At 49.8% G+C, this 70,644-nt stretch overlaps 3 protein-coding genes across 4 annotated transcripts; all 3 read left to right on the top strand.

Annotated features, from left to right (window-relative positions):
• Window positions 1-3,021: 3,021 nt before the first annotated feature.
• On the top strand, window positions 3,022-10,364 carry LOC132370042 (solute carrier family 22 member 6). 2 transcript variants are annotated; one of them, XM_059929763.1, is made up of 10 exons: window positions 3,022-3,663; window positions 4,000-4,103; window positions 4,359-4,513; window positions 5,739-5,907; window positions 6,338-6,461; window positions 6,604-6,719; window positions 7,780-7,994; window positions 8,105-8,213; window positions 9,570-9,773; window positions 10,085-10,364. In XM_059929763.1, the coding sequence occupies exons 1-10, from the start codon at window positions 3,295-3,297 to the stop codon at window positions 10,170-10,172; spliced, it is 1,653 nt and encodes a 550-aa protein (XP_059785746.1). In that variant the 5' UTR covers window positions 3,022-3,294; the 3' UTR covers window positions 10,173-10,364. The 2 variants fall into 2 exon arrangements, with proteins under 2 accessions (XP_059785746.1, XP_059785745.1); XM_059929762.1 differs by having other exon boundaries at window positions 6,601-6,719.
• Window positions 10,365-21,047: 10,683 nt separating this feature from the next.
• LOC132370240 (solute carrier family 22 member 6-like) lies at window positions 21,048-52,051 on the top strand. Its single transcript, XM_059929967.1, is given in 9 exon segments — window positions 21,048-21,077; window positions 21,079-21,312; window positions 21,314-21,418; window positions 26,666-26,769; window positions 29,109-29,232; window positions 29,389-29,504; window positions 33,840-34,053; window positions 42,126-42,325; window positions 51,916-52,051. Coding segments are annotated over 9 exon segments (1,263 nt in total).
• A 12,289-nt stretch (window positions 52,052-64,340) lies between these two features.
• Window positions 64,341-65,742, top strand: CHRM1 (cholinergic receptor muscarinic 1). Its single transcript, XM_059929761.1, has one exon. The coding sequence runs from the start codon at window positions 64,360-64,362 to the stop codon at window positions 65,740-65,742; it is 1,383 nt and encodes a 460-aa protein (XP_059785744.1). The 5' UTR covers window positions 64,341-64,359.
• The last annotated feature ends 4,902 nt before the right edge of the window (window positions 65,743-70,644 follow it).

Genomic DNA, 70,644 nt, shown 5'->3' with positions numbered 1-70,644 from the left:
GCTTGTAGGGGCCCACAATCTCCCCCACTGCACCTGGCACTCCACCCACTCCCCCATGAGGGCACCAAGTCCTGCCAGGAGACTGGCGCCAGAACCCCCAAGCTGTTTGTCCAGCTGTCCTCACATCCCCAGGCCACAAGGTTCTTATATACCTTGGCCTGGAAAATGTTGTCAGGCATCTGGACACCCATGGGGTCCCAGCCCAGAACCAACACAGGGTGGGAGGAGGGAAGCTGGTTGAGTCTCATACCTCTCTGGGCCTCCCCTATTCTCTTCTGTACATATGAGGTCAGATGGTCACCAAGAGCTCTTTAGCTGGGCAGTCCACACCTCCAAAGTACTAGTTAAGAACTTCGTTGCCTTTGAAGTTAGAATAGGTTTGAACTAGCGTAAGATTTTATGTACCCAGGACTTCGATAGACAATAAATACTCCCCCAACTTCATACACAAAAGTGTAGTTTGTGTAAACTGTGCGATATTAACAGAGCATCTTGACTCCTTACAAGAGAAGTCGGAAGTCAAACTGCTTCCCCTCAGTAAGACTTGGAGATTTGTGCCCAGAAGAATTGAGAAATGCCCCTTCCCTTCACGGCCCTTTGCATCAGCTAATTTGTACAGGGCCTGGCATACCTCCTGTAAAACTATGGAACGCTAATAATCCATTGTGTTCAGACATATGCCAAAATCTCTGAAGTGGGCTAGAGGAGCAGTCAACAGGTGGCAGATTACAGAGAGGGACAGCCAGAGACCTCAAATGGAAACACACCACGAAGGGCAAAAAAGAGTCTGATATGGTAACCCAAGCCCAGCGATTGAGTTAGAACATGGTGGGAAAGGGTGTTGGCCTGGACACAGGGAGACCAGGGTCTTGATTCAGCCACTCCAGTGGCAAAACTGGCTGGGTAGGCGCAGCTAGGGGAAGACTTGCAGCACTTTGGAGCCTGCAAGGCTGCTGTTATTCTGGGGAGGCAGAGGAGTGCTCATGTTCACCTTGCAAACATTTGCCCATTCAAATAAGCATGTGGGGATTCTTAGAAATATGTTGGTAGGAGTCATCCATCTGACTGCACTGTCCTTTGCCAAGCAGGTATGGGATTGATCACTATACAAAAGAAGTTTGAGGACATCTTCTAGGGTAGGGTTTCTTAGCACTATTGACATTATAACTCCAGAAAATCATTGGTTATGGAGACCTGTCCTGTGCACTGTAGGATGTTGAGTAGCATTCCTGGGACTCTACCCACTAGATGCCAGTAGTACCACCACCCCCAGTGGTGACAACCAAAAATGTCTCCAGATGTCCCCTGGGGAAAAAATCTCCCCCAATCGGGAATCACTGTTCTGAGGGTAAGATGTGCCTAGGCACATTTTCTCTCTAAAATCAGTGTGATAGTGTCACCTTTTTACCAGAAACAAATAATAAGAACAGCTCATGATCACTGAGCCACAGGGCAGGGACCACCTTAAGATCTTTACCTGTAATTGCTCATTTAACCCTCCAACAACCCAATGAGGCATACACAACCATTATCTCCATCTTGCAAACAAGGATCCTGAGATACAGAAAGTTTAGCAACTTGCCCATGGCCAGCAAGTGTGGAGTGAGGATTTGGATCCAAGTAAACTGAGCCCACGGTTTATATAATATATATTATGGAAAGTAAAATCAAGAAGCTGTAACCCACTCTCTTGACATGCCCAACCCATGATCCAACCAATCGGATCCCATAGAAACCCATCCAATCAGAGCTTGGTACTGCCCTGAGCAGGAGTGACCTGGACGCAGGAACCAAACCGTTGGGGAAATCAAGTGAATGTCTTAGAGTTGTGGCTAAAAGTAAAATACGTTCACGCTCATTGTGAAGAAGAAGGAGGAGAAGGAGGAGAAGGAGAAGAAGAAGAAGAAGAAAAAGGAGGAGGGGGAGGGGGAGGAGGGGTGGGGAGGAGGAGGAGGGGAAAGGAAGGGGAGGGGGAGGGGAGGAGGAAGAGGAGGAGAAGAAGGAAAAGAAGAAGGAGGAGAAGGGGGAGGAGGAGAAGCTATAGACAGAAGACAAGACAAAGGGAAATTTTGAATCAGGACGAGCAAGAAAGTAAAAGCTGAGATACTGGAAGACTCAATCTACATCACATAAGATGTTGGTCTTAGGTCCCACTGCTTCAAAAGCAGCCTCTGACCTCTATTGTGTCTTCCAATTGAACAAAGCCGTGGTCCTATAAGATGTAAGCTGTCCCCAGAAGACCAAAGACCGGGGCTGCCAATTTTAGCAAATAGTACAGGATAGTGGGAAGCAACCGCATAGCACAGGGAGATCAGCTCGGTGCTTTGTGACCACCTAGAGGGGTAGGATAGGGAGGGTGGGAGGGAGACGCAAGGGGGAGGGTTTATGGGGATATATGTATACATATAGCTAATTCACTTTGTGATACAGCAGAAGGTAACACAACAATGTAAAGCAATTATACTCCAATAAAGATGTTAAAAAAAAAAAAAAAGAATACAGGAAACCCAGTTAAATTTGAATTTCAGATCAATGAATACTTTTTTAGTAGAAGTATGTCCCATGTAAATATTAGGGACATTCTTAACACTAAAGAAAAAAATTTCTTTGATGATCTGAAATTCAAATTAACTGGGCGACCTGTATTTTCTCTGGCAACCCCTCCCCAAGATGGTCCCTTTGGATCCTGCCCACTAAAAGGGACAGAAGCCCCACAAGAGGCCAGCACACTTCCCAGAGCCCAATCCCCTCACTAAAAGGAAGACAAAAAGGTCCCACCCTGTCCCCTCCTGCCCCCAGATGCCCCTCCTGCCCCCAGATGCCCAGTACGATCTGCTCCCATCACCCCCACTTCAGTCCACCCTCTCCTGCCCTTTATACCCACGTGGAGAAATTCCACTGATACAAGGATACTTGGAGGGTTAATCCTTCTGATACCAAGTCACACTTTAACTCATTCCCTCCAGGCCAAGGATTAAATACTGCCCCTGTAGGGGTCAGGGCTACAGCAGACCCTGAAAGCTGAGAAACACCCCACACACTCACACCAAGTGGGGAGAGGCTGCCAAGGAAAGGGAGGGACGGAACAAGGAGAGAGAAGAAAGGAGGGGCCGCCTGGCCGGGCTGCTGTCCCCCCTACAGAGCCAGCTCAGATTCAGTTCCAGGAGCAGCTTGGCTGCGGAAGCAACGGCAGTCCCTCTCCTCCAGGGAAGGGCAGCAGGCGGACCGGCACACAGACGGAGGGCCCGGGACTGGAAGTCCTCAGCCGCCAGCCTCTCGGCCAGGCCTGGCCCCATGGCCTTCAATGACCTCCTGCTGCAGGTGGGGGGCGCCGGCCGCTTCCAGCAGATCCAGGTCACTCTGGTGGTCCTCCCCCTGCTCCTGATGGCCTCCCACAACACCCTGCAGAACTTCACCGCCGCTGTCCCCACCCACCACTGCCGCCCGCCTGCCGACACCAACCTCAGCAAGGACGGGGAGCTGGACGCCTGGCTGCCCCGGGACGGGCAGGGGCGGCCCGAGTCCTGCCTCCGCTTCACCTCCCCGCAGCGGGGGCCGCCCTTTCCCAATGACACAGAGACCAATGGCACGGGGGCCACAGAGCCCTGCACCCACGGCTGGATCTATGACAATAGCACCTTCCCTTCCACCATCGTGATGGAGGTGAGGAGACCTGGGCCCCTCTGTGCACCATCCAGAGTGTGCTTTCCCCTCTGAGACACACACACACACACACACACACACACACACAGACTGTCTCAAATTCTCCAGAGGCCAAGATGGGAAAATGGAGAAAGGGGTTCAAGATGGGGGTCTTTGTAGGAAAGGGGGAGGTGGGAGTTGTAGGGGTCAAGAAGAGTCTCTCAGTTCCTGGGGTCAAAGAGAAGAGTCGTGGGAAGAGGGTGACACAGGCCTCAGAGGGCCAGCCGGAAGGAGGGCAAGGGCCTCCCCTGCAGCCCAGGCTCACCTTGGCCTGACCCTTGCCCCCTCTCCCCACAGTGGGACCTCGTGTGTTCTCGTAGGGCCTTACGCCAGCTGGCTCAGTCCTTGTACATGGTAGGGGTGCTTCTCGGAGCCATGATATTCGGGCACCTGGCAGACAGGTCAGTCCTGGGCAGGGCCAAGGAGCCGGGCTGGGACTGGGGGCTCCTCAGCTGGGCTTGGGGGGCCTAGGTGGGAGGTTGGCATCACCAGCTGGGGCTCATTTGAGGACCTATAGCAGAGCCTCATGATAAGTCACGGGTCCTGCAAAGACCCCCACCCCAGGGACTCACCCAGGGCAAGCGCCCCTCTCCCAGTTTAGCCTGGCCCCTGCTGGTCCTCAGGACCCCTGCTGCAGGTCTTCCTTCCCCCGACAGGCTGGGCCGCCGGAAGGTGCTGATCTTGAACTACCTGCAGACGGCTGTGTCAGGAACCTGCGCCGCCTTTGCTCCCAACTTCCCCGTCTACTGTGCCTTCCGGCTCCTCTCGGGCATGTCGCTGGCTGGCATTTCCCTCAACTGCATGACACTGAGTGAGGGAGGCCGGAAGGGCAGGGCAGGCCCCTACCCACTCCCCTCCAACCACCCAGCCCTGCAGCCCCTTTCCAGCCTCCTCTCCCAGCCCACCCCGCCTGCACTCAGCCTGTCCTGCCCTTCCAGCCAACATAGCAGCCTTTTTCCCGGGGCTCACACCATCCTGACCTCTCATTTAGACATGTAATTGCAGACTCCATTGTTAGGGCCAGGTAATTCCCCTAGATGACTGAAGCAGACAACAGGCATTAGGCAGTGGTGAGGACTGTCTCCGAAAGATAGTCACATCCATCCAGAGGGGCCACAGCCACTGAGCTGCTCCAGCCAAGAAGTCTCAGGGCTGTCAGATCTTCCCCCACCCTTTTTTATCAGTGTAAAATATCCCAATTTTTTTTAACATTTGCAATTAATTCTCATATTTTTAACATAGGGCAAGCCAGCATCATATAGACCAAACACATTTATGGACTGAGCATGGCCTGTCCATGAGGCACCAGTGCGCACCCTTGGATAAGTCACCTCCCTTCTCCCTGTTTCTCAGATGAGGAACCTGAGGCTGGGGAGAAGGGAAAGGATTTACCCAAGCTCATTCCTCAAGCCCAGAAGGGAATCTAAGGATTTGGGATTCTCCAGACTAAAGGAATTAACCAGGACAAGGCTAGGGCTGGGGCAGGACACCTAGAGAATCCAGTCCCAAAGGCCAATCTAAGTCTTCAAGCCACTGCCCCAGCTGCCAGATCAGGAGCGCACAAGGAAAGAAACTGGACTTCTTCAGACAGAAGCAGAGAGGTGGTCCCACTCCCACCTCAACTCTCCAGAGTAGAGGAAAGCTACTGCCTCCTCTGAGCTGCTCTGGCCACTGAGGCTGAAATCCAGCCCAGACTGAGAAGGACCAGAGGGGCGGGAGCTGTTGAGGATGGAATGAGTGGTCAGAGGTGCTCTGCAGGGAAAGAGGACCCTGGCCAGGACAGTAGGTTGCAGAGGAGCAAAAACACACAGCAGGAGAGTGGAGGGGACAAGTCCTGGGGACCTCCCCATCCCCACCTCCATCACAAGTCCCCCACTCCCCCTCCCACGGCCCCCAACCTCGTTTGATGTTATCTTCCACTGAGCCTTGGGACAGACCAAGGTTTGAACAGAGAGAGGGGTCTCGGTGGGCTCCACGGGTCTCCACCCACCTGGCACCCAGTAAGTTCCACCGCTCCGTTCTAACCCTCTTTTCAGATGTGGAGTGGACGCCCACCCACACGCGGGCCTGCGTGGGCACCCTGATCGGCTACGTCTACAGCCTGGGCCAGTTTCTCCTGGCTGGTGTGGCCTATGCTGTGCCCCACTGGCGCTACCTGCAGCTGCTGGTCTCCGTGCCCTTTTTTGCCTTCTTCATCTACTCCTGGTGCGTGGGGCCCAGAGGGCTGCGAGGGACAAGACTTCCCCCAGATCTCGCCCACAGAATCAGAGAAGGTCAAACCCAGGCCAGTGACTCAGTGTGACCTGAGGAAACTGAGGGAAACTGAGGCTCTGGGCGGAAAGACTTGCCCCAGCGTGTCCGGTTCTCTGGCTTCCCCAGCTCTCCCCAGCTCTCCGGCCTGCCTGCCCTGCTTCCTTTACCCAGCACCCAAGGGCTGAGCTCCCGTGTTGGGGAATAAGTCATCGCCAAGCTGGGCACTGCCTTATGGTCCTAGAGATTGGGGTGTGGCAAAGTCCTGGGTTCCCAATCTTACATAAAATCCCACTGCAGACCTCTGGAAAGCCCACGCCCTACCTCCAGCCCCAGTGACTGGAACTGAAGCCACGCCAACACCCACGCTCACCCCTGCTCCCAGGTTCTTCATCGAGTCGGCCCGCTGGTACTCCTCCTCTGGGAGGCTGGACCTCACCCTGAAGGCCCTGCAAAGAGTGGCCTGGATCAATGGGAAGCGGGAAGAGGGGGCCAGTCTAAGTATGGAGGTGAGACCCCTGAGACCTCCCATGACACCCCACCAGGGCTCCATCCCTAAACCGAGGACTCACAGGGCTTCTCTGAGTGAGGAGCTAGGCTGGGAGGAGCTCCTATGGAAGTCCAAGCCCTGAGCCCCGTCCATCCCAGCAGGTGCTCCGGGCCAGTCTGCAGAAGGAGCTGACCCTGGGCAAGGGCCAGGCCTCGGCCATGGAGCTGCTGCGCTGTCCTGCCCTTCGCCGCCTCTTCCTCTGCCTCTCCATGCTGTGGTAGGCCCAGACAGACAGACTGATGGACAGACAGACAGACCAAGAGACAAAAGACTGGTTGGGGAAAGAGTGGACGCAGGGGATGGAAGAAGGGAGACAAGAGGGAGGAAGTCAGCAGACCAGCTATGAGGGGCAGGAATCCCCCACCAGAGAGAGTCTTAAAGAACCAGATGACCTCCAGCCTCAGTTTGCCTCCAATCCCCAAACTGGGCATCAATCTCTCCATATTCTTCTCCTTTTATCAGCTCTGTTCCAATATGGAAACACTTCATCGGTACTGATGGCCCGCAGAGTCAACAGAATTACATCACAGAGGCAGAGACAAGGCTGGCTTGCAAAACATTGAGAGATATTACTGGCCTTGTGGTGCCTGCCAGAAACACAGGCACAGGCAAAACTCATCTCTGAAAGTACACTCTGGCCAGGGTTGAGACCAGCCAAAAATCTTCCCTTCCCACTGCAACATTACCCATTACCCCTCTTACGTGCTACCCTCCCAACCCCATCATCATAGCAATCCCATGACAGTTAAGAGAAACATGGTCAGAAGGAACAATCCTGCCAATGAATTCTTTGCTTCCAGTTTGGGATTTACTCCAGGTTGTGGGTTCTGCCCAACAACCTGAGCTTTATATTCTGGGCTCTTGACATCTTAAGAAGCACAACACCCATCCCAGGACCACGGACAGGTCCCGGAAAACTCTGGCCTCTCCCAACACCTTGGTCCTAAAGATATGGCTTTGGATATCCACTTGTCCTCCCTCAGTCCAGTATCAATAGATAAAATAAAGACTAAAACTGTGTACATCCTACATGGCAACTAAGTGAAGATTCCCTAATACACTGGGGACACTATCAGAAGACTGAGAAATCTGGGGCATTGGAGGACTACCCCAATACGCAAAGTGCGTACTAAATGACGGAAGAAATATCAGGCGAGGTAGATTCCAGATTCTTAAGCAGGGTAACCTGTGCAGCTCACCCCTGTTTTGGATGAGCACCTGCCCCCCCCCCTTTAATCTTCCTAACAAACTCCATACCCCTCATCCCTCCCCACTAGGTTTGCCACTAGCTTTGCCTACTATGGGCTGGTCATGGACTTGCAGGGTTTTGGGGTCAGCATCTACCTAATCCAGGTGATCTTTGGTGCTGTGGACCTGCCTGCCAAGCTTGTGGGCTTCCTTGTCATCAACTCTATGGGCCGCCGGCCTGCCCAGATGGCCTCACTGCTGCTGGCAGGCATCTGCATCCTGATCAATGGGGTGGTACCCCAGGGTGAGCACCCATGAACATCTTGGTCCCTCACCCTTGGCCACACCCCCAGACACGATCCAACTTCTCAGCCCGCAATCCCGAGATCTGCTGACCCCCTCTCTTCTCTCTAGATCAGTCCATTGTCCGAACCTCCCTGGCTGTGCTGGGGAAGGGTTGCCTGGCCGCCTCCTTCAACTGCATCTTCCTGTACACTGGGGAGCTGTACCCCACAGTGATCCGGTGAGTGGGAGCTTAATGGGAGGGGCTTTGGGGCAAGACATTCCCCCGCACACAGGTCAGACCCAGAGCACAGGCCAGTATGCCCCAGCCCAAGGCCCCCTCCCAGCACCTAACAGTGAAAGGTCTATATCAGCGGCTCAGTACACGCTTAGGCTGCCCACTAAGCTCTTACCTGACCTGAGGGGAAGATTTGAGCCACCAACTGGGACAGGGTTGGAGGCCAAGAAGACACATCTCAGAGGCAGTTAATTGAAGTCCCCCTTGATCTCCAAAGCATAAGTTAGAAGCTGCCACAAAATCTAAATTCCATCTTTAACCAAGTAGTATGTCTGAAACCAAAGACCACAAACATGAAAGTAATTTTTTATCACAGAGCAACCACTTAATAACGGTGGTTCTGGGAGTTGTATGGATAAATACAGCACTGCTTTTTTGAGTGCCAAGGTTGCAGGGAGGGGGTATTTTTGCATTAAGACACCAGAAACACATATCTATTTTAAGAATGGGATGCAAAACAACAACAACAAAAAAAAAAGAATGGGGTGCAAAATTCATATGACATGTCAAAGAAATGCCAGGCTTCCCTAGGCTACTTGGAATGAGAACCCCAAGGGGTCATGGTTACTGCCCCGTACCTTCAAAGGATTTCAGCTGAAAGAACAATAGTATAAAGTAGTACTATGTGCCAGGCACTGTCAAACTGTTTACAAATATCAACTCTTTTGGTCCTCATAACAAGCTTATGAGGTAGGTACTATGATAATTCCCATTTTCCAAATGAGAAAACTGAGCCACAGAGAGGTTAAGTGCCTTGCCCAAGGTCACACAGCTTATAAGTCAGGAAGCTTAGATTTGAACCCAAGCAGTTTATCTCCCTAGTCAAAGTTTTTAACCTCTGCTCTCATAGAGAATGTTCTTAACATATTCTTAACATACAGAGTCCAGGTCCCTTCCCCTGGGGATTCTAATCCAACAGGTCTGTATGGAGCTGGGGCAACTGTAAATCAAATCCCTCAGGTGATCTGAGAACAACTGGCCGAACTAAGCTAACTCAACAGTTCAGTAAACTGTCCAGAGAGGGCAAGAGACTTGCCCAAGGTCACATAGCAAGTTAAAGGCAGAGTCAAAATTCAATCTCCTGATTCTCTGCCCAGAGCCTTTCCCAACCTGTTTTGGTTTTTTTTTTTTAAATCTCCAAAATAAATGCCAAATTGGTTAGCTAATCAAATGGGGAACAGAGCAGGCACCAGGGGGTCTCCTGGGGCAGGGCCCGAGCTGCCCTGGCCCCAAATTCAGCCAGAACCTCAGCATTCATGCCAGAACACTAACCGGCACCCATCCCCCTGGGTCCCACAGGCAGACAGGCTTGGGAATGGGCAGCACTCTGGCCCGAGTGGGCAGCATTGTGAGCCCACTGGTGAGCATGACCGCCGAGATCTACCCCTCCGTGCCTCTCTTTATCTACGGCGCTGTCCCCGTGGCTGCCAGCGCTGCCACTGCCCTCCTGCCGGAGACCCTGGGCCAGCCACTGCCAGACACGGTGCAGGACGTGGAAAACAGGTGGGTCTCCACCCAGAGACAGCAGGGACTCTCCCCGGGTCACACATCCAGGCTGGGGCGGCTTTAAGACTCAAACCCAGGCCTCCTCTTCCAGGCCAGGGCTCTTTGTCCCTGTGTCCCCAGTTGGCTGAGAGTCTCCTGGAGTCCTTTCTTGGGGCTCGCAGCTCCAGGGAGTGGTAGATGTTTGGGGCAGAGAGCTGGTAGCTGGGCACAGCTGAATGGAGAGCCCCCTGGGAGCCCCAAGCTGGCCTGGAGGCTGCATACCGAGGGCACCACTCTCCTGCCCACCCACCCACCCCGACCTGCCACAGGAGGAGAGGGAAGAGGAGGCAGCAGCGACAGGAGCGAAAGCAGATGGTCCCGCTCCAGGCCTCAGCACAAGCGAAGGACGGACTCTGAGGGCTGAAAAGGAGCCTTACGGAGCCCTGAAGGAAGACAGGGTCCTACAGGTCCTGGGCCGCTCACAGGAGAAGGGGGAAGGGGGAATGGTGGCCCAAGTGTTGGGGCTATGGTTCAGGGAGCACTCCCCAGGGGCCCCCCTCTCTGAATAGACGCCACGATGACCGCATATTAAAAGGTTTGTGCGCACCATCTCCCTTTGTCTCTCCTGTCTCAAAAGTAACAGCCGCTCCGCTTCAGCCAGCTTCCAGGCCAAAAGAGCGTACAATCCAGTCCCTGCCCTCAATCCCCAGGACTGTACAAACCATCCCAGGCAACTGGAGGAGAACCTCTTACCTCGGCCCCCTCCCCTGTCCCTGCTTTCCTCCCTCTTCCCTCCTTCCTTCTCTAACCTATCTAAATACTGCTATTTCTGAGTTTTAAATCCCTTACTCTCCACCCCTTCCCTATCAGGCTGGAAACTGACAAGGGCCTAACATGAAAGCAGCCAATCAGAGGCTTTGTTTCAGGATCCTCCCTCTCGGTGAAAGCTCCTGGGAACTTCTGGCAGCGAAGGAGGAGAGAAAAGAGAGCAGCTGTGACGTCAGGATGCTGATCCCTGCTCCTCTGGATTCCAGCAGGGTCTGGACTCAAAAGCAGTTTGCCACTTGCAGCTCCGCACCTGGAGATTCAGCCTGCTAGCTACCCTAATCCTCCGCACTGCACTTCCTGGCCTTTCTTTGCTGCTCAGCCTCCAGCGGGCCCTGGGCTGGTGGAGGGGAAGGAGGAGGAAAAGGGGAGGGTGGAACCCAGCCAGAGAGCCACCTCTGAGTGCTAATTTGGTGCCGGGCACTGTCCTAAGCACTTTGCATGTATTAACGCATTCAATCCTCCCAGGAACCTTCTAGAGATAAGTGCTAGTATTATCCCCATTTTACAGGTAAGGAAATCAAGGCCCAGAGTGGTTAAGTAACTTGCCCAAATTCACACAGCTATTAAATTGCAGAGTCAGGGTTAGAAGCAGACCACGTGGAATGTGTGTGCCAGGACATCCCCCCTCCCCCACCAATTCCCCGGGGGCTGTGAGGCACTGAGACTTTGGCCTCTTCCACCCCCCAGGGCTGTGCTTCTACTCCTCGCTCCTGAGCTGAAAGGAGACAGAGAAGGGGGGGGGCGGTGGAGGAGACCGGATCACATGGTAGGAACCATGTGAAAGGAGGGATAGAAGGCAGTTTAAGGATCACAGCCAGGAAAAGAGGACTATCCAATCACCTGCATCAGCAAGGGAGCTCCCTTCAGGGAAGCTGGGGGTGGGGGTGGGGGTGGGGGGTTGGAGTGGGGAGGTCATGGGAAAAGATAGTCCTTTTAACACCCACAGGTGGCAGGAAGGAGGGGGCTAGCAGTGCCCTCTAGTACACGTACTTGCTTAGTCATGCTTGTCTGCTGGCACACTGCCCCTTACTCTTTCCCCTGCAAGCGACCCAGCCCCCCAGACCCTCATGCCCTGGGGAAAGTTCACACTCTCAAGCTGTACACATTGCCTTCCAGGTGGGACCCGAGGGCTCGAGCTGAGTCAGGGCAACCTGGAGAGGGGAGGTGGCCTGGAGCTCCCCTGAAAAAGCCACAAAGCCCTGGGAGAGCTCAAGGCAGCTCAGACAGCCAGAGGACAGACTGGGCAGAGCTGAAATCACCGTAACCCACCCCACATCCTGGAACATCTGAAACCTTGGTGTTCCCCGATGGTGCTGACATTCCCATGCTCCCCAAGAATTTCTTGGCCACTGTAGGACCCAGTAGATGCCAGAGCGCCACCAGCCCCACCCCTGCTGCTATTTCTCAGGCAGTGTTGCCCTCGTGGCCAATGAGGGGCACCTAGGATGGCATCTTCTGCTTCTGCAGATGTAGGGGTTTGGGGGACCAGGGACTTGCCCTACCCCTGCCTCAAAACCCTGCTAGCAGCTCTGACATGTTCTGATTCCTGTAGGTCTCTCATCTCTGTGCTTAGATCACCTGGTACCTGCATCTGTCTCAACCAGAGCCAGCCCCTGGCCTGTCCCAGCTGCATACACCCCCAACTGGTAAAGACCTGGTGCTGACTCAGGTGGCTTACACCATCTGCACGGACTCCGTTTCCCCAGCTCCTGGCCTGAGACTTCCTGCACTCACACCATGCCCTTGACCAAATGGAATTCTACCTTCCTCCCACTCTTAAGTCACCAGTACGTGACTTCTGACCCGGTCTCCCCAAGGAGTCAGCCCCCAAACACTGGCTCACATCTCATCCTCTTGCCTTGGAAGGCCAAGTTCTAATACGGTCATGCACCACCCCAGTGGCCACAGATGCTGTCCCCAGTTTTGAACACAAGGTCCTATCTTCAGCCAGAGTAGGTAGAGCCTTTGAGGCCACCCTCAATTTCTCGGCCTACAGCCTTGAGCACTTCCTGGGCAGGACGGCACATTCAAGAGGTTCTTCACCTGCATGACGCTGGTAGAGGGCTCACCAGAAGCCACCTTCCCAGGGCCCCACCCTTGCATCCCAGGTCCCACCCCAACAACTCAAGCTTCAGTCCACACCAAGCTCCTCCATCAGGCTCTTCTCCCCACTTCCCAGTAGTTACATGGCCCCTTGGAGAGCAGATGCCCAGCCAGTTAAGCTTTCATTTCGCGTGGTAGGCTGAATAATGGATGCCCAAAGATGTCTACATCCTGATCCTGGAACCTGTGAATATGTTACCTTACATGGTAAAAGGGACTTTGCAGATGTGAATAAGTTAAGGATCTTGAGATGGAGAGATTATCTTGGATTACCTGGGTGGGCCTGGTGTGATCACAATAGTGATTTTTTTTTAATAAATTTATTTATTTTATTTTATTTTATTTTATTTTTTTGGCTGCATTGGGTCTTCATTGCTGTGCATGGGCTTTCTCTAGTTGCGGCGCACGGAGGTTACTCTTCATTGCAGTGCGTGGGATTCTCACTGCGATGGCTTCTCTTCTTGTGGAGCACGGGCTCTAGGCATGCGGGCTTCAGTAGTTGTGTCACATGGGCTCAATAGTTGTGGCTCGCGGGCTCTAGAGTGCAGGTTCAGTAGCTGTGGCGCACAGGCTTAGTTGCTCCGCGGCATGTGGGATCTTCCCGGACCAGGGCTCGAACCCATGTCCCCTGCATTGGCAGGCGGATTCTTAACCACTGCGCCACCAGGGAAGTCCCAACACAATAGTCTTTTTAAGAGAGAGGCAGGAGATCAGAGTGGGTAGTGGGAGATGTGACAACAGAAACAAGAGTTCCTAGTGATACAGGAAGGGACCACAAGCCAAGAAATGCAAGCAGCCTCTAGAAGATGAAAAAGACAAAGAAATGAATTCTTCTCTGAAGCCTCGAGAAGGAATGTAGCCATGCCAACACATTGATTTTAGACTTCTGACCTCCAGAACTATAAGAAAATTAATGTGTGCTGTTTTAAGTCACTAAGTTTGTGGCAATGTGTTACAACAGCAGTAGGAAACGAATACACATCCCTTATTCTCAGACTCCTCCAGGAGTTTCAAACTGGCCCATAGAGATTTTATTTTCCCGTGCATCATGTTTTTGGTGGGGATAGGGCTGTACTGTCCAAATCACCAAAGGCCTCACCACTGCCTACTGTCTTACATCTGACAGATTCACATATTTATGTTACCCTCTGACCCTTGTAGCCAGTTAAGTTTAGGACTCCTAGACCCCTCTCTGTTTAACCCCTACCTTACTTTCACATTTTTTAAATTGTTGAAGGAAAGATTTTTGTTCTAGGTATAGAGAGCAAAAGAAAAACACTGGGTGGGCCCCATTGCCCCATTGTTCCTCCTCTTTCAAGAAAACCACTTAATGTTATTCTCTGAGATGTGACTGTCTCCATGTAGTTCATGCTGTAATCATGGAACAGTAGCTGACTCCACTGCAAAAAGCTGGAGTAATAAGCTAGATGACCTTGAGCCTCGGTTTCCCTGACCAGCTCTAGTAAGGTCTGCTCCTGCTTCTCCTAAATGTCTCCCCCAAGAGAAACCCACACCCCAGTAGCAAGTTCCATGTAAGCCACACCCAGAGAAGAAACCAAATAGCCTGTTAGGGCTAGATTAGATTTAGCTGACAGACAATGCTGAGTCTGGATGGGATGTCTGGAACTGTGGCAGCCATCTTGTGACCCAAGAGGGAAACCAGAACAAAGATGAAGGCAGTAACTAAGAGTAACAAAGTGGAAAGATGGAACTAACCTAGGGGGTTGATGGTGTCACTGAGCCACTGATTTAACCAATCCTGGAGCCACCTACCTCTACTCTAATGGTAGAAGGTAAGAATTTAAATTTAAGTCCTCCTTATCCTCTTGATTCTTTAAGCCATTGTAAGTTGGTTTTTCTGTGATTTGCAGCCAAAGACATGATAACTAATATATTTTTACAGCTTTTTAAAAATATAATAGACAATTAGTTGCCCATATTTACAGTGTTAAATTTGATGAGTTTTGACAGATGCATACACCCATGAAACCATCACCAAAATCAAGACAATGAACATAGCCATTGCCAGCAAAGTTTCTTCATGCCCCTTTTTGTGTGGACATGGCTTCCATTTTTCTTGAGCAAACATTAAGGAGTGGAATGGCTGAGTAGTATGCAAGATGTATGTTTAAGTTTTTAGGAAATAGCCAGTTTTCCAAAGTGGTTGTAACAATTCACCAAGTATGTGAGAGTTCCAGTTGCTCCACATCTTTGCCAACTCTTGGTATGATTGATATTTTAAATTTTAGCCATTGGAGGGAATGTGTAGTGGTATCTTATTGTAGTCTTAATTTACATTTCCCTAATGACTAATGATGTTAAGAAAATTTTATGTGCTTATTTCCATCTAGATCTCTTCTTTAGCATATGTTCAAAACTTTTTGCACATTTTTAATTCGGTTGATTTTTTATGATTGAGTTGGAAGCTGTTTTTTAATGTATTCTAGAAACAAGAATATACTCCTTTCATTTTAAATTTTTCAAAGTTGTTTTGGCTAGTTTAGATACTTTGTGTTTCCACTTAAATTTTAAAATCTTTTGCCAGATATGTGTTTTGCAAATATTTTCTCTAAGTTTATAGCTTGTCTCTTCATTTTTATGAGTGTCTTTTGAATAGCAAAAGTTTTTAAATTTTAATGAAGTCCAATTTTTTATTTTTTTCTTTTATAATTCATGCTTTTTGTGTCTTATTTTTTAAATCTTTGCCAAACCCAAGGACACTAACATTTTCTCTTATGTTTTGTTGTTGTAAGTTTATAGTTTTAACTCATATTCAGGTCTATGATCCATTTTGAGTTGGTTTTGTAAAGAGGGCTGTGGTTCATTGTTTTTTGCATATTGTAACCAATTATTCCATCACTATTTGTTGAAATATTTTCTTTTCCTCATTGAATTGCCTAGGTATCTTGGTCAAAGGTAAACTGGCTACGTGTGTGGCTCTATTTCTGGACTCTTCTATACCATTGATCTGTTTATGTGTCTTTACATGAATATCACACTGTCTTAATAACTATAACTTTATAACTAGTCTTGAACTCAGTGTAGATCCTTTAATTTTAACTTTTTCGAAGTTGTTTTGGCTACTCTAGATCGTATGCATTTCCATATAAATTTTTAAATCAACTTGTAAATTTTTACCCAAGAAACTACTAAAACTTTGATTTGTATTACGTTGAATCTATAGATCATTTTGGGAATAATTGTCATCTTAACAATATTGAGTATTCCAATCCATGATATAGTTCTCCATTTTTTTAGATCTTCTTTAATTTCTCTCAGCAATGTTTTGTACTTTTAAGTGTATCCATGATATAGTTCTCCATTTTTTTAGATCCTCTTTAATTTCTCTCAGCAATGTTTTGTACTTTTAAGTGTATAGATCTTGCACACATTTTGTCAAATCTATCCCTAAGCATTTCATATTTTATGCAATTATTAATGATATTTTATTTCATTGCAACTGTTTGTTGCGATTATACAGAAACTGACCTGATTTTTGTATATTAACCTTGCATCCTGCAAACTTGTTGAAATCACTTATTAGTCCTAGTAGCTTTTTTGTAGATTCCTTCGGGTTTTCTATACAAGCAATCATGTTGTCTGCAAATAAAAGCAGATTTCCTTCTTCCTTTTCTGGAATTTTTTCATTTCTTTTACTTACATTATTACATTGCTTATAACCTTCAGTACAATGTTGAATAAAAGTGGTGAGAGTGAATATCCTTGTTTTCTTCCTGAACTTAGGAAGAAAGCATTTAGTCTTTCACAATTAAGTATGATGTTGACTACAGTTTTCCAATAGATGTCCTTCATCAATTTGAAGAAATTCCCTTTTATTCCAGGTGTGCTGAGAAGTTTTATCATGGAGGTCGTTGGTATTGAATTGTGTCAAGAGATCTTTCTGCATCTATTGAGACGATCATATAGTTTTTCTTTTTTAGTCTATTAATAAGGTGAATTACATGACTTGATGTTTTAATGTTAAATCAATTTTGCATTCTTGGGATAAACACTACTTTGTCAAGATGCATTATCCTTTTTATGTATTGTTGACTAAAATTTGATAAAATTATACTAAGAACTTTGCATTTATCACCATAAGGGATATCGGTCTCTAGTTTTCTTTTATTGCAATGTTTTTGTCTGGCTTTAGCATCAGAGTGGTATGGACTGAATGTTTGTGTCCCTCCAAAATTCATAAGTTGAAATCTTTTTTTTTTTTTTGGCTGTGCCACGCAGCTTGTGTGATCTTAGTTCCCCAACCAGGGATAGAACCCAGGCCCTCAGCAGTGAGAGCATGGAGTCCTAACCATTGGACCGCTGGGAAATTCCCTCATATGTTGAAATCTAATCCCCAATGTGATGGCATTTAGAGGTGGAGCCCTTGGGAGAAAATTAGGTCATGAGGGTGGAGCCCTCATGAATGGGATTAGTGTCCTTATAAGAAAAGACCAGAGAACTAGCCCTCTTTCCACCATGTGAGAGTACAGTGAGAAGTTAGTCATCCACAGCCCAGGAGAGATCCTCACCAGAACCCAGCCATGCTGGCAGTATGATCTCACACTTCCAGCCTCCAGAACTGTGAGAAACCAATTTCTGTTTTTGATAAGCCACCCATTTTATGGCATTTTGTTATAGCAGCCAGAGCTGCCTAAGACACAGGGTAATGCTGCCTCATAGAATGATTTGTGGAGTATTGTCTACTCTTGAAATTTCTGTAGGTGTCTGTGTAGAATTTGGCATTATCTCTTTCTTAAATGTTTCACAGAATTAGCCAGTGAAGTCATATGTGCCTGGAATTTTCCTTGCAAGATGGTTTTTAAGTACAAATTTAATTTCATTTAACATTTCCTGTACTGCAGGTCTGCTGCTTCTGAATTCTTTCACCTTGTATATGCCTGAAAAAGTCTTGATTCTCTATGGTTTGGAAAGATATTCTGGCTGGGTATAGAATTTTAACTTGATAGTTTTTCTCCTTTTCAGTTCTTTAAAGATATTTCTCCTTTATCTGCTGGCTTGTATGATTTCTGACAAGATATCCCAAATTCCCAAATCCATTCCCTTAGCTCCAGGAGACTTCAGGCCTCAACTAGGTTCCTCCCCACACCCACTGTTCTACAGACCTGAAATTTTCTCTAGTCAATAAGTTGATTCATAAGGTTCATTTTATTGGTTTTCTTTCTCTTAGGGAGTAACTGTCCTGTGCTTCCTGTTGCCCAATGTCTAAAAACAGCTGTTGTATATAATTTGATAGGCTTTTTGTTAGTTTGAGACAGGAGAGTAAATCTAGTCTGTGCTGCTCCTTCTTGACTGGAAGCGGAAGTCCTGACAACTGACACATTATTATAGTCCTCATGACTTCTTGCCAAATACATTTCTATAAACAGGAACAACTGAAGAAATAAAAAACAATATTTTCTGATTTCTCTACATACCATGAAGACAGGAGAGCAACAGAATTAAAGAAGACAACGTTACTCAGAAATACTGAACTTTGAGCTGGATGAAGTAAACTATCAAAACACCCATCTTTTCTGCACCAAAGTATGGAAACTATTGAGACATAGACCCAGCTGTCAAATACCTTTCTGTGTGGTCAAAAGTGAGCAAAATACATGCTCTCTGAGGGCAAGGATACCCCAAAAGAGAGAAAGAAGGAAAGAACTCATACATGCCCTGTTTCTTCTCCCAAACTCACCAATCAGATAACTCATTCCTTATTCCACAAAGAAACAAGAAGCCAGAAGAATGGAGGTTTCTCCAACACTCCCTACCTAGCATCTCCCCTTAGGGAGGGATAAAGTCCACTTCCAATTACACTAGGAGCATTGTTGTTTTAAAATCATTAAGAATGGAAAAGAAATTATGCCAGGCATGAGGGAATAACAGGGTCCAAAGTAACTCTCCCGCTGTAAACAACTACAACTAGAAAACTGAAGGAAATGTGGGAAACCATAGTCAGCCTTTGAACAACAGGCCATGCAGAATTGTAATTTCTTTGATAATAGAAACAAATGATGTGAGACCTACCTATCATCACCCAGGCTTTCTTCCTGGAAGCAGTTTCCGGACTTTAGTGTAGAGAAGTGGAATCCAAAGAAAGCCTGGCAATCTCATTGAGTTGAGGAGGACAAAAAAGTTAAGAGTGGCCAAGGCAGCTAGAATTTGCGGGACAAACTTCTGGAGAGAAGAGAGCTATGCAAAAATAGTTTCACAAATCTGTAGTGTATATAAAGAACTCCACAACTCAATAAAAAGTAGTCAAGTACTCCAATTCAAAAATGGGCAAAAAAAAAAATTTGAACGTGCGCTTTATGTTTTTTTAATCTTTTAAATTTTATTTATTTACCTTTGGCTGCATTGGGTTTTCGTTGCTGTGCACAGGCTTTCTCTAGTTGTGTCTAGCAGGGGCTTCTCATTGCGGTGGCTTCTCTTGTTGTGGAGCATGGGCTCTAGGCGTGCAGGCTTCAGTAGTTGTGGCATACGGGCCCAGTAGCTGTGGCTCGCGGGCTCTAGAGTGCAAGCCCAGGAGTTGTGGTGCACGGGCTTAGTTGCTCCGCAGCATGTGAGATCTTCCTGGACCAGGGATCAAACCCATGCCCCCTGCATTGGCAGGCAGATTCTCAACAACTGTGCCACCAGGGAAGTCCCTGAACATGCGCTTTACCACAGAAAATAAATGGAATGGCCAATAAGCAAATGAAAAGAAGTTCACCATCATTAGTCATGCAGAAATGCAAACTAGACCATGAGATATTACTACACATCCTACTAAAAATGGCTAAAATTCAAAAGATGGACCATGCAAAGTGTTGGAAAGAACATAAAGTAACTGGAACTTTCACACATTGCAAATGGAAATATATAATTTGGAAACTCTTTGGAAAACAATTTGACAGCTTCTGATGAACTTAAATATACACTTACCATATGACCCAGCAATTCTACCTCTAGACATTTACCCAAGAGAAATTAAAATGTTATGTCCACACATTGTACACAAATGATCAAAGCAGCTTTATTTGCAGCAGCCCAAAGCTGGAAACAACACAAATGTTCATCAACAGGTGAATGAATAAACAAATTGCAGTATGTCCATATACTGAAATACTACTCAGCAATCAAAAGAATGAACTATTGGTACACTACAACATGGATGGATCTCAGAAACATTTGGCTCAATAAAAGAAGCCAGACGCAAAAGAGTATACACTGTATGACATTCATTTGAAACTCTAGAAAAGACAAATCTATTGCCTAGGACTAGGTAGAGCTATCTGGAGTATGGTACCAGGAAATTTGGAGGTGATAAAAATGTTCTATATAGTGGTTACATGGGCGTATAAATTTGTCAAAACTTGTCAAAATGAGCCCCCCAAATTGATGCATTTTATTGCATATACTAAATCTCAATAAAGATTTTTTTTTCCCAGTTTTGTGGATGGTTAACCAGCTAATGGGATAGACGGTGGTGGACATTTCCTTGGTTTTAGCTGTTAACAATTGAGGGAAAGAGAAAAATTGGGAGTGGATTGTATTATAATGAGAAAATGAGAAAAGAGGCCCTGCTTATATTTACCTCTGAGGAGGGTTCACTTTTTTTTTTTTTTTTTTTTTAGCCACATGTCATGCTTGTTGGATCTTAGTTCCCCACACCAGGGATTGAACCTGGCCCCTGACAGTGAAAGTGCCGAGTCCTAACCACTGAACCACCAGAGAATTCCCAGGGTTCACTCTTTGAGTGGAGGTTAAGCTGTGGCTTAGCCGAAGGCCCGGGTTCTGGGATTAACACAGAGGCAGTGCTCACAGGCTGGGGGCTGCTGACAACCACAGCACAGTGGCATTTCTGTGTGAGCTCTTCAGAGCCTTTACCCAACTCCATCTGGCCCAAGTGGCCTTGAGAAAAGGGAATTCAGTTGGGGCTTTGTGCTCAAACCAGCTTGGACGTCCCTCTGCTCTTTCCTATCTCCTCCAAGAAGGAGGTCGCTTGCTCTGGCCTGGGGTGGGGAGATTCAAACCACCAAATTTTGGGGTGTCACGCATATCCCTCCTTCACAAGAAGGTGGTTTCTTCCATCCCATCCAACTTTACCTGCCCTTTAGATCCCCTTGAACAAATCACTGACCCGATGAGTCTTAATACTTGAACGTCTCACTTTCAAGTCACAGTTTAACTTGGTGCCTCGAAAGAAGTTATAAACACTAGTCTTTAGTTCAGGTGACTTAGGGCCACAGCAGAGCCAGGAACTGATGAGCTGAGGAGGCAAAGGGCAGTCTGTCTCCTCCCCCTGCACCGAAAGACAGGAAACAGGTTGTGGGAGGGAGAGGCCTCAGCTCCAGTGCCCCTACGAGATCCTGCCCCATGGTCTTCAATGACTTCCTGCTGCAGGTTGGGGGGCATCAGCCACTGCCAGCAGGTCCAGAGCACTCTGTTGATTCTGCCCCTGCTCCTAACATTTTTGCACAACACCCTGCAGAACTTCACCGCCGCTGTCCCCACCCACCACTGCCGCCCACCTGCCGACACCAACCTCAGCAAGGACGGGGAGCTGGACGCCTGGCTGCCCCGGGACAGGCAGGGGCGGCCCGAGTCCTGCCTCCGCTTCACCTCCCCCTCAGCAGGGACCACCCTTTCCCAATGACACAGAGACCAGCAGCACGGGGGCCACAGAGCCCTGCACCCACGGCTGGATCTATGACAATAGCACCTTCTCTTCCACCATCGTGACTGACGTGAGGAGACCTGGACCTCCTCCTTCCAACCCCTGTGTCCCCATCTTACCATCCCCCCCCTCACACACACACACACACACACACACACACACACACACACACAGACTGTGTGAACCTGACCTGAGTTTGTCTGAAGACCCTGGAGCTATGAAGAGCTCTGCCTAAATGCAGGTAAGAGAACCGGGGTTGGAGTTGAGGTCTTCCTGGTAGAGGAGGTTATGGAACTCCTTGCAGAAAGCTGCTCCCTGCCCCTCCACCTCCACCAGAGAGAGAGATACTATTACTGGAGTTTGATATTCTACTTTGGTTTCCCTGAGAGGTTGCAATTCCACAGGGTAGGGGCGGTGGTACAGAGGAAGCTAGACAGGAGGCAGGCAGATAGTGGAGGGCAAAGAGGGTATTCCTGAGCTGGGGATTCTGGGCTCAGAGTCCTAGAGACAAAAACAATTTCCTGACTTCATCTAGAAATAGCTCTCGGCAGCTGGGGCCAGGAGATGGAGAGCAGCCAAGGAACTAAGATGGGAAAGAGAACAGGGTTATGGGAGGGTCCTTTCATCTCTAGTGATTTAACACCCCTCCCCCGAAACGCACACACAGTCGACTGTAGAGTCTCCCTGGCCTGCTAAGTGGTTCATCCGGCTGAATTCTGCACTTTGTAGCTGTCACATGGATCGTGCTCTTAACATCTGTTCTAGTCAATGATCTTTTGGTTGCAAGGAAGAGAAGCTCTCTCAAGGCAGCTCATGAGAAAAGGGATTTCAGGGAATCCAAGGGCAGGAAACAAAGTGTGTCCAGGCCTCATGGAAACTGGAACCAGGGATTGGAGCACCAGAGACATCCCTATACACTTACTCTGTAACTCTCTCCTCAACCCATTTCGTCTGTGTGCCCATCTGCAAGACAACCACTGGTCCCAGCTCTGATCCATTACCCCTCAGATTTAGGGCCTACCACCAACCAGAACATTTCTGTGAATCTTAATTCAAATTCTCAGAAAAGGCTTCAATTGGCTCAGCCCAACACGCTGATGAGCAGCCCCACCCCCAACCCGGCAAGTGGCTCAGGTGTCCATACCTCATCTAATCATCATGCCAAAGGACAATATAGTGGGATTACGTGGCCCCTTGCCCTTTAGTCAGGGCTCTGCAGAAAAGATGCCTTGAGAAGAGGCTGTGGTCGAGCAGAGCCCCCAAACTTGCCTGATGCAGCATCTGTCTGAAAGCGATAAAAGTTAAGCCATACTTCCCACTAGACAGACCCAAGATGCAGAAGCAGAAGGTGACAAAGGATGGCTAGTCCTCCTCCCTCTGGGCATGCAGGCATCATACGCCATCCCCTCCCTGCAGAGTTGGGGAAGGACCTTCTTCATTATTCTCCAGCCTCAACCCAAATTCTGAGACATTCCCCTCCACCTACTTTTACTTGTATGTTATCGAGGCTTCCAATTCTGCTTTTCCACTTCCCTTCTTGAAACTCTACACTCTGCTTTCCAAGTTCGACAATGCTCCGGGAACTATCACCCTAGCTGTTGTTCTTCTGTTCAAAACAGCAGGCAGTTTGATCCAAAGCTCAGATTTCTTGCCCTCTGGAGCAAAGAATCTGGGTAAGTGTGCACCTGAGCTTTCCTTCTAAATGGAGACTTGGTGGTAATCTCATCATTTTTGGTTTCAATGACTGACAAAGCCAGATGCACACAGTTTTCCTGAGTTGTGGGGAGATGCCAAGAATAATCCAATCCTCTTCCAACAGGTACTGTGAATGGGACCATTATCCACCACCACACATGAACATAGGGCACTAAAAGACGTATTTCATAAACACAACCAGGATACTTCTTCCTTGGGCCAATAATGCCAAAGGCTGCACCAGAGACCATTTCATTAGGATAATAGGCAGCTTACATGCATAACCTAACGTGAAGCTGGGCCTTCTGAGTTGTGAAGCAAATGAAACGGCTCGCAAGTTATCAGGGGTTGCTTCAGCAAGAAGCTTAGTCACAGTGAAGATACTCCACCCAGGCCACAGGGCTGTATCTGGTCGGCACAATGGCACAGGTCACCTGAGAAAGACAAGTCCCAGCCTGCCCCTTGGAAAGCACTCCCAAATGGCCCAGTATCCCAAAGGGATACTTCTGCACTCTAAATGCAAAGCAAAAAATAAATAAATATAATAAGAAAAAGATGTTATCTCTGGGTTCTAATAAAAACTCTGTCTGAGCTCTTCTTATTTTCTTCTGAATTAAGGTATCCTAAGTAATAACTAGCAGCTTCTATCTGAACCATGTTAGTCAGGACTCTTGTTTGCAAGTGGCTGCAATTCAACTCAAGCTAATCTGAGCATGAAAAGAGTGTATAAAGGCTCCCATAACCAAACCACAAGACGAGCAGAGACAGCGCTTGCTCTAGGAGCAATGGGACCCAGGGCCATGCGAGCAGGACCCTTGCTGGCTCTCATCTTCACTTTTCTTTGCCTGCTGGGCATGTGACTCTGCCGCGGATCCTTCACGACGTGGCCACTGACCATTCTGGGCTCACTCCTAATAACTGTCTCTCCGCTTCAACTTTGAAAAATTCTAGGAAAGACTTATTTGCTGGCCTGGGTCAGGTGTCCACCCCTGGGTCCAATGACTGTAGGGCAGGGAGGGCGTGAGTTGTTATGAATGACCAGCCTGAGTCTCCAGTTCGCTTCTGTTCTGCAGATGAACAACAGTTACCACTTCACTGCTCTATTTCCTGGTGCCACTGTCGTTCGTTTTCTCTTTTTCTCTTTTTCTTTCCCCTGAGGCCAGTCTCACAGCATCTGTCATGTATCACAGCCTTTATCAAGTTAGCAGTGCAGAGCTTTCCTAGGCAGCAATTCTCTGAGTCTCCCTCAAATCTACCACTGCCTATTCCTAGACTTTGGTTCCTGTTACTGATAAAGTAATTCTATATACATGAGGCCCAGGAGCACACAAATATACGAGCCTCAAGAGTCTCAGGTGCACATGAAGAGAATATATATAGTAAAAGCCAGTGCCAAACCTAAGGCGATGTAAGCCCCATCCAATTGTTGCTTTTACAGATGACAAGCACTTTAGGGCAGAACAGAGGCAGAAAAATTCTTTCTGAGTACGTATTCTATACTCATTTATCAATTTCTATTCTGGACTACACCCAGATTTCATCACCAGACTGCATACAGATTTTGTTCTCTTTGCACGCCTTAGTTCTTTTTTTTTTTTAACAAATCCTTATTTTATTTTTCCGTTTCCTCTAAAATCGATAAACCTTTTTTTTTTTTAATTTTATTGATGTATAGTTGATTTACAATGTTGTGTTAATTTCTGCTGTACAGCAGAGTGATTCAGTTACACATGTGTATATTTTTTTTCATATTCTTTTCCATTATGGTTTATCACAGGATATTGAATATAGTTCCCTGTGCTACACAGTAGGACCTTGTTGTTTATCCGTCCTATATACAATAGTTTGCATCTGCCAATCCCAGACTCCCAATCCATCCCTCCTCCAGGACTCCTCTGACTTCTTACCTCTTTCCTACATCCTCTTGCTTCTCATCTTTCCATTCCTCAGTTCTGCTCTATCATATCCCTAACTCCTCACTACAGTGTGTCCCACATGCATCTCCACAGTAGTATTTCATTCACAGGTTTCCATTAAAGTACTGTTAAAAATGAACTCCCAGTCTGACACAGCCCCAAAATCTTTTTAAAATAAAAATTATATCAGATAACACAGAGAACTACAGAATAGCAGTTATTTGAATAAAACAGCAATAAAGTCCATTGTTCTTTGGAGAAAGCGTTCAAATGCCAACCACCCAAATTTTACATCATATGGTGTGTGCACAGGGTATTAAAAGTCTCACAGTAATAATGAAATTCACAAATAAGGATTTCTCTCCAATCAAATCAAGATTATCAAGTAATTACACTTGAAGGATGAATTCATTTGCATATATATTAACACATCTTAGGGAGCATTCCCTAAACGTCCTGGTCATCCCTGCCCCCTTTCCTTTTTCTTCTGTTAACAAAAGAAATGAGCTTTAAAGTCCACTCAAAAGTATACAAAAATTAGCTTTTATGTAAAGGAAATACCACACCTATTTGTCATTTTGATTTAAGTCACATCCTTTAAGTCACATCCGTCAGTGTGACTTTTGATTTTAGTATGATTTTCCTGCAGGCTGTAGAGCTGTTTTACTCCACCTAGAAAGGAAGTACTTTTAAAAGGAGAATTTTTTTTTCTTATATTCATTAAAAAGAGCAAAAAATTTAAACTATTAGTTGAGGTATCCAATTGCCACTTATTCAGGATTGCAAATAACTACAACCCTCTCAAATTTGCTTATGGAAAGTTAATGGAAGGATGCAAAGGTATTTCACAGAACCCAAGGTCAAGAACTTGAGCCCAGCCTTATGAAAGACTGGAATCAGGTGGTTGAGGAGAACCAGGGGAGCTGCACTCTATCTTTACCTCTCTGGCACTAAGCTCTCACCCCGACTTCCCTCTGACTAAATTACTGCATTCTTTTCCCCTATGCCCCTCCTTCCCTCCCCTTCTCCCCTCCCTCCTTCTCCCCCTCCCTCATTTTTTTCTCCCTCTCCCTCTCTCTTTCCCACTCTCTCTCTGTCTCATGATTTCTCAGCTCCACTTCCACGTCATTCCAAACTTGGTCCTCCCACCCCAACTTTGGGTGTCCTTACAAAGCTTGCTTCTCTGAGTCGCTTTTCCAAATTTGTAAGAAAAAGAACCTGGGGACTTCCCTGGTGGTCTAGTGGCTAAGGCTCAGTGCTCCCAATGCTGGGGGCCCGGGTTCAATCCCTGGTCAGGGAACTAGATCCCACATGCCACAACTAAGACCCGGCACAGCTAAATAAATAAATATTTAAAAAAAAAAAAAAAAAACCTAATTAGCTCTGTCCAGCTCCAGGGTCAGTTTTCTTCAGCTGCACCCAAGGAGGGACAGGTTAAAGGGCCCTGAAAGAGGGTGAGGGGTTAGTGCTCAGAAAAGGGCGAGTAGTCTGAGCAGTCATCCCAAAAGATACCTCTTACATGTTTTGAAATAACTTGAATCATTCTCACCAGGAGAAGATGATGAGAAAGATTGTGTGACTTAGGGAGGCAAGCCCTCCTTATGTGCTTGTCCTAATCCAAGACCCTCAGCCCAGGAGGAGAGAGGGAATGGGCTGCTGTGGGGCCGGCCCAGCCCTCCTTGACCCCAGTTCTTCCTTCCTCACAGTGGGACCTCATATGCACACACAAGACCTTGCCACAGCTGAGTCAGTCCATCATCATGGCAGGAGTACTGGTCGGAAACTTGATGTTGGGGATCATGGCAGACAGGTCAGTGGTGAACAAAACTGGATCAAGGAGCGAAGGCATAGCCCTCTAGGCTGGACACAGAGGGGAGACTGGCATCCCTGAGAATCCAGAGAGGGACACAGGACTGATCCACCCAAGCCTGACCATGTCTGGAAAGTCTGCAGGAATCACACAACCGTCCATCAGCACTTTCCATGTCTTGCCTCATTTCAGTTCCTCCTCACACTACCCTTGTGAAGCCAGCATGAATGGTACTATTAACTGCATTTTACCAATGAGGACACTTAGGTTCAGGGATGTTGGATAACTTGCCCAAACTGCCTAGAAGGAACCCAAGAAAATTGTGTTGTTAATTCTGAGGAGTGGAATTGAAAAGAAGAGAACTTTTCACTTTTCATTACTATATTATTTGAACTTTAATGATAATTCATTACCTTTATAATTGTATAAAGTAAATATTTAATGTTTAGTTTTTTAAAAAGTACATTCACATAGCTAATAAGTGGCAAAAGCAGGACAAGAATCCAGATTTTCTGACATCCTGAAGAAGTCACCTCCCACCACTCTGCCTTGTATGTGACATGTGAGTGTCACAGAAACAAAGACCTAGGAATCGGGCTTCCCTGGTGGCGCCGTGGTTGAGAATCTGCCTGCTAATGCAGGGGACACGGGTTCGAGCCCTGGTCTGGGAAGATCCCACATGCCGCGGAGCAACTAGGCCCATGAGCCACAACTACTGAGCCTGCGCGTCTGGAGCCTGTGCTCCGCAACAAGAGAGGCCACGATAGTGAGAGGCCCGCGCACCGCGATGAAGAGTGGCCCCCGCTTGCCGCAACTAGAGGAAGCCCTCGCACAGAAACGAAGACCCCACACAGCCAAATAAATAAATAAATAATAATTAAAGGTGCTAATAAAAAAAATTAAAAAAAAGACCTAGGAATCAATAACAGCTAGAGACAAGTCTCAGATCAGCCATAACTGTGTGCCCATGAGGAGGTTATACAAACTCTCTTAGACTTGGTTTTGCCATCTATAAAATAGGGGTTATGGTGAGGGTTAAATTAGTAGCTGCAACTCAGTGTTCATACCCTAACCTTGACTATCTTCCAGGCCAAGACCATAAAAAGATCATGGGATGAATAATAGGAGGCAATTTTCTAAAGAATAATATCTGAAAATATTATAAATGTCATAGCAGATCAAAGACACAAAATCAGCTTTATTATTCATAAAATCTAAGCCACAATCATATGCATTTTGCAAAATCATAAACCTTGCATAGGTTTCCCAGAAATAAAAATCACATAAACCAAGCTCATAGATACAGAGAACAGATTGGTAGTTGCTAGATGCAGGGAGTAAGGGGGGGGGCAAAATGAATGAAAGGGGTCAAAAAGTCCAAATTCCAGTTATAAGCTAAATAAGTCATGGGAATATAATGTACAGCATGGTGACAATTACTGTATTGCATATATGAAAGTCGCTAAGAGAGTAGATCTTAAGTGTTCCCTTCACACACACAAAAAAATTGTTGTAACTATATATGGTGGTGTATTTTAAGTAGACTTATTGTGGTGATCATTTCACAATGTATACAAATATAGAATCATTATGTTATACACCTAAAACTATTATACTGTTGTATGTTGATTACACCTCAATTTTTTTTTTAAAAATCACAAAAGGCTGTCTCCTAACAGGAGTCACCATCGACCAAGAGTCAAAGAATCAACCACACCCCAGAGCAGTAGTTCCCAAAGCTTGGGAGCTTGTTAAAAATCAGGTTTCTAGCTTACCTTCCAGATATCCAACAGGCCTTAAGTGGGGCTCTGGTATCCGGATTGTTTCCAACACACCCTCTATGATTCTGATGAAGGCGCGTGGCTCTCTCCACAGAGGTATGCTGGGATGCATCAGGACCCTGGACAGCAGCAACCCAAGGATCCTCCCAACACCAGGTCCCCTAGATGCCAGCCCTCACCCAATTATTCCCTACCTCCCATCTCAGCATCTACCTGATGGGCACAGGCGGGCAGCCTTACAAGCAGCTGTTAGATTGCCCAGGGCACCAAGGATGAGACAGCCAGGGACATGGGGCAGGGGAGCAAGCAAAGCAAAAAGAACCAATGCCCAGATTGATAAGTGGGAAGACCATGGCCAGAAAGGAGCCAGACTTATCCGAGGTCTCCCAAGAAGACAGTGGTAATCCTTGAAGTAGAACCCAGGGCTCCTAGCCCCCAGCCCAGAATTCTTTTCACCCCTCCCAAATGTCTTCCTGCTCTGGTCTGTGCTTTTCTCAGAAAGCCACAACCCTGTCAACCAAGGCTGAAGTCATGCCCATCCCTACCCCCCACCCACAGGTTCTTCATTGAGTCTGCCCTCTGGCATTCCTCCTTGGGGAACCTGGACCTCACCCTGAAGGCCCTGCGGAGAGTGGCCCAGATCAAAGGTAAACAGAAAGAGGGTGTCAAGCTGAGTGTGGAGGTGAGACCCCCCCAGGACCCTCTGTGATACCCCACCAGAGCTCTGCCTGCCCCCACCCTCATCCTAGAAGCCAGGACACCTGGTGCTTCCCAGGCAGAGAGTGGAGGGAGGGGTCCCCAGGGGAACCCAAGCCCTGAGCCCCATCTATCCAAGCAGCTGCTCCGAATGAGTCTGCAGAAGGGCCTGACCATGAGCCGAGCCTGGCCCTCGACGCTGCAGCTGCTGCGCTCCCCTGCCATCCGCCAGCTCTTCCTCTGTATCGTGCCACTGTGGTAGGTTCATCTGCACTCAGGTAGGAGGCAGACAAACTGATGGGCAGATAAGCAGACTGAGAAAACAGGACAGGCTGTGTAGGTGGGAGGCTGAGGGAGGCCCCACAGCCAGTGGAAAAGGACACAGGTGCTCTGAAGGCACACAAACACACAGTAATTTACATTACACGTAGTTACAAAAATTCAATCATACTCCTCCTACGGTTCTAGAATCTTTTTGTCCTTAATATTTCACAAACTTCTTTCCATACTGATAAATATTGATAAATGTAGACCTACACGATTGACCCTGTGTTCTCACTGATTCACTCCCTCCAAGCGGGCTCCATTCTCTTTGGCTATGGCAAGGGGCTGGGAGAGTTTTGAAGGCAGCAGGTTGTCACAGTGACTAGCAACTCAAGCCAACTTATGAACGGCGTCAGGACAATGATTCTACCTGTTTCCAGTCCAGGTTGTCTCCATGCAATGGTACTGAGAGATAGGAGAGGTGGGGCATCACAGGCGTGTGATTCTTTTGTGCCAGTTGCTGCCATGACAGCAGCAGAAATAACAGGTAGACGCTAGAAATTCCGGGGCACATAAGTTGAGTATATTCCTTTTATCCACCACTCAAGTGCTCCACCATATTATTTTATTCCTGTCCTCCACACAAACACCTCCCAACTCCACCTCCTTCTCATTTTTCTCTTCTCCTCCTGAGACACACACACACACACACACACACACACATGTATGTTAAAAAACATTGTCACTTCCTCTTTGTCATTTACACGTCTCCAAGCATTTTGTGCCCCAGGTTTTTGTGGCCGTTGTTGACAGAGAGGATTATGTTTGTCCAATTGTACTGAATAAAAATTTGTCTTCCCTTTCTAACAAAACATCACGCAAAAAATATTGCCAAACATGTAAGACCTCATACAGACTCTCTTACAAACTTCTACTGGACATATTAACTTTCCTGGAAGTTTCTCCCTTTATTATTTTTTTTTTTTTTTTTTTTTTTTAATGGCTGTGTTGGGTCTTCGTTTCTGTGCCAGGGCTTTCTCTAGTTGTGGCAAGTGGGGGCCACTCTTCATCGTGGTGCGCAGGCCTCTCACTGTCGCGGCCCCTCTTGTTGCGGAGCATAGGCTCCAGACGTGCAGGCTCAGTAATTGTGGCTCACAGGCCTAGTTGCTCCGCGACATGTGGGATCTTCCCAGACCAGGGCTCGAACCCGTGTCCCCTGCATTGGCAGGCAGATTCTCAACCACTGCGCCACCAGGGAAGCCCCTCTCCCTTTATTATTATAATAAATTTGTCCCCACCCCCAATCAGAACTCCATTTTTAAAGACTACATAGTATTCCATAATTTTCTAATTTATTTTAATACTGCCAGTAGTGGACACATAGGTTCTTTCCGGCTCTTCCCAATCATAAACAAGTATCCATATGCATGCAGCCCTATGCATCTGTCTTATATCCCTTGGGATAAACCTCAAAAGTGTACTTACTGAGGGACGTCCCTGGCAGTCCAGGGATTAAGACTCCACACTTCCACTGCAGGGGGCACAGGTTTGATCCCTGGTCAGGGAACTAAGATCCCATATGCGGCTCAGCCAAAAAAATAATAATAATAATGGGCTTACTGGGCCAAAGGTATGAAACGATATAAGGCTTTTCACAGATATTGCCTCATACTCTACAGTAACATTTTAAAAAATTGTATAAGATACCCTCATCAACACCAAAGACTTGCTCTGAGAAACAGAAAAAGTATCTTGCTGGTTTTTTTTTTTTTTTTGATTTGTTATGTGCCTTTTATTCACTCAACAATAGGTTTTAAAAATATCGCTAACTATTCATCTTCAACATCATTTTTTTATATTATATATATATATTTTTTGCAGGTTCTCATTAGTATCTTGCTGTTTTATTTTTTATTTTTTTTTATTTTTGGCTGCGTTGTGTCTTCGTTGCTACGCGCGGGCTTTCTCTAGTTGTGGCGAGCAGGGGCTACTCTTGGTTGCGGTGCGTGGGCTTCTCATTGAGGTGGCTTCTCTTGTTGCAGAGCAAGGGCTCTAGGCATGCGGGCTTCAGTAGTTGTGGCACACGGGCTCAAGAGAGCAGGCTCAGTAGTTGTGGCGCGCGGGCTTAGTTGCTCCATGGCATGTGGGATCTTCCCGGACCAGGAATCGAACCTGTGTCCCCTGCACTGGCAGGCAGATTTTTAACCACTGTGCCACCAGGGAAGTCCCCTATCTTGCTGTTTTAATTCACATTTATTTTATTCTGGAGGAAGTTGAATACTTTCTTCATATGATTTTGATCTGTTTATAATTTCTCTTTCTTGTAATCTTCCTGTTCACATCCCTTGCCCATTTTTTCTTTTTGTTGACTTGTTAAGAACCCTCTTGTAGAGAGTCTGCCTGCCAATGCAGGGGACATGGGTTCGAGCCCTGGTCTGGGAAGATCCCACATGCCGCGGAGCAGCTGGGCCCGTGAGCCACAATTACTGAGCCTGCGCATCTGGAGCCTGTGCTCCGCAACAAGAGAGGCCGCAATAGTGAGAGGCCCACGCACCGCGATGAAGAGTGGCCCCCACTTGCCACGACTAGAGAAAGCCCTCGTGCAGAAACGAAGACCCAACGCAGCCATAAATAAATAAATAAATTTTTAAAAATTTTAAAAATTAAAAAAAAAAGAACCCTCTTTTACATTAAAGATACTGTTAAGTCAGAAAGAGAAAAACAAATACCGTATGCTAACATATATATGGAATCTTTAAAAAAAAAAATGGTTCTGAAGAACCTAGGGGCAGGACAGGAATAAAGACACAGACGTAGAGAATGGACTTGAGGACACGGGGAGTGGGAAGGGTAAGCTGGGACGAAGTGAGAGAGTGGCATGGACATATATACACTACCAAATGTAAAATAGATAGCTAGTGGCAAGCAGCCGCATAGCACAGGGAGATCAGCTCGGTGCTTTGTGACCACCTAGAGGGGTGGGATAGGGAGGGTGGGAGGGAGACGCAAGAGGGAGGAGATATGGGGATATATGTATATGTATAGCTGATTCACTTTGTTATAAAGCAGAAACTAACACACCATTGTAAAGCAATTATACTCCGATAAAGATGTTTAAAAAAAAAGATACTGTTACCATATAAGATCAGTATTTTTGCATCTGCATTCTCAAGTCTGTCCTTTAAATTTATCACTTTTTAAAAATGAAATCTTTTATTGCTTTATATAATCACATCTATTTTTTTTTAATTCATTTAGGTTACCCTCCTCCTGAGTATAAAACTATTCACCTAAATTTTCTTCAAACATGTTCGTATTTGTTTCGGCTTTTATATTTTACCATAGTCCATCTGAAATTTAGTTGAACATATGGAAGGGAGTAGGATTCTATATTTTTTCTTAGATTAGTTAATTGTCCCAAACCCATTAATGAGTAGCCCAACCTTTCCTGGCTGGCACCCTTATCTTATACTGTTTCTGGACTATTCAGTTCCATTGACTTGTCTGTCTATTCTGGTGCCAATAATATTCTGTTTAATTCTTAATTACAGTGTAGCTCATATAAGATTGTCTTCTATGGACAGCTTCTCACTGTGCCCTTTACCAACCTTGAGACAGGACACTGTACTTCGGCACATCTCTAAGGAGCAAAGCTGCCCTAAAAAGTGTCACTGAACATTGTTGATTTTATGAAGACTCCTTGGGGGATAGAAGAGATGCTTATATCACATACCACACAGCCAAAACACTTAATAGGCATTTCTGTTGTCCCTCAAATCCATTCTTGGCTAACAGTCACTTATTCTTCTCCTCTTTCTCTCTCCTGATACTTCCTCCACATAACTGCTAAAATCTCCTCCTAAGAATTCATCTCTGGCTGTAAATCTGCATATATCACTCAGCAAAGCAAAACTCCTGGCATTAATGAATCCTTCTTTCTTATAATTCATCAACTGTTACTTAAGCCTCCCCATGAGGAGGGGTCTCTCCAAAACACCCTCTCCCAATGCAATCAACTAATCAAAGTATGCGCCTATCAAAAGCAGGTCCCTTAGGGCAGGGAATTGGAAGGAGGGGAAAAGGACCTATTGCAAGGTAAAAACATTGTTTTCTCCTAGGTAATTTTTAAATGTATGATAGCTAACATTCTGTTTTTTAGAATTAAAGAAAGACTTTCTTATCCGCATTCAAAATATAAAAATCCCACTCACAGGACTGATATAAGGCCTAAAGGAAAGAACAAATGTGACAGCAGTTTGCCTACTGCAATTGCTATATAGACGTGGCATGGCTATTACCCAAATCATATCCCCTCTGTTTCTGCCCCAGGTTTGTACTCCTTTTCAGCTTCTACGGCTTGATCATGGGTCTGCAAAGTTTGGGGATTAACATCTACCTGACCCAGGTGCTCTTCACAACTGTGGACCTACCATTTTATTTCCTGGGCTTTCTGACCACCAAATCACTTGGCTGCAAGCATACCCAAATGGGCTCCTTGCTGCTGTCAGGGAACTTCATTCTGACCTGTGCAATGATACCCCTGGTGAGTAGACCCATTTCTGCTCCTGTCCTGGTCCTTTCCCAAGCCCAGTTCCCAATCTGGCCCAAGCCAACTACCTGGAAGGGTATGAAAACCCCAAGCCTCCTCCAAACTTTTCCCAACACCTTATCATTACCTCTTTTCATTCCAGATCAGGTATTCCTCCGCATCGTGATGGCACTGTTAGGAAAAGGCTGTTTGACTGGACCCATGAACTGCCTCTTAATGTACACAGGAGAGCTGTACCCCATAGTAATGCAGTGAGTGGGGGTGTTGGGGAGGAGTCCTGGAATGGAACAATGAGGTCCTAGAGCCAGAAGGTTTCCAGCCAGAAAGGGCACAAAGGTCAATCAATTATTTTTTAAGGCAACAAAGGAGAACAAAAACATACAGAAATTAGGACAAATTAAAGACAAAAAGTAAGATGGTATCAATAACTCAAAATATATGTCACTACAATAAATATAAATAGATTAAACCTACCAGTTAAGAGGCAGAGATTGTCCAAGTTGATTTTATTTAAGTCTAGTTCATGAAGTTTACAAGAGACCCATTTAAAATGTTAGACCATGAAAATCTTAAATGTGGAGAAATAGAAAAGGTTATACTAGACAAATATTAACCAGAAGAAAGTTAGGTAGATATAGAAGCCGAAATAGACTTTAAGACCAAAAAAAGTACAATGGTTAAGAATATGGCTCAGAATTCCCCAGCGGTCCAGTGGTTAGGACTCGGCGCTTTCACTGCTGGGGCCCAGGTTCAATCCCTGGTTGGGGAACTAAGATCCCACAATCTGCAGGGCATGGCCAAAAAAAAAAAAAAGAACATGGCTCTAGTATAAAAGGTAACTAGTCCAAATGCTCAGTCATCTTATCTATAAAACACAATAATAATAGTACCAGAAACAGATTAAATAGAAAACAAATGTATAAAAAAGAGGGTCAACAAAACAAAAAGTCAATCTTTGAAAGTATCAGTGAAATGGACAAATGCCTGGTAATAATAATTAAAAAATTTAAAACTGGACAGGAATAAATATTAGGAATTAAAAAAAAACTGAACTATAGATCTAGAGTAATTAAGATGCAAATTTTTAATTAAGTAATTAAAGATGCAAAAAACTATAAACCAGTCTATACTGATAAATTTTTTTTTTTTTTTTTTTTTTTTGGCTGCATCGGGTCCTCATTGTGGCTCAGGTTTCTCTCAAGTTGTGGCGTGTGGGTTTTCTCTCTCTGGTTGTAGCACATGGGCTCCACAGCATGTGGGCTCTGCAGTTTGCAGCATGCAGGCTCCCTCACTGAGGCGCCTTAGCTCAGTAGTTGAGGCGTGTGGGCTTAGCTGCCCCATGGCATGTGGGATTCTAGTTTCCCAACCAAGGATGGAACCCACGTCCCCTGCATTGGAAAGCGGATTCTTTACCACTGGACCACCAAGGAAGTCCCAATAAATTTTAAATTTAGATGAAATTGACAAATTCCTAAAAAAGTAATATAGGAAAACTAATTCTAGAATAAATAAAAATTCTGAAGAGTAAACTTTAAAATCTTGCCTCAAAGAAAACACCAGACCCAGATATTAATACAGGTGAGTTCCACCACACTTTTAAGGAACAAATCTTCCAATGTTATACAAATGCTTCCCCAAAAAAGAGAAAAAGGGAAATTATGTCAAATACATTCTGTGAGGTCAGGTGATACTGAAACCAAAGGAGGATAGTTGTGAAATAAAATTACAGGCCAATATTACTCATTAACAGATACAAAAATCCTAAACAAAATATTAGAAAAATGAATCCAGTGGTGTATAAAAAAAGATAATACATTATGACCAAGGAGAGCTGATCTCAGGAAAGCAAGGGTGGTTTTACATTAGAAAATATATTGGGCTTCCCTGGTGGCGCAGTGGTTGAGAATCTGTCTGCCAATGCAGGAGACACGGGTTCGAGCCCTGGTCTGGGAGGATCCCACATGCCGTGGAGCAACTGGGCCCATGAGCCACAATTACTGAGCCTGCGCGTCTGGAGCCTGTGCTCCCCAACAAGAGAGGCCGCGAGAGTGAGAGGCCCACGCACCGTGATGAGGAGTGGCCTCCGCTTGCCGCAACTAGAGAAAGCCCTCGCACAGAAACGAAGACCCAACACAGCCATAAATAAATAAATAAATAAATAAATAAATAAATCCCATTAAAAATATATATATATTAATATCACCACATTAATAGATTATCATCCCAATAAAAGCAAAAAGTCTTTAATAAAAATTAACATCCATTAAAAATAGTCTTAGTAAAACAACAATAGAAGGAAATTTAAGTTGATATGGAACATCTACCAAAAATCCACAGTAAATATTATTTCTTGATGGCGAAACATTAGAAGCATTGCCTTGTTTTTTTTTTTTAGTATTTTTTTTAACTTATTTTATTTATTTTTGGCTGCGTTGGGTCTTCGTTGCTGCGTGCGGGCTTCCTCTAGTAGCGGCGAACGGGGGTTACTCTTCGTTGCGGTGCATGGGCTTCTCATTGCGGTGGCTTCTCTTGTTGCAGAGCACGGACTCTAGGGCGCGTGGGCTTCAGTAGTTGTGGCACACGGTCTCAGTAGTTGTGGCTCACAGGCTCTAGAGCGCAGGCTCAGTAGTTGTGGCGCACGGGCTTAGTTGCTCCACGGCATGTGGGATCTTCCAGGGCCAAGGCTCGAACCCGTGTCCCCTGCATTGACAGGCGGATTCTTAACCACTGCACCACCAGGGAAGCCCTAGAAGCATTCTCTTTAAACTTGGGAATAAGACCAATGTGCCTGCTGTCTCCTCCTCTATTCAACATTATCCTGGAGAGTGTGGTCAGTGCCTAGGATAAGAAAAACAAATAACAGAAATAGGACTGGAAAGGAAAAATCAAAACTATTATTATTTATAGAGGATATAACTGTCTGTATATAAAATAGATAACTAATAAGAACCTACTGTATAGCACAGGGAACTCTACTCAATACTCTGTAATGACCTATGTGGGAAAAAAATCTAAAAAAGAGTGGATATATGTATAGGTATAACTTTGCTGATTCACTTTGCTGTATAGCAGAAACCAACACAACATTGTAAATCAACTATACTCCAATAAAAATTAATTTTAAAAATCTATATAAAAATCTAAAATTACTAGAAATAGTAAAGTTTGGCAAGGTGGCTAGATACAAGGTCAATAAACAAAAGATCAATTGCATTCTCTACTCTTCTAAAAATTAGAGTTTTTTCAAGAAAATTTTTAAATTATATTAAAAGGTATTAAAGAAAATGTAAATAAATGTATTATGTGCATGGAGAGGAAATCTCATAATATGTCAACTCATAATTGACATAAGATGATATTAAAATGTTTGTGATTCCAAGATTGATTTATAAATTCAATGCAATTCTGATCAAAATCCCGATAGATATTTTCAAGAAACTAGCAAGCAAATTCTAAAATGTATATAAAAGTGCTGTGGACCAAGTATAATCAAGGTACTTTTTTAAAAAGGACAGAGGGGAAGGACTTGCCCTACCAGAGATCAAGGCATATTATAAACTCTTATTATAAAATTGTAGTAATTAAGATAGTGGATGCTGGAGCAGGAAAGAACAAATTGTTCAATGGAAAAGAATAGCAAGCTCCAAAACAGACCCACACATAGGAAAAACTTGCAGAGGAAGCACTGCAGATGATAGGATAAAACGTGGCCTATTTAACAAATAGTACCAGGACATCTACTAACCCATGTGGGAAATAAATAAAATGCAATCATATTTCAACCTTAAAGAAAAATTAATTTCTGCTGAAGAGGGGAGGATTTCTGAAGACATTAAAAAAAAGGCTAACCAAAAAAGGAACATTGACAAAGTTTTCTACGTTGGATTTTTTTTTTAATCCTGGTCATTTGTTTCACTATAAACAAGGTGAAAAGAGAAAAAGAAGGTATTTACAAGGATTTGTATGCAGCATTTATAAAGAACTTCTGGAAATCTATTAGAAAAAAAGGACTTCTATTTCCATTAAAATAAAAAAATAACATTGACAATAACCCCCAAAAAGTATAAAGTATTTTTAAATATCCTTAAAGTATTTTTAAATATCCACCAAAGAGCTGGAATAAGAGTAAGGGAAAACTAGGCCAACCATCTAAGGGAAATTGGGAGCCCAGAGAGGTAAGCAGAGCACCTGAGCAAACACTATACATAATGAAGAAAGTCATGTGCATTCTCTTTGACCTTAGAATCAACTGTTTAACACAGTACTGGGGGTCCTGGACAACACTGCTCTACTGGGAAAGAAATAAGCAATTTAAAAGACAAGCGTTTAAAACACCATTATTTAGAGAGTATATGATCATTTACCCAGATAAACCAATAAAATCAATAAGCAATTAAAACTAATAAAAGAGTTCAGCAGGATGCTGGATACAAAATCAAATTACCAAAATGTCAATAGCAATAACCTAGAAGCAATAATCTAGAGAAATAACCCAGAAAATAACATAGAAAATCTTTGAAAATGAAGACACCATTCAGAATAACACCAAAAGCTAGATATTATCAGGAAATTAACAGAGGACATCCAAGACTTCCATGGAGAAAATTTCTGAAACATTTTTAAGATCACAAAGATTATCTTAGTAGGTGGAGAGACATTCCACACTCTTGTTTAGAATGACATGATAAAGATATCCATCCTCTCCAAGTTAACTTTTAGAAATTTATAGAAATTCAACAGAATCTAATCAGGATTTCAATTAGATCATTTTTTAGGAACTCCAAAAACTTACTCTAAAATTTATATGGAAGAAAAAAGACCACAATTGCTAGTCAATTCTGAAACAGAAAAGCAAAGAAGAGAGTCTCACTCTACCATCTATTAAGACATACAACAAAGCCATGGCATGTCTATGGCTTTCTTGGTGCAAGAAGAGACAAACAGAATTGAAGAGAGGGCTTGGAGATAGACAGATAGAGATGGAGATGCAGACGCAGATGGAGATGGAGATGGAGGGGAGCGGGGAGCGGGGAAAGGAGGGGGAAGGAAAGGGAGAGGGAGGAAGAGGAACAGAGAAACATGGCAGCTATATCAATTTCATTATATCAAAAAGGACTTCTGCTTATTGAAGGACACAATGGACAAATTTAAAAGACAGAGGGGAATTCCCTGGCGGTCCAGTGCTTAGGACTCGGCGCTTTCACTGCCAGGTCCGGGTTCAGTCCCTGGTCAGGAAACAGAGTGCTGAGTGAAATGAGAAATAGAATGATCTATTACCTCTACCATTTAGGTAAGTTAAAATATTTGCACACAAAACAATATATATTTTACAAGAACATATACAAATAAAAAATTCAGGGACTTCCCTGGTGGAGCAATGATTAAGAATCCGCCTGCCAGTGCAGGGGACACGGGTTTGAGCCCTGGCCCGGGAAGATCCCATGTGCCTTGGAGCAACTAAGCCCGTGCGCCACAATTACTGAACCCATGTGCCACAACTACTGAAGCCCACGTGCCTAGAGCCCGTGCTCTGCAACAAGAGAAGCCACCGCAATGAGAAGCCCGCACACTGCAACCAAGAGTAGACCCCGCTCGCCACAACTAGAGAAAGCCTGCATGCAGCAGCGAAGACCCAACACAGCCAAATAAATAAATAAATAAATAAACCTTAAAAAAAAAAAATGCACATCAAACACAATAGAATGGTTGACTTTGGCAAGGAGGGCATTAGGAGTGGGTAACGATAATAAAAGGAGTAAACAATTAAGTGGGGGGAATAAGGGAGCCTTTCAAGGACAAATGATAATAGAGGGTGAGGGTCATGAACTGAGGGTTATGAGTAACTCAACCCTCTGCCTCTGAGGTCCAAAAAAAAAAGTAGAAAAAGAGAGTGACTGGGTAGCTTTAGATAAGATGACCAGGGTAGGTCTCCTTGGTAAAGATCAAAGGCAAACACTAAGGAGTAAATGAGGAAACAAAGGGATAGGGCACAAGATAAGAACTTGGTAGGCAGGGATCAATCATGTAGGGATTTAGAAGGAGGTCAGATTTTATTCTAGCATGATGAGATATCACAGGATGGTTTTAAGCAGAGGGTGAAAATATCTGAGTTACAGTTTTAAAGATCACTTTGGCTTCCTCATGGAGAATAGGCTAGGGATAGAAGGGCCAAGAGTGAAAATGGGAAAACCAGTCAGGAGGCTACCGCAATAGTACTGTCAAGAGGTGAAAATGGGGACTTCCCTGGCAGTCCAATGGCTAAGACTTCGCCTTCCAATGCAGGGAGCGCGGGTTCAATCCCTAGTCAGGGAGCTAAGATCCCACATGTCTTGTGGCCAAAAACAAAACAAAACATAAACCAGAAACAATATTGTAACAAATTCAATAAAAGACTTTAAAATGGTCCACAGGCTTCCCTGGTGGCGCAGTGGTTGAGAATCCGCCTGCCAATGCAGGGGACACGGGTTCGAGCCCTGGTCTGGGAGGATCCCACATGCCGCGGAGCAACTGGGCCCGTGAGCCACAACTACTGAGCCTGCGCGTCTGGAGCCTGTGCTCCGCAACAAGAGAGGCCCCGATAGTGAGAGGCCCGCGCACCGCGATGAAGCGTGGCCCCCGCTTGCCGCAACTGGAGAAAGCCCTCGCACAGAAACGAAGACCCAACACAGCCATAAATAAATAAATAAATAAATAAATAAATAAATAAACCAAAAAAAAACCCCCCCCCCAAAAATGGTCCACATCCGGGCATCCCTGGTGGCACAGTGGTTAAGAATCCGCCTGCCAACGCAGGGGACACAGGTTCGAGCCCTGGTCTGGGAAGATCCCACGTGCCACGGAGCAACTAAGCCCATGCGCTACAACTACTGAGCCTGGGCTCTGGAGCCCGCAAGCCACAGCTACTGAAGCCCGCGCGCCTAGAGCCCGTGCTTCACGACAAGAGAAGCCACCGCAATGAGAAGCCCGTGCACTGCAACGAAGAATAGCTCCCGCTCGCCGCAACTAGAGAAAGCCCACACCCAGCAGCAAAGACCCAACGCAGCCAAAAATAAATAAAAATAAAATAAATAATTTTTTTTTAAAAATGGTCCACATCCAAAAAAAATCTTTAAAAAAAAAAATAGAGGGCTTCCCTGGTGGCGCAGTGGTTAAGAATCTGCCTGCTAATGCAGGGGACACGGGTTCGAGCCCTGCTCTGGGATGATCCCACATGCCGCGGAGCAACTAAGCCCGTGCGCCACAACTACTGAGCCTGAGCTGTAGAGCCCGCGAGCCACAACTACTGAGCCCACGTGCCACAACTACTGAAGCCCACGTGCCTAGAGCCCGTGCTCCACAACAAGAGAAGCCACCGCAATGAGAAGCCTGCGCAACACAACAAAGAGTAGCCCGCGCTCGCCGCAACTAGAGAAAGCCAGCGCGCAGCAACAAAAGACCCAACTCAGCCAAAAATAAATAAATAAATAGATAAATAAATAAAATTAAAAAAAAAAAAAATAGAGGTGAAAATGGCTTTGCATGAACTGGTGGGCAGTGGTTGTAGAGATGGAGAAGAGGAACTGATTCTGAATGTGTTCTGGAAGAAGAGCCAACCAAATTCATATTTTGGATGTGGGGAAATAAGGGAACAGGAGGTATCGGGGATAATTACAGATACTTGAGCTTGAGCAACTGGGTGGTTAGAAGTGCCCTGTGCCAGGATGGGGAAATCTGAGCAAAGAGCAGACTTGGAGGTAGAAACGAAAAGTTCTTGGCCATATAAAATTTGAGGGGCCTTTTGGACATCCAAATTAAGATGTTAAGTAGGAAGCTAGATATAGCATCTGGAGTTTGGGGGAGAGGTTGGTTGGGGACTTGTTCTGTTATACAGCAGGTTCAAACTGGAACTGGAACCCAGGCTTCCTGGTTCCGAAACCATTTGCTTCCAACTTTCCTTGTAGCCAAGGTAAGTGCAAGCATTTGGCCCTGTACAGAAAGTGAAAAGAGAAAACACCATTGGCAGGCAGAGTTAGGGCACCCACAAGCCTCACCGGCCTCACCAAGGTGCTCTTCCTCTCCATGGGCAGAGAGGTCCAAGTGTGACAACCACCTTGGCCAACATAGGCAGCATTCTGAGCCCACTGGTGGGCATGACCTCCGAGCTCTACCCTTCCCTGCCTCTCTTCATCTATGGTGCGGTCCTTGTGGCTGCCTGCCCCATCACTGTTCTCCTGCCAGAGACTCTGGGGCTGCCACTGCCCAACACACTGCAGGACCTGGAGAGAAGGTACGCTGCACCCTCCCCTACCCTCCCTACACTCAGAGCTATCAGGCCCTCACAAATCCTTGATCCAGCCCCATTTAACAAAAAAAGGCCAGACCCAGGGGAGAGCAGGGACTTACCTGGGGTCATTCAGCTGGATTCTGGTGGAGCCAAAGCCAGAATCCAGGCCTCCTGCTTCCTTTGGCTCCTGGTCCTGTTCTCACAGATAGGCTGAGTCCCCTAGAATCCTTTCTGGGACTCTTGGAAACAGTGGGAGATTTGGACATAAAATGGGACAGCTGAGCACAAACACCTAAAAAGGATCCCCCATCTCTACTCCCACGCCCTGCTTCTCCTTCCCCCATATGTGGAAAGAGAAATCGGGGCACAAGCAGCAGAGCAGCAGATGGTCCCACTCCAGTCCTCCTGAGAACTGAGAAGGGGCAGAGAGTGGACAGAGCCCCTGCATCTCCTGTACGTCCACACCAAGTGGAGGAATGGAGAAATGGCAGCCAGGGGAAGATGGGAGGGACCTCTACTGGACCTGTGGTTCCAGAGAATACTTCCCCTGGGCCCCCCACTCCTAGCCAGACCCACCCTACCATTTCATTAAAAGTAGCTATGCACAACTTCTCCCACTGTTCCCACAGAGGTCACTCCACTTCAGCTAACCCTCTGTCCAAAAACTCATGCAGCGATCGTCTATGTAGAAAATCCAATGGAATCTACACAAATGCTACCACAATGAAAACAAATTTAGCAAGGTTGTGGGCTATCAGATCAATATTTTTAAAGAATTGTATTTCTGCTGGCGCAGAACCTGGTGGCGCAGTGGTTAAGAATCCACCTGCCAATGCAGGGGACACGGGTTCAAGCCTTGGCCTTGGAAGATCCCACGTGCCGCAGAGCAACTAAGCCCATGCGCCACAACTACTGAGCCTGCGCTCTACAGCCCACGAGCCACAACTTCTGAGCTCACGTGCCACAACTACTGAAGCCCGTGCACCTAGAGCCCATGATCTGCAACAAGAGAAGCCACCGCAATGAGAAGTCCGCGCACCACAACGGAGAGTAGCCCGTGCTCACCGCAACTAGAGAAAACCCTGCGCACAGCAACGAACACCCAACACAGCCAAACATAAATAAATAAAATAAATAAATTTATTTAAAAAAAAAAAAAAGAGAAGCCACCGCAAAGAGAAGCCCACGCACCGAAACGAAGAGTAGTCCCCGCTCGCCACAACTAGAGAAAAGCCTGCACGCAGCAACGAAGATCCAACGCAGCCAAACATAAATAAATAAATAAATAAATTCATTTTTTTAAAAAAAGAATTGTATTTCTATATACTAGCAATAAACAACTGGAATTTGAAATTTTAAAAAGAATACCATTTACAGTAGCATCAAAAATGTGAAATCTATGAAGACAGTAAAAACATCAGTGGTTGCTCGAGGCTCAGAGGGAGGGAAGAAGGATGAATAGGAGGGACACGGGGGATTTTTAGGGCAGGAAAACTATTCTATGACACTATAATGTCATTATATGTGCCAAAATGCTTGATAAGCTACAAGGTAAGTAGTATTATTATCCTTAGGCTGAGGAAGGTCGTGAGACACAGCTAAGAAATAACGGAGCCTACACTTGAACTCAGTTGACTTGACAGCAGAATTCATGTGTGTGTACACACACACACACACACACACACACACACACACACACACCGTGCTCCCACGTTTCTCGCCAGTTTTCTCTGCTCCCTTCACGGCTTTCTTTTAGTTACACTGAAAACCTTTATGCATCTTGCTCCCCCCACCTCCCTATTCAGTCTTTCCTGGAAGCAGAGAAGGGACTAAAATGAACGCAGCCAATCAGGAGGCTGTGAAACTCTTCCCCCTCCCTGAGGCAGATGCTAACATCTAGAAACAAAGGAGAAAAGAAGAAAGGGGAGAAGAATGCTGAAGCAGGCTAGTCTCAGCCCTCCAGGCCGGATCCTGGCTGCTGGAGCAGTGTGCCACTTACACTTGGGCTCTTGTCCAGGAAGTTCAGCCTCCAAACTAATCCAAGCTTTCCTGCTGGACTCCAGGCTCTTCTCTTCTTCTCCGCCTCCAGTTGAGCCTTGGGTTGGCACTGATGAGGCCCAAGAAGGCAAAACACAGCAAGAGGAGTCACTGAGATCTGGTCTCATCCTTCCATCCCTCAGGCCCTTCCTCCTCCTCAACCTCTGCCTGCCTCTCCTGGGATGGCAGGAACCAGTACTGATGGCACTGGGAAGACCACGTGAAAGAGGGATGGAGGATGGCATGATCTGCAGTCCAGAAGAGAACCCAGGATTCCTGGTCCTTGTACCCGTTCTGGGCTGGGGGTGGAGGCGATGAGGGGCTCTGGCAGCGGCTGCAGAGAGGCAGGAGCGTGTGGACGCAAGCTGTGGCTGCCCAGCCCGGAAAGCTAACAGTTCATCCAGGCTCAGCTGCCTACCCAAGGCCTGCTCTGGCTCCTTCCTGAGCTAGTGGGATTCTACACTGGCCCAGGAAGCCTGCCTCCTGCCGCATCCACAGACAGGCACCTATTGCCCCAGCCCCAGGGAGGGCCGGAGGAGGGCCCGTGCGACCTGTACCTGGCTCTCAAGCTGCTGGCGCAAATGTGCAACCACGCATCGAAACCGCAGGTACCCTCCGGAATCCCACTGGTCCTGGTCTCTGACTCTAGAGACCCTTAGCCTTGGCCCTGCCCCGCCCCCGGCTTCTGGCCCCGCCCCCAGCTTCTGGCCCCGCCCCCTCCTTCTACCAACCCAGCCTTCAGAGCCTCAGCTGCGTCTCCGACCCTGGCCCCGCCTCTCGGCCTTGGCTCTGCCCCTGAGACCTGGCCCCAGGTTCGCAAAGTCTCATCACCTGGCCCCACCTCTCAGCTCCTTCACCTGCTGCACTCCTCCCTTCCTGGCCGGATGACTGGTTCGGGACTGTCCTCACCTGAGTGAGCCAGGTGAGTGCCCCTTCCCCCACGCAGCCCCGCCCCGGTGCCATGCCCCACCCCTCTCTGGCCTTTACCTGCCTCCCAGCCCAACCTGCACCACCACCAACTCAGAGTTTCTCTCCATTATCTCACTAATCCTCCTGGGTTCCTGCGGGACAAGACCTGCTACCCGCAGTTTACAAGCCAGGAAAGTCCTGTCTAGTCCCTGGGCCGGGTCTCTGCACCTCTTTTTCTCCCTGGACCTTCCCAGTGGTATCCATGTCCAGTTCATCCTCCCAGAAGGATTCTGAGTCCAGGGCTGGGACTAGGATGAAAGGCACTTGGACTCACCTCTCCTGCCTCGCCCTGCGCCTGTCTTCCCTTAAAAGTTTGACACTTTGGGACTTCCCTGGTGGCTCAGTGGTTAAGAATCCACCTGCCAATGCAGGGGACATGGGTTCGAGCCCTGGTCCGGGAAGATCCCACATGCCGCGGAACAACTAAGCCCGTGCGCCACAACTACTGAGCCTGCACTCTAGAGCCCGTGAGCCACAACTACTGAGCCTGCGTGCCACAACTACTGAAGCCCGCGCGCCTAGAGCCTGGGCTCCGCAGCAAGAGAAGCCACCGCAATGAGAAGCCCGTGCATTGCGACAAAGAGTAGCCCCCGCTCACCGCAACTAGAGAAAGCCCTCATGCAGCAACAAAGACCCAGCGCAGCCAAAAATAAATAAATAAATAATAAATTTTTTTTTAAGTTTGACATTTTGTTCATCGTAGATTCTTTTTGCATTAATTTTGATTCTTTTAAGTATTACATTAAAATATTACATATCTTGATTACTAAGTTTTTTGGCACCCCTGAGATTTTGCACCTGAGGGGAATCCAGCCCTGCCCTGCACACGCCACCTTCCTTGGCTGCCCACTGCTCGGGAGACATTCAGGGACATTCATGATCTGGCCCCTGCCAAGGTCTCTGGGTTCCTCTCTCTGTGCCCACTGCCCCAAGCCCTAGCCCTTTGTATGATCTCCTTATCATCTTTATCTTGCAGAAACTTGATGGTTTGTTTACTATTACCAGGCAAAGGTAACAGTAGTGCAAAGTCATCTAGTAAGGAAAGTGCTTGGCATGTTCTGGGAATAACAAGGCCCATGTGGCTGGAGCAGAGTAGCAAGGAAGCAGTGGAAGGAAATTAGATCAAGGAGGGAGAAGAGGCTGATCACACAGGGGCCTTGCAGGTACTTATAAGGCCTGGAGCTTTACTCTGAAAAAGATAAGTTGATAGAGCATCTCAAATGGTGGAGGGATATGATTTGACTTATATGTCAAAGGGAACCTTCTGAATGCTACGTTGAGGACAGACTGTACAGTGAGTCAGGGTAGAAGCAGGAAGACCAGTGTGGAGGCAGTTATCCAGGTGAGAGATGACACTGACCGAGACCACAGTGGCTGCACCCTGGATATATTTAAGGAAGAGACAACAGGATTTTCTAATGAATTAGATTCAGGATGTGAGGGAAAGAGGAAAGTCAAGAATGACTGTAAGGTTTGAGGCCTGAGCTCCTGGAAGGACAGGGTTGGCATCTACTGAGATAAGCAAGGCTGAAGATAGAGCAGTTTTGGGTTAGGGATGAGTCATGTCTGAGATGATTCTAGATATCCAAGTGGAGCTGGCAGCCAGCAATAATGACAGCAATAACAATAATCATAGCTCCAGCCGTAGTACTAATCGGAGGCAGGCACTCTTCCAACGCTTTACATGTCTTAACTCATTTAATCCTCGTAACAACCCTGTGACGTTGAGCTATTATTATCCCCATTTTACAGATGAGGAAATATTGGATATACGAGTCTGGTGTTCAGAGGAGAGGCTGGGCTGGAGACATAAATGTGTAAGTTATCAATGTGTGGGTGGCATAAGTCACCTGTGAAGTGCGTGTGAAGGTCCAAGGACTGAGCCCAGATACTCCAAAGTTTAGAGAGTGGGAGGATGAGGAAGATCAGCAAAGGAGATTGAGGAACAACAGCCAGGGATGTAGCAGGAGAAAAAATGGGGGGTCCTCAGAGACTCTGTACAGAAACTATTTCTGGAAGGAGGAAGTGATGAAGAGAAAGCACTTTGGAAACTGCAAATTGAGATCTCAATACAAGGAGACAATTTTGGGTTAGTCACTAGCCAGTGAATGGTTATATAGCCTACCGCAAGTCACAGGGAATCAGCTCCCACACCTGGAAAATGGATCTTTACACCCTGTGACTGGTCCTTATCCCCAGTCTCATCCCAGGACCACCTGCTGAGTTAGGCTTACCACCCTCATCCCTCTGCATTGACCTTCCCACCATCCCCTCACCCCTTGCCACTTGCCTCACTAGAATGTTCTAGTTCATAATCTATATCTTTGCCTCCAAGGTGTTCCCTCATCTTGAACCAGGCTTATGATGGGGCGAGGAGGGTAATTACTTTAAATACTTGTAGGGTTCACCTCCCATCCTGCCTCTCCTCTGGGCCCTGGCTCTCGTTTGACCCTGGCTCGGGCCCAAAGACTCAAGAGATGCAGCTAGGGAGAGAGAAAGTGCTGCCTCAACTCCCTAGAACCCAAAATCTCAGACATGGCTTTAGAGAGGAAGGCTGGGAGCCATGGGTGGGAAGTGGGACTAGGGCTGGGAGCTGAGGTTCAAGGTGCAGGGGTCTGGGGCTGGGAACCAGGAGACTTGGGGCCAGAGGCCTCATAGGGGGCTGGGGAATAAGGTCTCTTGACTGAGGACTAGAGGCTGGAGGCTGGGTGGGGGAAACTTGAGGCTGGGGCATGGGATTGGGAACCAGGAAAACACAACTTGGGGCTATGGGAAGCCATCACATTGAACCCTGCCAGGATGGCCCAGACAGCACCCCTCAGGCCTCTGGCGACCAGAAAAGATCAGAGAAGGGGCAGTTGGATGGAGTTTGAGCTCTCCAGGGCTGAGCCAGGGAAAGTCACAGAAGGTCACGCACAAAGAAGGACACACTAAGGTGAGTAGAGCAAGGGCCCAGAGATGGAAGTATCCAGGAAAGGCTGGGGCAAGGAAAAAAGTCCTCAAAGGGGCAGGAGTCCAGGGGACTGAACGATGGAGGGAATGCCTAAAATGATCACATACTGGAGCTGGAGGGTTTCTAGATAAGCTAGTCCAGAGTGAGTCAAGTATGTTCCTCAGATGCCGGTCCTAAAATGTGCTCTACAGAAAAATGGTTCTGTGGTGAAGTAAGTTTGGAAAACTGTATGTTCTCTCTGCCTCTCAGATTTTTAGTGTGCATTTGCCATTTAAAGGTTCTGATAGGTTCCTACAGTAAAGAAAGCCTAATTAATTTTCTATTTTATCACGGAAGTCTTTTTTCTTATAACTTACACCTACTAATGTCCTGCAACATAGACTTTGAGGAACAGTAGACTAGCCTCCCATTTTACTTCCAGGAAACCAAAGCTCAGAGAAGGAGAGTAATGTGCCCAGCGTTTCATGACCAGGAGAGGCAGAGCTGAGTAAAACCCCAGGTGTCCCATTTTCAAAGAACATCAGAGCCGGGAAAGTGCTCTGGGACCATCTAGTGCATCAAGTCTCTCTTTGCCTTTGTCCTCAGTTCCATTCACGGATGGGTAGACTGAGGCTGGGAGAGGGTCCATGACTATTTCTCTCCCACAGGGTCTAGACTGGGCCCCCAACTTGACTCAGTCCGGTGCCCTGACAACTCTGGAACCAGATCATCCTCCCCAGCCAGGCCTACACTCGCCCCACTAGGGCCAGCTCCCACTGACCATCCCTCTACCTTTCTTCACCTTTTTTCCTATTCTTAGGAAGTTCATGGACTCTGGTCTGCCCTGGTACCTTTCTCAGGATCATTTTATCTCCTCAGCTCATTCACCAACCCCACGGCTTCTGGGTTCTGGTTTCTCCTGTTCCCTCCCCAGTGTTGAACACAGTGCTGGGCATAGATTCCAGACTGTTCCCTCAGGATGGGGCTGCATTATCAATCTGGAGGAAGTAGGATGTGTTATAGGCTGCACTGTGTGGTTTTTAAACAGGGACTACTGGTTGACAGCTCTGGAGGCCTATCCCTGCAATGTAGGGCAAGGGAGCAAAAGATCCCCAGGAGGAGGGCTGAACTGGAGTGGGCTTTTATCCCTGTCCTCCCCCCACCCCAGGTGGTTTGCAGAGTCAGCCCACTGGCTGTTGGCGGCAGGAAAGCTAGAGCAGGCTGAGCATGTGCTCAAGGAAGAGGTTCACATCCCTGGGAGAAAAACACAGAGATAAATACTCACCCCGGAAGTGAGGCAGCTTGAGGCCCAAGCAAGGCTGCTTCCCACCATCCAAAACCCAGACCCAGCCTGGCTTCCTACCTCCCTCCCTGCACTGCCGCCATTTTCTGTTGGGAGGTCTCCCTTCAGACAAGGGCTTCCTTCCTCTGATATGCACCCAATCCCTCCCTTTCTGAGCCTCTGGTCCTCTGTGGGAAGGGAAAGAAGGGCAAGAAGGGTGGGGAAGTTTGGTCCCCCACCGCTGAGGGCTGTGTGCTCCCTACCCCTGCTGGCTGGGCACATCCCCTTCTCCATCTCCCCAGGGGACTCTAGCTTCAAGCAAACCACTGATGTGCCCGAGGGAAAGGCAGCTCCAGCCAGCAGGCCCCTCCCCCACCCTGGCCTCAGCCCTGGAGCTATGGCCCCTAACTCGATTGTGCACCGTTAATCACAGCGTGTGCCAGCCGGTGGAGTAAACAGGCGGCCTCCGAGGTCCACTCAAACTCATCAATCCCTGCCTTGGTCAGACCTCCTTTGGCGCTGGGGCTGGCAGGAGGCGCCAAGGGGGCGGGGAAGGGGGGCCATGGAACCAGGGTCGTGTTAGACCCTGGCAGAAAGCCTGGTTGCCCCACAGTCCAGGGATATGGGTGAGGAGGAAAGGAGAGATGTGGGTACACTGACATTGACATTTGGGGGATCTTTAAGATAGGGGCAAAAGCAGTGATTGGGAATCAACTGCCTAGCTCTGGGACTTACTAGCCATTTGACCTTGACAGATTACAGAACCTCTCAGTGCCTCAGTTTCCTCGTCTATAAAATGGGGATAATAATTCTACCTACTTCCTCGGGTTGCTATGAAAATTAAATTAGTGAAAACATGTAAAACACTGAGAACGGTGCCCACACACAGTTGGGGCTATGTGTTTTGTTAAATAAATGGGACGACACAATGAATGACTGGGAGAGACACCGGCTTAGCAAGTTCCGGCAATCCTCCTCTGCCTTATAAATGGCCTAGAGAGTTCTCATCTACTTAGACTGCAAAACCTGCAAACTCTGGAGGAGTCAGGAGGGCAGAATGAGTTAACCTAACCTCTCTGGGCCTCAGTTTTCTAACTGTCAAATGGAGATCATAACTGCGCCTATAGCGTGGAGTTGTTAGGAGGATCAAATGAGAAAGTTCATGAAAGCCTTTACGAATGCGGTAGCCAGTAGCAAGCGCTGCAAGGAAGGACAGCCAGCTCCTATTTCTTCCTAGAGCTGGGTCTGCACCATCCTTTACCCACCCCTGCCAACGAAAGGCCCGCACTGTAGGCCATGAAGGATGAATATGTACTATCATTCCTCTCCCTGCGAAGGAAAATGGGCGCTGGGCACCAGGCACACGCCAGCCCCTGGCACCCCGGCCTCTCGCTGCCCCGTTCCCGGGCACGGAGCTGGGCGGGCCGCTAGGGGGCGCGGCGGGAGGTGCGGAGCGCGGTGGGTACCGCTGGCGCGTCCCGGGCAGCCGGCACGGAGGGGAGGACCCCGAGCCGAGCCTGGGTGGTCCGCGATGCGGCAGGCGGGAAGGGTGAGAGGCAGCCCCCTGCCCACCGACGGACGTGCTGCGCCCGCGCGGGGGCTAGGCTCTCGCCGAGAGGTTGGTGGGAGAGTGAGCCGGCTTAGGCTCCACTCGCCTGGCTCCGTCCCACTCCTCGCCTTCGTGGGCTCCGAGCTTCGGTCTCCGCCTCGGTGGGGAACTCGAAGACAAAGCGTACACGCCCACGGGAGTCGGAGGGAGGGGTGTCACCAGGAAAAGAAGCAAATTTAGCTGGGTCGGGGGCAGGGGACCCCGAAATAGGTCTGCCTCCCCCGGTCACTCCCTGGGCGCGCGGACTCAGCTACAGAGAGTTTGGGAGAAGCCTTGGGCATCCGGACCTCAGGGCCGGGATCCCGCCTGAAGTTTCCGCCCAAAGCTCCATACGATTTCTCTCCAGCAGCCTCATGTCGTCCTAGTGCTGGGCCGGAGCCCCTATACCATGTGGCGGGAAACATGGGTGCCCAATGTCCACTGACCAAGCGTAGCAAAGTCGACTCTGTTAATCAGATTTTTCGAGTTGTTTTTGGCCATAGAGATTTGAGCGAGAAGCACGGGCCTCCACAGTGCGAGGAAAAGTGCGCCTTCCCTCCTTCCGGGCCGCACGTCCACAGTGCGTCCAACTCCTAGGCGGCAGCAAGTGACCTGGACTCCGAGGTCCTGTCCTCATAGGACAGGGGGCCTGTGGGAACCCTGTGGGAACACAGTTCCTCCCCGCGGCCCAGTCCGGCCGGGATCCAGAGATTCGTCCAGGATGCTTTGCCTCGGTTCGCAGCAATCACCACCACGGTCCGACCCCGGGCGTCCTGTTAACTCAGCCCCACCCGCCATAAGGACTACGCAGCGCCCCGCAGGTTCAGGCCGCGCGAGGAGCCCCTCTCCGGGCCGCCCGAACCCATCCTTTCTTCGGAAGCTGACCTCGAGGCTTCGGGGCTGGTGGAGCCGGGCTCTTGAGGGCTCTCCACGTGCCCGGAGGCTCCCAGCACAGAGCCAGGCCGGGGAGGTGAAGCGCCCGGTAGGTGAAGGGGAGATTGTTTCTAAGAGGCTTAACTTCGGAACTAGACTCGGAAAACCCCGATTTCCTGTCCAAGATGATGCCTTTGTTGTGGCCACTTTCGTCCCGGCCTTCGGGCAGCAGGGACTGCGGGAGCCCCTTTCTAGGCCTGCTCTATCCGCAGCCCCGCCCTGGATTTTAGTTTCTCCTTTTAAATCTGGGAATTAGTCCCTCCCGGAATCCCCGCCGTCGGGAAGGTGAGACCGAGGGGGTAACGAGACTGAGGGCCTAAAGCGATGGGGGCTGGGGGGTGGGGGGCGGGATGGGGGCGGATCAAGGAAGGGTGCCCTGAGGACAACCGGCTGCCTCCCTCCTGGGCTGGGAATGGATGTCACTTCCCACCGCGGGTGAGACCACCAACCCAGGCCCATTCCAGAGGGCACTGAGGACCAACCAGCTCAGCTTCATAGGTCTGCTGGGGGCCAGGAGGATAGCCCACTCCCGCCTCCTTCTCCCAGAACGGAGGAAGCAGCACTGAGAAGTGGCACGTTTATCTGGGTTTGAGGTTCTAAAGGGGGTCCAAGCCGAGGATGAGGGTTAAACTGAGGGGCTGCGAGCGCGCAGCACGAGCGCGCTCACTTCCTTTCCCCACCCCCGCGCGGCATTCAGACAGGATCCCCGACCTTTTAAAAATGCTGTCACAGGTTTCTGGCATCCCTGAAACTGCAGCCTCCACGCTCACACCCCGACCCCAGTCCCAGGATGCCCCCAGGCACACTGACCGCACCCCACACGAAACCCCCGGGGGATGCGCGCCGCTTATACATCTATTCATCTGTAAAATGGGAATAATAATAGAACCTCCCTCAGAGAGCTGTTGTGAGAAACAAACTAGTTAATGAATTAAGAGCCCTTAGCAGCGCCTGGCACGTAGTAAGTGCTCAATACGAGTTATAAATAACGATGATAATGGTTTTCACTTGTAGCAAATGCCAGTGCCAAGTTTAACCTGCAACTAACGATCAAACAGCGCTGTCAGGAAAGTAGTTCTAAGTGCCGTCACTGATAAAACAGTCGTAGAGAGGGGCACCAACTTGCTCTGCGCGGTTCCACTGGGAAGAGGCAAACCTGGATTCGCACCCAAGGCAGTTTCTCTCTTCCCCCACGCGAGGAAGCTGAGAGAGGGGCCCAGCCACGCGGGGCGACCCCGTGTTCCCTCGGTGGCCTGGAGGAGTGACCCCTCCGCCCAGCGACCAAACACAGCAGCCGACAGGAGCCGATGCCCAGGGGTCCTGTACCAACCGGGGTCCCACGCGGCCGGAGAGAAAAGAGAACTGGCTGGGGTCAGGCCGGGCCGCGCGAGGGCGGCTGGGGGGCGCGCGGGGGCGCGGCTGGACCCCCACGTGCGCCGCCTGCCGCTGCTTAGCCGAGCCCTTTGTCGGGAGCAGCCGCGTTCGTGCCGCACTCGGTGGCTTAAAATAAAGACAATGTTCCCAGCCTCCCTGCGGCTAAATCCGGCGCGGGTGCGGGGGCGGTGAGAGAGCCGGGTGGGAGAGCTTCTCCCGGCCCTACCTCCCTTCTCCCTTCCTGCCTCAGTTTCCCCATCTGGTAAGGGGACCTAGCCAAGCCTGGGCCTAGAACAGCCATGCAATCGGGGGTGGGGCGGGGGGCGTCATCCCCCTGCCTCCGCGGCTGCACGGACTTAAGGCGCAAACAAACCTCTTGGGACAAGAGGGGCGCTCAGGAGGAGGCAAGGGAAAGCTGGACACCCTCCTCTCCCGCCTACAAAATAAGTGTTTTTATTTCTAAAGGGACGTGTGCAGAGGCGGTGGGAGAAGAGAAGGGAGACCAAGGAGACTGGGGGGAGGGGGCAAGGAGAGAGCCTGATTCAGACTCGGAAATGGATGTTGAGCGTGGAGGCCTAACACCCACACACTCAGCCACGTGTACGCGCACAAGTACACGCAGCCCCACCGCGCGCGCAAGCCGCAGCCGCAAACCGAGCACAACCCAGCAGGGGCAGCGGGAGTCCGCGCCCGCGGGGAGGGACTGGGCGAGCTCTGACCCGCCAGCTGACTCCGGGGTGGGAGGGGGTTGCTCAGATTCCTCTCTAAGCGGCAGCGTCTCCTGGACTTCAGAAGGGAGGGGTACTGGGCGCTTGCTCTAGCCTCAGCTGGCTTCGAGAAGCAGAGATGCCCCCACATGTACCTGCCACGTGTGCCCACCACTGGCATGATGGCCGCTGGCCACGCCCCAGGGACTCCAGTTTCTGCTCCACCGGACTCCCTTGGCAACTGGGCTCCAGCCTGAGGAAGCCCCAGGTTACCCTCAGGCATCAGGATTGAGAGGGGGTGCTGGGTGGGGGAAAGGGCAGGGGGCGAGTGGTGGGGCAGGTCCCAACCGCCTGACCCACTCCAGAGCCGTGGGCTCAGAGCCAGGGACCTGAGTGCAGACACTTGCCAACCACGTTTTCAACACGCCTCTGCTCTTCGGTTTTCTCGTCTACATAGTGGGGATAACAGTTGATCTTGGTCCTTCCTACCCTCCGTCCCAGGGCTTCAGCATGGCCCAGTGAAGCAAAGGCCCGGCAGCCCAGCGGCAGCCTCCCCATGTCTGCTCCACGGTCAGCTCCCCTGGAGGTCTCAAGGGCCAGGTGAGGGTGGGGCAGGACCCAGGTCTCTATGGCTAAAGGCCCCCAGGGGTTCTATCTCTGAGGAAACTCAGCACAGAAATCCAAACCGGCCTCGGGGAGAGGGGTGCCGGCCAAGCCGTTGCGCTAAGGGATGTGGAGAGGAAGGGCAGGCTTATCACTTCCCAGGTGCACACCTGTGAGCCCCGAGTGGGAGTCAGGGAGACAGAGTTTGACAAGCTGGGAGGAGAGCTGTCTGTCTGCCTGTCTGTCTGTCTTCCAAGTGGAAGCTGGGGGTGGAACAGGCAGGGTGGTAGAGGCTGCCTCCCTTGTCAAAATTAGCAAGTTCCACAGTTGGGCAACACTCAGACACACACCGAATACAGACACACACACGTCCTGGCTCCAGACCCACAGGGCGACACCTGCATTTACACCGGCTGCATGCTGACATGCGACTCAGGGACACACATGTGCGGGGCACTCAGCGACGTGTGGAGCAGGCATACGGCCCCCCACTTGTCCCCGCAAACCCGACACCCGTGTGCCCTCACACCCAGCTGTGTGGCAGGGACAGAAAACAGCGCACCGCCCAGCACGCGGGCTCAGCCGTTCAGCCCCGGGCGGGGCGGGTGAGCCAGCCCTCTGGGTCTGTTCCAAGTTGGAGCCTCTCACGTGAGGCCCAATGTGTCATTTCCAAACAGAAGGAATCTAGCTCCTTCGCAGCAGGGAGGAAGAGCAGGGTGTGGGGCTGGGTGGGTGGGCGCGTGGGCATGTGCAGGGGGCAGGGCGTATGTGGAGGGAAACAGGCATGTGAATGCCGGGGTGTGTATGGCGGGGCATGGTGCACGCTGCCTGGGGTCTCTAAGGTTGGGTGGGGGAAGGAGCCCCGGAAACAGTGTGCCTTTGTGAGGGTGTCTGTGTGTCGCCGAGTCTGTGTGCATTGGGTGTGGGTGTTTGTCTCCCTGTATCTGCCTTCTCTCCCGTTCTGGACTTTCAGCCTTCCTGGGCTCATCTTCCTCATGTCCTACACCCTCCCTCTCAGGACTCGAATTTGGTGCCCTAGTAGAGAAGGGGGCCACGCTCCAGGACCCAGTCCAACCCCGGACACTGCCTGAGGCTTCCCTCCAGCTCCCCCTCCCTTCCTTTCCTCTCTTTTCTCCCTCCCTCTCTTTCTCTTCCTCCCTCCCCCCCACCCCAGGCTGGCGTGCCAGGGGGTGGGACATGCCAATCACTAGCTGTGCCTCTCCGGCTGCCAGCACAGGGCGCAGCTCCCCCCAGGAGCCAGGTGTTTGGGTCCCTGGAGACACCGTCGGCCCCCGGACAGGCAGTGGAGCTGAGGAACCTTCAGACTTCTCTCCAGCCCCATGGTGAGTACATTTGGGAGGGGCTCCACCGAGGTGGGGGCAGGAGAAGCAGGGTCCTTGAACAAGGCAGGGACCAGAACCAGAAGGAAATGGGGATGGACCCCAGACAGAGGAGGGGGCCAGGGAGGGGTCTAGAGGCCCAGGGGGCTCTGTAGCTTTGGACACTGGCTGCTCCAAGTACCCCATCTCCTGGCTTCGAGTGGATACACCTAATGTTTTTCTGGGATTCAGCTGGGAAAGGAGATGGAAACCCCCTTAGGAAACTGGACCTGGAGCCCAGAAGGGATTAGGTTGCCACACAGCAGGCAGAGTCTCCAAATCCCAGGGACAGAGTGAGGAGGGCAGGGGGCCAGGGGGTAGCCCTTGCCACCAGGATGCTGTGGGAGGTTGACCCCCCCCAAAACAGGGGTGCCAGTCCCAGTACCTCCTCCTCTCCTCCCTCAGGGAACCCTGAATCCCACCACCCCCATCCACCTTCAACCCCTCCAAGATGGACTGAACCAGGCTGCTGGCCCGATGGACAAGCAGGATACCAAGGTGGGTGCCGGGCCAGAAGCCAGCAGGAGACCAGGTCAAGAGCTCCCGGGCTCTTGGAGGATATGGGCACATGGGTGGCCATGCCAGCCAGGGGACGTGGTCCCGATGTGTGCAGCCACCCAGAGGGCCCTCCCTGTGTCCACAGCACCTTGGGCTCCCGCAGGGCAGGTCTCAACCCTAAGTCCACGTAATGCATAGTTACTAATGGGCACCCACGCCAGGTACCCATCCTAGGACCCCCAGAGCACAACGTGGGGATGGGCTGGAGGCCAGGAGCTCTGATTCTTGCAGAGTGCCAGCTCCTGAGCTGGCAGCTGGGGAGGGTTTGGGCGGCATTCATTGGGTCGCTCAGACAAATGCTGCTTGGGGGTTATCAGTGCCAGTGGACAGGGGTTCACTGCTTCCCACAAAACATACCTGCGGACTGACCCAGGGCCTCCTGCCCAACTGGCGGGAAGCAGCCGGACAGTCTCCTGCCCCTGAGAAATCAGCTGCTCACTGAGCTGTCAGGTACGAGTTAGTTCTCTGCCCCTTGACCTCAGCCACTAGGCAAGCTGTGATCGCCACTGCATTACAGAAGGCAGGGGAGGAAATGACGAAATGGGGCTGCAGAAGGTGTGACTCTTGGCTCTTCGGCTGGGGCCTGGAGGTCTGAGAACTAGATTCCCAAGTGCAAAGAGGAGTCAGAGTGTCAAGAAGGGAGTAGGTAGAGGTCATGTCAGACTAAAAAGGAACCTCCCCATTGTACAGATGGAGAGACTGAGGCTGAGGAAGGGGAAGGGACATGCTCATGGTCACAGAAGGGATATTTAGGGGTGCAGCTGGGGCTTGGACCCCATTCTCCTCACCCTCAGCACAGCGCTGAACTCCTACCTCCCTGAGCAGGATGACAGGGTGGGGGAAGCAGCGAGCTCTGTGAACGGGAGCTTGGGCTCCTGGGCGGGCGGGGGAGAGGTGGGTGAATATCTCCCTAGGTTTCCGTTCTGCTGTGATGCCATGGTGATGCCTAGAAAGATGGAGGAGGGAGGGAGGGAGGGAGAGACATGAAAGGAAATGGGGAGGGGAGCGCAAGGAGTCATGAGCAGGGGGCATGCGGAGTGTAGACGAGGGGCAGGGCGCTTCTGATGCCACCTGGCAAAGTGAGGTCTAGGGCCCAGCCTGCTAACTGCCAGGCTCTGACATGGTCTGGCTAAAGTTGGGCAACTGGTTAAGGTCCATCAACAGTGAGAGTATGTGGCACTGATTCTAAGGCTGACGCTCCTCTTCCGGTTCAGCCCTGCATTTATGAAAATTTAACTGATGGCTGCTGCCCTCCGCAGGGCTAGTTGGCACTCCCAGTGGTGACTGTTGAGCCTGAAAAGGTGATAAATTGTATCAGTTCACCCCTTCCTTTCCAAGGCCAGACATCAGAGGTGGAAGTTTTATGCACCTTTAATGGTGCTACCTTCAGAGAAAAATTAACCCCCGGGGGAGAGAGCCACCTCTGACAAGCTGGCTTCTGGGTTAAGGCCCCAGCAGAAGGGACGGGTCAGGAGGCCTGGACGGAGGAGCACCCTCGATGCACTTGTGAGGTCCCAGGTGCCCAGCCCCACAGCTCTCACCTCGTACCTCCTTCTCCCCAATATCGTCCGTTCTCTCCAGCCAGGGTTCTGCCGACTTCCACGTCCAGAATCACAAGATGGCTTCACTCCCCGCTCCTGAATCTCTTGCCCAGCACCCCCTCATTCTCTGCCTCCCCTTCTGCTCTCCTTGGCCAGTGGTAAGATTCAGGAAGCCCTAGTGTTCAGGAATCCCTCTCCCCAGCAATCTCTCCCCTCCCCCTTCCTCTCACCAACCAGATGCCCGGCCCCCGGGGATTGGTCCAGGACGCTGGCGGTCAACAATCTGGCCTGCTCTGCTAGAGGCTCTGACCTCATCCCTTAACTCTTTGAGCCCAGGCTGATGTTTTCCTCCCCAACACTAACAGGCGCCATCCCACGCCCGCGCCTGTCCTGTTACCTCACTCGACTTCCCTGCAGCAGGTGAGGCAGGGTTTCCTTGGTCCATTTTACAGATAAGGATGTTCTTGGGTATTTTGCTCTCAGGCCAGGTAGGGCCTCACCGAGGGGACAGGGACCTGGCAGGTGCAGGGATACAGGAACTGGACAGAGCAGAGACCACACTCTGGAGCCAGTTCAAACTGCCATCCCCTCACCCCCGCCACCGCAGGCCCATCCTCATGCCCGAAGTCCTGAAGTCAATCAGGAGGATTCCGTGTACACATTCATGGGTTTATTCCACAGATATTTACTGAGCCACTGATGTGTGCCAAGCAAAGAGCTACAGCTGGACCACCCCCTTCCCATAGCACTGTGATCATACATCACCCAGAGAGATGACAGACACTGTCACACACATACACACACACAGGCCAGATTCTAAAGGAAGGACTGATTCCTCCCTATTGGCTGATTCAAACTAGGGTTTGGCCAATCTAGCTGGTCAAAGTGGGCAAGGAGGCCATTGAGCACCCCCCCAATCCCCACAGCAGTTTAGAGTAGGGGCCCAAGAAGTTAGCCCCAGAGGCAGACTACCTGGGTCCAAATCCTGACTGCATCACTGATGAGCTCTCAGGTCCTTAAGATCTGAAAGCCTCATTGCCCCTTTTGCAAGTTGAAGATAATAGAACCTACTTCCCAAGGGTTTGTAACAGGTCAATTAAATCATGTATGTAATGCTTAGAGCCATGTCTGGTTATAGGAAGCAGTCTGTAAATATTAGTTGCTGTGATAATATTAATAATATTATTAAAAGCTCCCAACAACCTTCATCAGGAAGCCACAGCCCTGGGCAGAAAAGCACCTCCTGCTTCCTTTCCACCTTCCTGTACCCCAGACACCCTCAGAGGATGAGTCCCAACCCATCCTCACAAAGACTCACCCTTATCATTTCTTATTCTCACTCAGCAATGCACACACCCTCACATACAAACACTCATCCTACAGGAGGGTGACCAGGTCGGGACAGTCACTTGCCCAAGGTCACACAGCAAGACAAGAGCAGAGACGGGGCTTGAAGCAGAGGCAGTGCAAGGACTTCCTTGAGGAGTCTCCTCCCCAGGCCCTGCAATCCTCATTTACCAACTCCCCCAACCCCATGGATGTTTTCACAGAATATGCTATGCAAATACAGCTTCCAGACCCCCTTTCAACCAGACGGCTAACCCTAAGCCCCTCCTTCGTAGAAATTCTGGAGCTGCGGCTGAACCCTGGCACCCTGACTTTCAGCCCAGAGCTCGTCCCCGCAGGGGAATCAGCCACAATCACTGGAAGCCATGTTCCTTCTCAGCCATCAACTCGCTGACCCTTCAGTAGCCTTGAAGAGGCAGAGGATTGCCCCCAGTAAGGAGTTAAGGAGACTCGCCCAAGGTCACACAGCAAGGACCAGAGCAGGAAACTTCTCTGGAGCAAATTACTGTCCAAGAGGGGTTAGGGGGAGGACCCCCACTTCTGATGGTGGAGGAAGGGCAGAGTCATTGACAGCCCTGTTCTTGGGCTGAATCCCAGGGGCTCCGAAGGTCCAGGGGGTGGCAAGAACCAGGGTCCAGTTCCCCAGAACTTCTGCCCTTCTCCTTCCCCGAGCTGTCCCCGATGGGAGCCCATAGGTGGGGCAGAGAGGGTCCACCAAGCGGAAAGAGCGCAGGCATTGGAGCCTGCAGGTCCCGGGCTGAGAGAAGCTAAGTGAGCCTTCAGCCTCTGCAGCCTCACCTCTGGGACATGGTTCCATTTCACAGATGAGGGTATTCTTGGCTATTTTTCAAGCTATTTTGAGGTCTTGGTGCTCTCGAGCCATCTTGAGATCTTGGTTTCAGGAGCCTGTAAAATCTCCCCAGATGTCAGCCCGGTCCAACTCCTCCACTGTACAAATGAGCAGTCTGGGGACCAGAGAGGGGCTGTGCCTGGGGTCTGGAGGGGAAGGGGCAGGTGAGGGTTCGCTGAGCAGTGGGTCGGAATGAGGAGATGGGAATAATAACAGAGGCCTTTGACTGAGTGTCATTTCAGTGCCAGGCACTTTGGATACTATTATCCCCATCAGCTCAGGGATGCAGGGCTGCAGGGAAGGAAAGGTTAAGTCGTTGCCGATGATCACACAGCTAGGAAGGGACAGCTTGGAGATTCAAACCTAGGGCTGTGGTCCGCAACGCGGGAATTAGGGTGAGGCAAGTGAGGTACTCGCCTTGGAGCAAAATTTCAAGGTGGGGGGCTCACAAAAATACCTCACTAGTCAAGATAAATAATATTGTAATGTAATATTTTTTTTTTAGTAGCACCTTTAATTATTATTTATTTATTTATTTGGCTGTGTTGGGTCTTCGTTTCTGTGCGAGGGCTTCCCCTAGTTGCGGCAAGCGGGGGCCACTCTTCATCGCGGTGCACGGGCCTCTCACTATCGTGGCCTCTCTTGTTGCGGAGCACAGGCTCCAGGCGCGCAGGCTCAGTAATTGTGGCTCACGGGCCCAGTCGCTCTGCGGCATGTGGGATCTTCCCAGACCAGGGCTCGAACCCGCGTCCCCTGCATTGGCAGGCAGATTCTCAACCACTGCGCCACCAGGGAAGACCTAATGTAATATTTTTAAAAATCAAATAGCAAACTACAGCGCACAGGCGGTCTGCTTTTGTAAATCAAGTTTTGTCAGAACCAGGGCCAGGATTAGTGCGAGGCATGGGTGATAGGGGTGTTTGTGCAAGTGCGGGGCTGGATCCTGTCTTGGTTTAAAATTGTGTTCATGATGGATGTTTTGCATTGATTTCTATTCTTTAAATATTGCATTAAAATGTTATTTTCTTGATTGACTGAGTTTGGGGCATCTCCTTAAATTTTGCACCCGAGGCAAGTGCCTCACTCCCCCCGCCCTAGTCCTAGCCCTGCTGTGGCGTAAGGACCAAGTACAATGGCAGAACGCTTGGCCGCAAAGTGCCCAGACAGACGGGAGGCCCCTACAGCTGTGGAGTGTATAGCCTCACACGCCCTAAAGCTCCTCTTCTGACCCAGCCTTTGCACATCTTGACCCAGGGAGCCGCTGGGGGCTACAGAGCTGCTCCTGGGCACCCAGGCGTTGGGGGGGTGAGGCAGCACCCAGTCTAGGAGTCGGGAGACCTTGGGCTACACAACGCCTTCTTCCCTTTTTTCTCTGGGCCTCAGTTGCTCGATTTCTGCAATGGGCACAAACAGCACTGAGTCCAGAAGATCAAAGGGACAAGAGCTGTTCAGGGTCACCTTGTCAAGGGTGGTTTCCACCAGCGGCCTCACGGGGAAAAGCCCCAGCACCCGCAGTCTGATCTCAGCCTCCCGCCCAGCGCCTGACTTTGGTTAACGGAGGAGGATGCAACAAAACTCAGTAAGCAAGATAAATCATATTTTAATGTAATATTTCTTAGTTCAGATCGGCAAACTATGGCCCCCAGGCCGACCATCAGTTTTTATAAATAAAGTTTCATTGGAACATACTGCTTGGGCTCCAATCCTGGTTCCTACCTTAGCTGTGTGATCTTGTGCATATTCTCGTGCTTTTCTCAGCCTCAGTTTCTTCATCTGTAAGATGGAGAGAAAAACAACCCTTAGGTCATAGGTTCCCCATTAAGGTTAAGTGAGATAGGGCACATAAGTACTCTGAGCAGCGACTGGCCCTCAGGGACGCTAAATAACAGCAATGACTGTTATTATTAGTTACTGTTGTCCCAGTATTAGAATTTTTTTTTTCTTTTGGCCGTGCCACTCGGCATGCGGGATCTTAGTTTCCCGACCGGGGATTGAACCCATGCCCCCTGAAGTGGAAGTTCAGAGCCCTAACCACTGGACCGCCAGGGAATTCCCCATAGTATTAGAAATTTTTAATCGAAGAAGCAGACACTGCTAGGCAAGAGGGAGCCCTCGTTACTACCCGTGCTGAGAGTCAATGGGAACTTAGTGTTTACCATGGACCAGGGCTGTTCTAAGTACTTTATATCTATTGACTCTTTAAGCCTCGCGATAATTCCTCGATGTATTAGCTAGGGACTAACATTATCCCCGTTTGTCAGTTGAGGAAACCGAGGCACACAGCAGTTACATCGCTAGCGGAGACCATACACCCAGTACGTGGTGTAGCGTGGATTCAAATGAGGACAGTCTGACTCCAGAGTCTGGGTCCTTCAACCGGGATGTCACCTGTGCCCCCTCACGTGCAAATTGTCCCAGACACACAAGCACTGACAGCCACGGCTTTTCTTGCTTGTTCTGTCACACTCCAAACTCATGCTGAGAGTCGCTGTCACACGCACTGACAGTACACCCCAGGTCACACACCACCGAGGCATCCATCATGCAGCGACCCCCTCACAGACTCTAGTCTCTCTGTCACAGACCAGGTCCCAAGAAACACCAGGGTTTGCTGGGTCCCTGCCCAACGTCTCTCTTTTGGAATTTTTCCAACAATACAGCCCCTGAAGCCACAGCTGCAGGTAGGAGGAGACCCCAATCCCTTCAACAAACAGAAGAATGCCTGAAGCCCAGAACAGGAAGGAAGCAGCCAAAACATACAGCAGCAAGGCCATGGCTGAGCGGTGGAGGCCCCTGCCCGGCCAGTAGTCACTAAGAGCTGTGGCTTTTCTCTCTTCCCACCCTTAGCGCCTGAGCTGGACTCCAGCTTCAGGAAAAGTCTGGGGCATCTTCTGGTTCCCCTTGCTGCCCTCCACTCAGCTGGGGCCCAGGAGCCGAGTGGGGAGGTGGAGGAGTCCTCCCATGCCTCGTCTGGGGCCAGAGCCCCGCTTATCTGGGAGCTGAGGCCCTCGCCCCTGCTGCCTGCTTTTACTCCGGATTGTCAGCCACTGGCAAGTGTCCGGGCCCAGCACAACGTCCCCTGCTGCCCGCACAGAGGGTCCGATCCAGCCCCAAACCGCGCACAAGCACACACACGCAGGCGCACGCACACAGCACCCCTCTGCTCCCATCTCTTTCCCCTGTCTTCTCTGGAGCCCTCCCCTGCCTTCCCATCTCTCCGTATTTGATGGAAGAATCCCACCGGATCTTCACGTGCTCCGAGAGTGAGCGAGGGAAGTGGGCTCTGATCACACTCACCACCTGAGTCGCCACGGGCAGGTCTTGGAGCTGCTCGGAGCCACGGTTGCCTCAGTGAAATGGGGTCCATGAGAGACCTTCCTCCTACAAATGTTCAACAATTAAATTAGGTAATTCAGTTAAGTGCTTAGCACTGTGTCTGGCATGTAGTAACTACTCAGTAAATGAGAGCTTTAATAAAATTGAGTGAAATGCTTTGAAAATTTGGCAGTCCCGTATACAAAGCGAGTCTCTCCCACTCCTGCCACATGAGCAAGACAAGCATTAGTAGCAATTTCCCAATGAGAAAATTGAGGCTCGGGGTCTGAATGGTGAAGTGGGAATGAGGGCTCAGATCTCTGGATTCCAAAGCCATCCCCGCCCCCCGCCCCGTGCTGCTGGTAAATCCATTAAAGCCTGGGAAAGTGCATTATAAGTGACGGGGTGTGGGCACCAGTAAGGGGGGTGTGACGCTGTCTGGCCTGCAGCTCTGAGAGGGCAGAGGCTTTGCTCCCAGCACCTCCCACTCTGGACTCTGGGAGACGTCCAGCAGCCCAACCCAAGCCCGTGTCCTCTCTTTTCAGGTGATGACCGCCCCCAAGGAAGGCCTGTACTGTGACTAGAGGAAGGGGCTGCCCCCCATCGACCCCACCCAGCCACCATGAATACCTCAGCCCCACCCGCCGTCAGCCCCAACATCACCGTCCTGGCACCGGGAAAGGGTCCCTGGCAAGTGGCCTTCATTGGGATCACCACGGGCCTCCTGTCACTGGCCACGGTGACGGGCAACCTGCTGGTACTCATCTCCTTCAAGGTCAACACGGAGCTCAAGACGGTCAACAACTACTTCCTGCTGAGCCTGGCCTGTGCCGACCTCATCATTGGCACCTTCTCCATGAACCTCTACACCACGTATCTGCTCATGGGCCACTGGGCTCTGGGCACGCTGGCCTGCGACCTCTGGCTGGCCCTGGACTATGTGGCCAGCAACGCCTCGGTCATGAACCTGCTGCTCATCAGCTTTGACCGCTACTTCTCCGTGACCCGGCCCCTGAGCTACCGCGCCAAGCGCACACCCCGCCGGGCGGCCCTGATGATCGGCCTGGCCTGGCTGGTTTCTTTCGTCCTCTGGGCCCCAGCCATCCTCTTCTGGCAGTACCTGGTAGGGGAGCGGACGGTGCTGGCCGGGCAGTGCTACATCCAGTTCCTCTCCCAGCCCATCATCACCTTTGGCACAGCCATGGCTGCCTTCTACCTCCCTGTCACGGTCATGTGCACGCTCTACTGGCGCATCTACCGGGAGACAGAGAACCGGGCCCGGGAGCTGGCGGCCCTGCAGGGCTCCGAGACGCCAGGGAAGGGGGGTGGCAGCAGCAGCAGCTCAGAGAGGTCCCAGCCAGGGGCTGAGGGCTCCCCGGAGACCCCTCCAGGGCGCTGCTGCCGCTGCTGCCGAGCGCCCCGGCTACTCCAGGCCTACAGCTGGAAGGAGGAGGAGGAGGAGGACGAGGGCTCCATGGAGTCCCTCACGTCCTCGGAGGGTGAGGAGCCCGGCTCCGAGGTGGTGATCAAGATGCCCATGGTGGACCCCGAGGCGCAGGCCCCCGCCAAGCAGCCGCCCCGGAGCTCCCCGAATACGGTCAAGAGGCCGACCCGGAAGGGGCGTGAGCGAGCGGGCAAGGGCCAGAAGCCCCGCGGGAAGGAGCAGCTGGCCAAGCGGAAGACCTTCTCGCTGGTCAAGGAGAAGAAGGCGGCTCGGACCCTGAGCGCCATCCTGCTGGCCTTCATCCTCACCTGGACACCGTACAACATCATGGTGCTGGTGTCCACTTTCTGCAAGGACTGTGTTCCCGAGACCCTGTGGGAGCTGGGCTACTGGCTGTGCTACGTCAACAGCACCATCAACCCCATGTGCTATGCGCTCTGCAACAAAGCCTTCCGGGACACCTTCCGCCTGCTGCTGCTCTGCCGCTGGGACAAGCGTCGCTGGCGCAAGATCCCCAAGCGCCCCGGCTCTGTGCACCGCACCCCCTCCCGCCAATGCTGATGGCCCCTCGCCTGCGTCCCTCCACCTCAGGCCCCGGTGGAAAGCGGGCAGGCGCTGTGACCTCAGACCCAGGGCCCTGCTCAGGCCCCACCGGCCTTCCCAGGCCCCTAGGTCACCTTCCTGCACAGCCCAGGGAGACCCTGCCAACTTTCCAAATTTTGCTGTTCCCAGGCAGGGAGGGGCACCCGGGGAACTGGTTTTTCTGTTCCCTGCGGGGTGGGAATGGGCTGTTCACCAGGAAGAAGGCCCAGGAGGAGGATCCGGGCTTTGGCTTCCTTGTTTGTGTTTAGACAGGAAGTCTGTCCTGGGCCAGCAGTGCGGGCCAGGAGAAAGGAGGTTTAACCGTGCAGTCATCCTTGGCCCAGGGGCTGGCCTGGATTGAGTGGGAGGCGGCACCCCCTGCCAGCAGGGAACTGACACCAACCACTGAGTCAGAAGCTGGGCCCAAAGGGAGCATCCCCCGCCCTCCCCGGGGACCCCCTCCCTCCCCAGGCACAGCCCACTCTGCTGGGCCCTAGGCACACTCTCTGGGATTATCCAACCTCCCTACACATGTCCCCAGAGTGTCCCTAGGTGGGTCACCCCCAAGGCAAATGTCCAAGCATCAGCAGGACAATGACACCAGAGGGGACCAGCATGGTTAGTCACCCCATCCAAGTCCCGAGGCAGCAGCAGGACCAGGCACCAGGTGTCCCCACTGTCCCACTATGTCGTTTCCCTGGGAGTGAGGGGCAGGGGTGCCTGCTGTCCAGCCCCACACCTATACCCCCTGCCCCAGAGAAACCCTCAGTCCCGCCCTCCCTGGCTCACAGATGCCACCTGGATAGATCTGTTCCATCAGATCTAGCCAGGCCTCCCGCATGCTGCCTGCCTCCGGCCCCATCCCAACCGGCCTGGCCCAGCCAACAGGTTCTCTCCTGTGAGCTCCCCAATCCGACCCATGCATGGCCTCCCAGCCACCCTTATCTCCAGGCCCAGCCTGGTCCCAAATGTTCTTTCCTCCTGACCTCAGCAAGTGCTGAGTCTGTGAATAAAGCCACATAACCAGCAGGCGCTAAGGGGCCTTCTTCCCTGTGTTGGCTCTTTTTTTTTTTTTTTTTTTTAATTTGGCCGCACCTCGAAGCTTGCAGGATCTTAGTTCCCCGCAGGGATGGAACTCATGCCCCCTGCAGTGGAAGCAAGGAGTCCTAACCACTGGACCACCAGGGAATTCCCTCGAGGACCTGGTCTTAAGCCAGGGCAGGAGGGGGCAGGGAGGGTCCAAGCACCGTAAGAAATGGGCCACTGCCCTGAGAGTGGTCTCAGGAGGGGCAGCACAGAGTGGCTGGATCTATTGAAACCTGTGGGCCCAGCACCTAGGGTCCCCGGCTCAGGTGAGTAGGGCTGTAGTGGGCAGAGCCGTCTCCCGGAAGCAAAGTTGCTGAGTGGTTATATTTTACTACAGTGAAAGATGCAAATTAGAGTCAGCGAAGGATGAAGGTGCACAGGCAGAGTCCAGGAGAGAGCAGCTGCGAGCTTCTACTGTCCTCTCCCAGTGGAGTTATGGAGACAGCACTTAATTCTCCCAGCAACAATGAGTCACCAACCAGGAAACACAGTTTCCAGCTGCATGAAGTATTGCCAACCAGCAAAGCTGAGCCAAGTCTTGGTGTCCAGTATTTAATGGAGGCTCCTGACCACTCACATAGCTGACCTTACTTAGTCTCCAGCCCCTCCAGAGGCTAAACTGATACCGAGAGGCCCATGGCCCCCAGATAAGCAAAGACACTCTTATCAGGCAAGATATTCCAAGGGTTTAGGGGCTGTCTCCCAGGAGCCAGGCAAGGGCCAAACCTTTCTTTGGAATGTGCGGCGTCTGGACAACCCAGACCTGCTGAGTTAATCCTTCAGTGCACAGCACTCCTGTCCGGTAGCATCAGTATCACCTGGGAACTTAATTAGATGTATAAGTTCTCAGGGTCACCCCAGATTTACTGAATCAGAAACTCTAGGGGTGGATCCGAACCATCTGTTTCAGCAAGCCGTCCAGGTGATTGTGATGCAGGCTGAAGTTTGAGAAATGCTGGCCTAGAGGAAGGAGGTCCCAGGTGGGGCTAAACCCTTACAGAGAGAGAGAGAGTGAAGATTCACCCCACACACAGCTGTCAGGACTCCCAGAACCCTTTGAAAAGGAAGCTTCCGAAGCTATGGGCAGGGGCAATCCACTCAAGAGGTGGACGGGACAGCCCAGCCCAGGGCTGCCAGGTGCACAGCACTGTGGAGAATGACTGTAGGATACAAAGCCCATCCCCCTCTCCCACAGCACAGCTTCCTGGGCTGTCAGATCAAGACCTTGAGAGGGTCCCTCCCTGGCCACCGCTGAGCCCTGAGCCCCCTTTCGTGTTCAATGCCCTGCCCTGTGTTGAAGGCATTGGTCCTGGGATGCGGGTGAGGGGTTGCAGGGGAGACTGAGGAAGCCAAGCAGTATTGGGAGAGCGGGGGTGTTGGAATCAGACTGGCTTGACCTCTAGTGGAGGCCAGGAGTTGGGGGGGGAGGGGCGGTCAAAGCTGGTATTCGGGTGAGGAATGGGGCTAGCAGGTCACATGTGTCCCTTGTCCCAGGCACAGGCCTGTGCCCCCTCCTCTCAAGCATGTCTCTTACTTTCAGGGTCCTCAGCCCTGAAAGGGGAAGGAGCCCTCCAGGAGCCTTAAGAGGATGAGACAGACTGTAGGAAAAGCACCTCAGTGGCTTTTACCATAGGACCAGGCTGCTCGCAGGTGAAGGCCAGACACCAAGTCCATTTTCAGGCCCACACCTTTCCCTTCTTCTCCAGCATGGGTTTCTAAAAGAGTCCAGAGTCCCATCGCCCCAGCCCAGGGAGAAGAAACAGGGCTTGGAGAAAGGAATAGGGGTGGGGGAGAGTGTGCAATCCAAGAAGGCTTCCCAGAGATGGGGTCTGTGCCCCGAAAGCCTCTGAAGCAAGATTCCTGCAGAGCCAGCGGCCAGAAGTTGGAGGAGATGGCTGGAGCCCGACAGGAGAGGATGGCTGGACATGGCATCGTCCACCCCAAACACTGCACCCCCTCCCGCCTTGAGGGAATACTTCTCTGCCCCAGAAACAAGGGCGTTTTGTGCCAGAGCAGGCAGTAGGGAAAGAATAGGGTGGTTTTGTGAATGCCACCTCCTCCCGCTACCGGGCTGGAGCAGGCCTAGAGAAGCGGGTGAGTTAGGAGTATTTCTCCTCCCGCCGGCCCCCACCCCTCCATTCCCATCGTGTCGCTTTAGCGCCATCTGCAGGCAGTCAAGGGAATAGCCCTGCCAAGAAAGGAGGCACTTAGAACCAGCCTGGACTGCTTCCCAGAGAATAGGAAGGACAACAGGACAAATGATAGAGTAGATCGTCTTGGCCACCTCAGCTCCTACCTCCACACCTCAGCAGGAACCCTAGGTCCCCGAAGGATCAGCTCACTTGGCTGATACTACTCTGAGGCAGGCCCTACCTCTGTCCAGTATGCCAACCTCACCAGGCAACTAGGAGATGGATGAGGGAAGACTGGCATCTACGGACAACGCCATATTCTCCTGGGCCTCTCCCAGAACTGGTGCTGACCAAATTGTAAATTCTCCCAGGTAGCTGCTCACCTTTTTTTTTTTTTTTTTTTTTTAATTATTTTTGGCTGCATTGGGTCTTCGTTGCTACGCACGGGTTTTCTCTAGTTGTGGAGAGCAGGGGCTACTCTTCGTTGCAGTGCACAGGCTTCTCATTGCGGTGGCTTCTCTTGTTGTGGAGCATGGGCTCTAGGCACGTGGACTTCAGTAGTTGTGGCGTGCAGGCTCAGTAGTTGTGGCTCGCGGGCTCTAGAGCTCAGGCTCTGTAGTTGTGGTGCACGGGCTTAGTTGCTCCGTGGCATGTGGGATCTTCCTGGACCAGGGCTTGCACCCGTGTCCCCTGCACTGGCAGGCAGATTCTTTTTTTTTTTTTTTTTTTTTTTTACAGGGAAGAGCCAAATCTGACTACATGTTGGATCTTTCTTTTTTTGTTGTTTTTAATTTATTTATTTATTTATTTATTTATTTATTTATTTATTTATTTTTGGCTGTGCTGGGTCCTCGTTTCTGTGCGAGGGCCCTCTCTAGTTGCGGCAAGTGGGGGCCACTCTTCATCGCGGTGCGCGGGCCTCTCACTGTCGCGGCCTCTCTTGTTGCGGAGCACAGGCTCCAGACGCGCAGGCTCAGCAGTTGCGGCTCACGGGCCCAGTTGCTCCGCGGCATGTGGAATCTTCCCAGACCAGGGCTCGAACCCGCATCCCCTGCATTGGCAGGCAGACTCTCAACCACTGCGCCACCAGGGAAGCCCTGGCAGGCGGATTCTTAACCACTGCGCCACCAGGGAAGTCCCCTGCTCACCTTTATAGCACAAAAGCCTTTTGAATGCCAGGTGCCCCACACCAGCCTCCAGCCTCTAAAGAGTTTGAGGTGATGCCTTTGTTCTTAGCATCTTTGGTGACACACACAAACTGTGTAACTCCACGAATCAGACACTCACACAAAGTAGGTCTGAAAACTGTTCTCACTCTTCCCTCCTGGCCCCTGTACTTCCCCTGCCCCCCAGTTCCACTCCTCATCTTGGTATTTCTGGCCTGACTAGCACCACCATTCATGCAGTGCTCAACCCAGAAATCTGAATATTTCCCAAATTCATTCAGTTTTCTCCATCCGCCCTCTCCCCTCTGTCACTATCCTAATGCAGGCCTCTTGCCTGAAATGCTAATAATCACTTAATTCAGGGGTGAGCAAATTTTTTCCATAAAAGGCCAGATAGTAAGTATTTGAGGCTCTGTGAGCCAAGAGGCAAAATGAAGGATATTTTTTTAGGTACTTGTATATTATACAGTCTCTGTCACAACTCTGCCATTAGGGTC

The sequence above is a fragment of the Balaenoptera ricei genome, chromosome 8 (genome assembly GCF_028023285.1).
Source record: "Balaenoptera ricei isolate mBalRic1 chromosome 8, mBalRic1.hap2, whole genome shotgun sequence".
Classification (NCBI taxonomy): Eukaryota; Metazoa; Chordata; class Mammalia; order Artiodactyla; family Balaenopteridae; genus Balaenoptera; species Balaenoptera ricei.
This window is presented reverse-complemented; position numbering and strand designations above follow the sequence as displayed.

Coding starts and splice junctions, on each gene's coding strand:
- LOC132370042 (XM_059929762.1), top strand. CDS start 3,295: ATGGCCTTCAATGACCTCCTGCTGCAGGTGGGGGGCGCCGGCCGCTTC. Junction 4,514..5,738: donor CCTCAACTGCATGACACTGA/GTGAGGGAGGCC, acceptor CCCTCTTTTCAG/ATGTGGAGTGGACGCCCACC. Junction 9,774..10,084: donor GTGCAGGACGTGGAAAACAG/GTGGGTCTCCAC, acceptor GACCTGCCACAG/GAGGAGAGGGAAGAGGAGGC.
- CHRM1 (XM_059929761.1), top strand. CDS start 64,360: ATGAATACCTCAGCCCCACCCGCCGTCAGCCCCAACATCACCGTCCTG.